This window comes from Gossypium hirsutum, chromosome D04, assembly GCF_007990345.1.
Source record: "Gossypium hirsutum isolate 1008001.06 chromosome D04, Gossypium_hirsutum_v2.1, whole genome shotgun sequence".
Lineage (NCBI taxonomy): Eukaryota > Viridiplantae > Streptophyta > Magnoliopsida > Malvales > Malvaceae > Gossypium > Gossypium hirsutum.
The window spans coordinates 18012816-18084904 of NC_053440.1; the positions used below are offsets into that span (position 1 = coordinate 18012816).

The 72089-nt window shown below is 35.8% G+C and overlaps 1 long non-coding RNA gene and 1 other non-coding gene across 2 annotated transcripts; one reads left to right on the plus strand and one right to left on the minus strand.

The window, feature by feature from the left end:
- Window positions 1-46676: 46676 nt before the first annotated feature.
- On the minus strand, window positions 46677-48627 carry LOC121216415 (uncharacterized). Its single transcript, XR_005912602.1, has 3 exons — window positions 48496-48627; window positions 47877-47967; window positions 46677-46949 (listed from the first exon to the last, which is right to left on the minus strand). It is a non-coding gene; the product is annotated as an uncharacterized lncRNA (long non-coding RNA).
- A 6924-nt stretch (window positions 48628-55551) lies between these two features.
- LOC121216531 (small nucleolar RNA R71) lies at window positions 55552-55658 on the plus strand. The gene has a single exon (XR_005912711.1). It is a non-coding gene; the product is annotated as a small nucleolar RNA R71 (small nucleolar RNA).
- Window positions 55659-72089: the final 16431 nt, after the last annotated feature.

Here is a 72089-nt window from a genome sequence, read left to right on the forward strand (position 1 = left end):
AATATAATATATATAGATTCGACTTTCACACACATAGATTACAGTAAGCTTTATAAAAATCAATAAATAATTCATTAGCAAATTTTCATTAATGTTTACAATATAATTACAATTTCCCTATAAGCTGACTTCCTGAGCAACAGTCACTAAAGTTTTTATAACTGGAGCTACGAAACTCCAAATCAATTCCCGTAAATTTTTCTTGACAGAAGACTCATTTATCTATTATCCATAAAATTTTCAAAATTTTTAGTTTAGCCCAACAATACCAGAGTTTTCTTAAAGTTCACCTTGTTTCACTGTTTGACTAAACTGACTATCCTTCACTACGAATCAAATTTCTCATTGTACAGAATTCAAAATATGTTCTTGTTTATTTAATTTGAAACTAGACTCATTAAGGAGTCTAAGAACATAAATTTTATCTTAGGGCCATTTTTGTACAATTTATACTGATTTTATAAAAACAGAACAGGGAATCTAGTAGTTGTTTTGACTCAGCCCCACAATACTTCAAATATCTCAAGATCGGTAACTCTTTTGTTTTTATAGTTTCTTTTGTAAGAAACTAGACTCTTCAAGCTTTAATGACATAATTTACTCAGCTTCTAATGCAACTCCTACAAATTATGGCGATTTTCCAAATTCACCTTACTGCTGCTGTCCCCAAGCAGATTATTACCAAATCAAATGCTAACATTTGCATTTCACCTTAGTAGCTAGCTTAGCAAACCTTAATTTAACATATAATTGTTCATAACACAATTAAAGCATCCTCTCCATTCCATCAATTCAAAACACATACATTGCCCAATAGTATCCAAAATCATATTCGGCCTTAGTACACAACTTGTTAGTCGATTTTTCTCCATTTAGCAACTAATGCACATATGTGCTCATTTGTTAGACTCTACTTCACCTAACTACCATTTTCTTTTTCATCCAAATAACATGAACAACAACCATTTCTTGAACATTTTCTCTTCAACAATTCTTCATAAAACATAAAGACTATAACCCAATCTCATCCTTTAATAACTAAAACCGAATGCTCAAGACACCACACCATTTCAAATTTTGGTCATGGGTTAAGCAAAGAACTTAATGACTAACTAAAAAAAATGCTAAAAATCCAAGAATCATCCTTGAACTTACCTTGATTTAGCTAACCACCATAGCTGAATTTTTCAAAGCTTTTCTCTTCTAGGTACGGCAATGAGGAGCAAGGATGGAGAAACTTTGGTTTCTCCTCCCATTAACTAGTATTTTATTAGCCTTATTCCTTATTTCATTTTGTAACATAAAATTATTAGCATAAAATGTTGACACAAAATAATTATAATATGCTTTAGTCCATAACATCGCCGGCCACCATCTAGAATTTGGCCAATTTGACATGCAAGTACAAGCATTTTTAACATGCATCAATAGGCCACTTTAACATTTGCCTATCACATTTCTAAATTTTCTCACACAAGTCCTATTTAATAAAATTCACTTACAATTAACAAAATTCAAACATGAAATTTTCACACATGCATATATACATATAATAAGCTTCAAATATGGCGGTTAATTATTTTTATGACTCGGTTTTGTGGTCCCGAAACCACTTTCCGACTAGGGTCACATTTTGGGCTGTCACAACTCTCCTTCACTTAAGAAATTTTCGTCCTCGAAAATCTTACCGGTAAATAGGTTTGGGTATCGTTCTTTCATCGAGCTCTCGGTTTCCCAAGTAGCTTCCTCGATCCCGTGTTTGAGCCATAACACCTTTACTAACGGAACCCTTTTGTTTCGCAACTCCTTCACTTCACGAGCTAGGATACGAATCGGTTCTTCTTCATAACTCAAGTCAGATTGAATTTCAACTTCTGAGGGATAAATCACATGTGACGGATCGGATCTATAACGTCAAAGCATTGAAACATGAAAGACTTCGTGAATCTTTTCAAGTTCAGGGGGCAAAATCAATCTATACGCAACCGGACCAACTCGTTCGGAGATTTCGTACGGCCCAATGAATCTCGGACTCAACCTGCCCTTACGGCCAAATCTGAGTACCTTTTTCCAAGGCAAAACTTTAAGAAACACTTTATCTCCCACCTGATATTCAATGTCTTTTCGTTTCAAATCCGCATACGATTTCTGACGATCTGTGGCTGTCTTCAGACTTTCACGAATTATTTTTACTTTCTGTTCGGCATCTTTAATCAAATCAACTCCGAAAATTTTACTTTCACCGAGCTCGGTCCATAACAATGGTGTACGGCATTTACGACTGTACAAAGCCTCGTAAGGTGCCATCTTAATACTTGATTGAAAACTATTGTTGTAAGCGAATTCAATCAAAGGTAAATACCGTTCCCATGAACCACTAAACTCGAGGATGCAACATCTCAACTTATCCTCAAGTATCTGAATTATCCGCTCGGATTGACCATCGGTTTGGGGGTGAAAAGCAGTGCTAAAATGCAGCTTGGTACCCAAAGCTTCTTGTAATTTCTTCCAAAATCGTGAGGTGAATCTCGGATCTCTATCCGACACGATAGAAATAGGTACCCCGTGTAATCTCACAATTTGAGAAACATACAATTCGGCTAGTTTATCCAATGAAAAATCCGTACGCACGGGGATAAAGTGAGCCGACTTAGTCAGTCTATCAACAACAACCCAAATCGCATCCTTCTTACTTGCCGACAATGGCAGTCCGGACACAAAGTCCATTGTGACTCGATCCCATTTCCACTCGGGTATCATGATCGGCTGAAGTAATCCTGAAGGCACTTGATGTTCCGCTTTCACTTGTTGACATATTAAACATCTTGAAACAAAGTCGGAGATGTCTCGTTTCATACCATGCCACCAAAACTGACGTTTCAAATCGTGGTACATTTTCGTACTCCCCGGGTGAATTGACATTCGGCTACAATGGGCTTCGTTCAGAATCATCGAAATGAGTTCTGAATTTCTTGGAACACACAACCGACTTCTGAACCTCAAACAATCGTCATCATCAATTTGAAATTTGGATTCCATATTCGGAACACATTCAGCCCGTTTTGCAACCAATTCATCATCGACTTTCTGAGCTTCACGAATTTGACGAATCAATAATGGTTTGGCCTTTAATTCAGCTACTAACACATTGTCGGGTAGAACAGACAAGTGCACATTCATCGCTCGTAAAGCAAACAGTGATTTCCGGCTTAAGGCGTCCGCAACCACATTAGCCTTTCCCGGGTGGTAATCAATGACAAGCTCGTAATCTTTCAACAACTCAAGCCAACGTCTTTGTCGCAGATTTAAGTCTCTTTGAGTCATCAAATATTTGAGACTGTTGTGATCCGAAAATACATGGCACTTTTCACCAAATAAGTAATGTCGCCATATTTTTAAAGCGAATACGATGGCATCTAGTTCGAGATCATAGGTCGGATAATTTTTCTCATGTGGCTTTAATTGTCTCGACGCATAGGCCACCACTCGACCTTCTTGCATCAATACGCAACCCAACCCAAGTAGGGATGCGTCACTATAAATGACAAACTCTTTGCCTGATTCGGGTTGCACTAAAATTGGAGCTTCAGTCAAATAAGTTTTTAGTTGATCAAAACTTTTCTGACATTTCTCCGTCCATTCGAACTTAACATCCTTTTGAAGTAGCTTCGTCATTGGTGTGGCTATCATCGAGAAACCTTTGACAAATCGTCGGTAATAACCGGCGAGCCCCAGGAAGCTCTGAACTTCGGTAATATTTCTTGGAGGCTTCCAGTTAAGTATGGCTGAAATTTTGCTCGGGTCAACTCGAATACCCGATGCGGATACCACATGACCCAAGAAGCTAACCTCTCTTAACCAAAACTCACACTTACTGAACTTAGCATATAACTGCTTATCCCGCAAAATTTGCAACACTAGTCTCAGGTGCTCAGCATGTTCGGTCTCATCTCTTGAATAGACCAAGATGTCATCAATGAACACAACTACGAACCGATCCAAATATGGTCTGAAGATCCGATTCATCAAATCCATAAATACCGCAGGGGCATTAGTGAGCCCAAACGGCATCACTAAGAACTCGTAGTGACCATATCTCATTCTGAAGGCAGTTTTGGGTATGTCCGAATCTCGAATTCGCAACTGATAATAGCCCGATCTCAAATCTATTTTTGAGAACACTGAGGCTCCCTTCAATTGGTCGAAAAAATCATCGATACGCGGTAACGGATATTTGTTCTTTATTGTCACTTTATTCAGCTGACGATAGTCAATGCACAACCTCATGGTTCCGTCCTTCTTTTTCACGAACAATACTGGTGCACCCCAAGGTGAGAAGCTTGGTCGAGCGAAACCTCTATCCGTCAATTCTTGCAACTGAGCTTTCAACTCTTTTAACTCGGTTGGTGCCATACGATACGGAGCTATCGAAATCGGCGTAGTCCCAGGTACAAGCTCAATACCAAACTCTATCTCCCGAACAGGTGGTAAACCCGGTAATTCTTCAGGAAAAACATCCGGGTATTCACAAACCACCGGCACAGATTCGGGTTTCTTTTCTAATTCTTTGTCATCAAGTACATACGCAAGGTATGCTTCGCACCCTTTTCTTACATATTTCTGGGCCAACATTGAGGATATTACAGCTGGCAACCCATCCAATTCCGTAGACTCAACTCGGATTACTTCTTTATTTGCGCACCTCAAATCAATAGTCTTGCTTTTGCAATTCACAACCGCATCATGCACGGTCAACCAATCCAACCCGAGAATAACATCAAATTCATCAAACGGCAAAAGCATCAAGTCCGCCGGAAAACAGGAACCTCGAATTACTAGGGGACATTTCTTACACACTTTGTCGACAAGCACGTAACGACCCAAGGGATTTGACACCCGAATTACGAACTCAGTAGACTCAATAGGTAAAGTCTTACTGGATGCTAAGGTTTCACATATGTAAGAATGAGTAGAACCGGGGTCAATCAAAGCAATTACATTAGTATCAAAGAGAGTAAAAGTACCGGTAATAACATTAGGCGAAGAAGCATCCTCGTGGGCACGTATAGCATAAGCTCTAGCAGGCGCACGAGCCTCGGATCTGGTCGTAGCATCTCTAGATCCTCTCTGACCACCACTAACATTGCCCGTATTTCTAGATGGTCTACCTCGAGCAGTGGTAGCACCCGGTTTCCCACTCTGATTTACATTCTGTTCAGACAGCCTCGGGCAATCGTTAATGAAGTGGTCAACTGATCCGCACTTGTAACAGGAGCGGTCATGGAATCTACAACTCCCCGAATGCCATTTACCGCAATGTCGACATTCCGTTCTGTCTCGACGTTCATTCCCAACACTGGCGACCGAAGTGCCTCGTGTACCCACAGGGGGTCGATCACGATCTCGTCTAAAAAGGCCCGAAGTGCCTCTAGACCGGCCCACATCATCTCGAAATTTCTTTGATGCCTGTTGAAGAGACTTTCCCGAGGATCTTTTACGAAACTCTCCAGTTCCCACATCAACTTTTTGTTTTTCTTTTCTAAGCTCTTCAGCTTTACAAGCTCGCTCGACAAGTACTACGAACTCTCGTATTTCAAGAATGCCAACGAACATTTTTATATCTTCATTCAGCCCATCCTCGAAGCGTTTACACATGATAGCCTCGGACGAAACACATTCCCGAGCGTATCTACTAAGTCTAACAAATTTTTGCTCGTAATCAGTAACTGACATAGAACCTTGCTTAAGCTCAAGAAATTCCTTCCGTTTTTTATCAACAAATCTTTGACTGATATACTTTTTCCGAAACTCAGTTTGGAAAAACTCCCAAGTTACTTGCTCTCGGGGCACAACAGAAGTCAGAGTACTCCACCAATAGTAGGCAGAATCGCGTAGCAAGGAGATAGTACACTTTAGGCATTCATCGGGTGTACAAGATAGCTCATCGAGTACCCGGATAGTGTTGTCCAACCAAAATTCAGCTTGCTCGGCATCGTCGCTATCCGTAGCTTTAAATTCAGTAGCCCCATGTTTTCGAATTCTGTCAACTGGGGGCTTATTTGACCTTATTTGGTCAGTTACCGAAGGTATTGTAGGTGCGGGGGTGGTATTTTTCGGGAATGGAGGTTGTGGAACAGCCGTATTAGTTTGAATGTATTGGTTGAACCAATCATTCATCACGCTATAGAAAGCTTGTCTAGCTTCATCATTCGGGTTACTAGCATTAGGTTGAGAGTCCACCGGCGCTGTCCCTTGTGCGGGAGCAGGCGCTACACTCTCAAGATCATCAGCTACCGCTCGGTCGGGATCGGGATCCATTACTATAAATAAACACATTTGCAAATGTCAGAAATCACCACACTATCAAATAATCACATAAAATGGCATGTATAGCTAGACCCAACGCATTACGGTAGTCCTAGAATCGACTAAACCGTAGCTCTGATACCAATAAAATTGTAACACCCCGTACCCGAGTCCGTCGCCGGAGTCGGACACGAGGGGTTTGCAGACTTATATCACTTCTTTGTACAATCTATTTTAAAAATTTCCAGGTAGTTGGCTAACTGCATCACTGTCACCTTAAAAATCATATCTTGAGTTTCACAACTCAAAAATCAGTTTCGTAAATTTTCCCTGAAACTAGACTCATATTCCCATCTACATATTTTTTTATAGAATTTTTGGTCAAGCCAATTAGTATATTTTATTAGTCAAAGTCTCCCATGTTACAGGGATTGACTACACTGACCTTTGCGCATTACGACTTGGATATCTCCCTGCACAGAGCTTCAATACTGATGCCGTTTGTTTCTATAGAAACTAGACTCAGAGCGGAATCTATACATATATGGCATGACTCCTAATTATCTCTGGTTAATTTATAATGAATTTCCAAAGTCGGAACAGGGAATCCAGAAACCGTTCTGGCCCTGTCTCACGAGAACCTGAATATCTCTTAACATACTATCCATATGATCGTTTCGTTACTTTCCTATGAAAATAGATTCATCAAGGTTCGTTTAAATAATTTATTCACTATTTAATTCCATTCCTACTATTTTTAGTGATTTTCTAAATCTACATCACTGCCGCTGTCAGCATCTGCCTTTAAGGTAGACTTTACCTATTTCATAGTTTCCATGATTCAACTAGCCCTTTTAGCATAAATAGCACAAATTATGATAGTGATTAACCATTCCCATGGCCAATCCTTGTTAAGCATATCCACACCTCTCAATAACCATATCCATACCAAATGATTATAACATTATGCTCAAACATATATAAGCCATTTTCGCATGGCTATCCAAAATTATACAAATCCAAAAGGTCCATGACCCACAACAAAAAGGGTAGTCCTATACATGCCATATCCAGAGTTCAACTAAAAGAGTACCAAAAGGGCTTTGATAGTGTGGATGACTTCGACTTCGATGATCCCGAATCCGATATCTAACGAACAAATCTATAAAACAGAGAGCCAAAGCAACGGGGTAAGCATTTTAAAGCTTAGTAAGTTTCAAGTAATGAAATCGGCTTTGACTAAAGTATTACATTCACATAGCTAAATGAATCACTTTATTAATACACATTCTCATAAACATACTTACTTCACATTTCATCAACATATACACACAAGGTATTAACCTATCTAAAAGCCGAAAGTTCGTTAGTCGATTGAACGAATACTATTTAAAACGAATAGACTTTTCCGGTGCACACGCAAACTTACCTTATCGTTTGGGTTTTTCGAGCGTATTAATTGAATTTATTACAGCACAACACGCTCACCTTCGAACCCAAGTTTCTTCGAAATTTAGCCGGATATAACCACAAGCACAATTGCCTTCGGGTCTTAACCCGGGTATAGCAACTCGCACAAATGCCTTCGGGTCTTAGCCCGGATATATCAACTCGCACAAATGCCTTCGGGTCTTAGCCCGGATAAAATCACTAGCACAAATGCCTTCGGGTCTTAACCCGGATAAAATCACTAGCATAAATGCCTTCGGGTCTTAACCCGGATAAAATCACTAGCACAAATGCCTTCGGGACTTAGCCCGGATATCATTCAAATGCTCATGCACACATATATCAACAATCATGACACATCCATATTTCATTTTTGTTACTAAGGCTCAAACACAGAACATTTATTAAACCTTTCCAATTTCGGCTCAATAGCCACACACAAAGAGCATGATTTCAATTGGCTTTATAACATAGTCTCTATGCACATTCGGCTATCCGTCATAGTATGACTAATCATTTCAGTATAATTCAAGTAGGGTCATTACTCGAAGACTTACCTCGGATGTTGTCGAACGACTTCAATGGCTATTCAATTACTTTTTCCTTCCCTTTATCGGATTTAGTTCCCCTTTGCTCTTGAGCTTAAGTTCAACAAATTTTAAAATAGTCATTAATCGACTATTCAAGTATTACTTTCAGAATATAATATATATAGATTCGACTTTCACACACACAGATTACAGTAAGCTTTATAAAAATCAATAAATAATTCATTAGCAAATTTTCATTAATGTTTACAATATAATTACAATTTCCCTATAAGCTGACTTCCTGAGCAATAGTCACTAAAGTTTTTATAACTGGAGCTACAAAACTCCAAATCAATTGCCGTAAATTTTTCTTGATAGAAGACTCATTTATCTATTATCCATAAAATTTTCAAAATTTTTAGTTTAGCCCAACAATACCAGATTTTTCTTAAAGTTCACCTTGTTTCACTGTTTGACTAAACTGACTATCCTTCACTACGAATCAAATTTCTCATTGTACAGAATTCAAAATATGTTCTTGTTTATTTCATTTGAAACTAGACTCATTAAGGAGTCTAAGCACATAAATTTTATCTTAGGGCCATTTTTGTACAATTTATACTGATTTTATAAAACAGAACAGGGAATCTAGTAGTCGTTTTGACTCAGCCCCACAACACTTCAAATATCTCAAGATCGGTAACTCTTTTGTTTTTATAGTTTCTTTTGTAAGAAACTAGACTTCTCAAGCTTTAATGACATAATTTACTCAGCTTCTAATTCAACTCCTACAAATTATGGCGATTTTCCAAAATCACCTTACTTCTGCTGTCCCCAAGCAGATTATTACCAAATCAAATGCTAACATTTGCATTTCACCTTAGTAGCTAGCTTAGCAAACCTTAATTTAACATATAATTGTTCATAACACAATTAAAGCATCCTCTCCATTCCATCAATTCAAAACACATACATTGCCCAATAGTATCCAAAATCATATTCGGCCTTAGTACACAACTTGTTAGCCGATTTTTCTCCATTTAGCAACTAATGCACATATGTGCTCATTTGTTAGACTCTACTTCACCTAACTACCATTTTCTTTTTCATCCAAATAACATGAACAACAACCATTTCTTGAACATTTTCTCTTCAACAATTCTTCATAAAACATAAAGACTATAACCCAATCTCATCCTTTAATAACTAAAACCGAATGCTCAAGACACCACACCATTTCAAATTTTGGTCATGGGTTAAGCAAAGAACTTAATGACTAACTAAAAAAAAATGCTAAAAATCCAAGAATCATCCTTGAACTTACCTTGATTTAGCTAACCACCATAGCTGAATTTTTCAAAGCTTTTCTCTTCTAGGTACGGCAATGAGGAGCAAGGATGGAGAAACTTTGGTTTCTCCTCCCATTAACTAGTATTTTATTAGCCTTATTCCTTATTTCATTTTGTAACATAAAATTATTAGCATAAAATGTTGACACAAAATAATTATAATATGCTTTAGTCCATAACATGGCCAGCCACCATCTAGAATTTGGCCAATTTGACATGCAAGTACAAGCATTTTTAACATGCATCAATAGGCCACTTTAACATTTGCCTATCACATTTCTAAATTTTCTCACACAAGTCCTATTTAATAAAATTCACTTACAATTAACAAAATTCAAACATGAAATTTTCACACATGCATATATACATATAATAAGCTTCAAATATGGCGGTTAATTATTTTTATGACTCGGTTTTGTGGTCCCGAAACCACTTTCTGACTAGGGTCACATTTTGGGCTGTCACAAATTTTCTACACTAATAGGGCTAAATAATAGTAATCTAAAATTATATTATGAAAAAACAAAGTAAAATTAATTACTCGAAATAACTTAAATTAACTAAAATTAAAGACAACCAAATAAAAATTGAAATTAATCCAATAAACTACGCAAAAGATTAACTCACTTCAGTGATCCTAATTAACTTCAAAACTTGGGTTTTATCAAGTTAACTATTAATAAACTAGTTATTACCATTCGACCTCTAACTAGTTAACTAATCGACCAATACACGCTTATATTTTGATCTCACTTTCTCAACCGAAATAAATTATGATTTACTCGGTAAATTTATCTTTCGATCTCGTTTAGCCTAAATTACTTCCTAGAGTTTAATCACACATAATTTAAGCCAACTAACTCAGACTCAAACCTTAGTTCTTCAGTTAGCTATTCTCACATCCACTTGTTAAACTCCCTAAGGAACCTAGCCACTCATGGATCTAGATGCAGTTAACCCTAATTTCATATTTAACATGCAAAATAAGAAATTAAATAAAAAAAAGAATGTGAGAGTGAGATCGTTTTGATATTAATTTGCGCGCAAAAGCCAGATTTCCTTTGACAGTTGCAAAGACAATCCCAGTTGCAATTGGAAACCAAAAAATAAAAATAAAAATTAATTAATTAAAGGCTTGGGTTGAAATTCAATCCAAGTTAAACAAATAAAAAAATTTATGTTTATAACATAAAAAAGATTAAATTGAAACAAAGGAGAAACTGAAATAAAAACCTAAGTCCAAACTAAGTGGTTCACTTGGACAAGCCTCTGAAAGTGAGGCTAAACACACCTATTTATAGCAAAAAATGTTTGACTCAATTAGGTTAATTAACATCTTTAAATTGATAAATGTTTATTGTGCGGACTAAAGCACTCCTAGCTTAATTATTTGTCTTCATCATCTGGTGTCACGATACCACAAGATCGATGTCGCAAGACTACCTTTTGAGTCTAAATTCCTTAGCTTCGAAGTCCAGTGTTGTGACACCACATCCTGGTGTTATGATGTTGCCATTTCCCTTCGCATTCTTAGCTCGAAATCAGTGTCCTGCACACTCAAGTAGCTTGTTAGTTCATCCCTAGGCCCGTATTGGCCCATTAGGTCATCATATGGCTAAAAATTACGTAAAAATCTTATTTTGTGAAAATTAAACATAAGCTAATAAAAACTAAAAGCGTGATAAAAACATATAAAAGAGATAGAAAACAAGCTCGTTAAGTATCGAAAAGACTAGTTTGTCACAGCGAATTGTGGTATATCAAACTCCCCCACACTTAATTTGTTGCTTGTCCTCAAGCACCAAAACAAAAACACACAAAATTCAAAAATAAAATAACTAAATGGTGCTTGACCATGTTGAATACACAAGATTAGTTCGGAACATTATAAACAAGACAATGTTACTAAACACATAATTCTACCACAACATATAATTGACTTTCGATTTTCAATATCAAACACATTAGTTCACTAGGTTACAAGGTAAAAAAATTCAAGAATATTAAGCATGTTGTTCCATCGAAACAGATACACAAAATTTACATTTATGTTCAAAGAATACAAGTGTCAAAAATGTCAATATTTAGTTTAATTTTCATCCATAATTCGTATCACTTAGGTCATATAGGACTTTTTTCCTTGTAACGTTCTGTGGCTTAGGTTGGTTCAGAATTGAAGAAATGGCTCTACAAAATGGTTTAAACACGAAAATAGTTTGGCACATTATATTGACTCTGATACTACCCCAATTATATCCCTTAGCTCACCACCTTATATCCACTTATCTTGCTTTCCTTTTCTCTCCATTTCCTAAGATACAGTATAATATTCATAAGTACAATCATCTTAGCGAGTCTTTTGTGCAAAATAGAGCATTTTTTTTCCTTTTTATCTTTCCTTTCTACCCACTTTGCTTTTATTTACTCAAGATTTTCTCTCTTCGTTTTAGCCTTTGCAAAGCTTTTCTTCACTTGATTTTTTTACTAAAGCACAACTTTGCAAAAATCTTATACTCACTATCCTATAGTATCCCTTAGTTTTCCCTCTCGATTGTTTTTATTTTGAAACCTATGTGTTGTATCTATCTAACCCTCAATATTAATGGCCCAACGTCTAAGTTTGTGCTAGGACCAAAAAGAAAAGTATCAATAGATATGCATTAGGCTTATGGTTTCATTCGAGGTTTCTCAAGAAAATGAAATTAGGCTCAAAATTAGGTACTTGGGAATTTACATATGTGGTCAACTTTTTGGCTCCAGTGGTGACTAAACAATACCTTAGGTCATTTCTAAGTGTCTTAATTCATGGAATCAATTAACTAAATTTTAACATTCTAATGACTTATAATTCAAACAAACATATATGCTTTTTATGCACTTATTTGTCATTTGGTATACTAACACACTTTCACCTATTTACAGTGTAACAAAGTGAACTACTTAATTTAATACTAAACAACCTAAAATAAATTAATATCCGACTAAATTTACAATTTAAACACAAAATCCTATTTGCATGCTCCTAACAGATCACTTGTATTTCTACAAGCTAAACAAGCACACAAAAATTAAAAATTAATTACAAAAGCAATTAAAAACAAGAAAAATTTTTAAAAATTCTATGTTACCCCCACACACTTTATTTATCACATTGTCCCTAATGTGCATGATCTACTGTAATTCGGTGTAGCAGATTAAATTAATTATCACACTTTTGGAGCTTGAAAATAAGAATTTTCAATAGGTTTGAATTATGTTTTCTTAAGTTTTTAATAAGTTAATAAAATGTGCAAATTGAGTCTTTTATTGACCTACGGGTAAGCTAACGCACTTTGTGAGTGTGTAGGAGACCTTGAGAAGGTACACTAAAATGATACTGGTCATTACGTCGCAACACGGGATGTCCTATGTCACAATTTGGGGAATAGAACGAAGAAATCTCAAGACTACCTTCAATGTCGCAATATAATCTGAGGGTGTCACGACATACCCCTAAAGATAGCTTAAAATGAGCATACTAATTGCTATGTCCGACACAGGTCCTGGTGTGTCGAGACATCGACTCTGGATGGGAGTTAAACACGAAACAGGGGCGTTTTGGTCTGTACAATCAAACTTAAAGCTTGAGAATGTTAGCTAACCTAGGGTTAAGGACGACGGCCACTTAGAATCTATAAATAGGCTCCTTTGGCACATGTTATTGACATCATTCTATTAGCCTAGATTCTCTCTTCTAAATTTTGTTTAGTTTTCTTTCTTTCTTAGGTTTTTAGAATTTATTTCCAATTGTTCTTTTTTTTCAAGAGATCTAATTTGTGGAAATCATCAAACTCTATGGATTTATTTCTATCTTTAATACAAATCAGAAATTTTCTTAAACTCTACACTTTAATCCATTTATCTTGTTCTTTCTTTTCATCTATTCCATATTGTTTATGAAATCCATGAGGAACTAATCCTCCTATGGGGGATTAGTGAGTGGAGGCATGATCTATTAACTGTTTTGTAGGGTTACTTAATGGATCAGCTATTTTGGAAAGAAAGAATGTGAAACAAACCCTAGGTCTAACAACCCTAAGAAGTCATCAAGGTGCGAATTAACCCAAAATTGATATTACCCATCTGTGAACACCTTCACCCTAAGCCAGTCTGGACTGTGAGGTTAAAAGATAAGTAATCTATGTTGACTCATTTATTAGTGGAAGATCGAAAGATCCTACTAGGGTAATAACTAGTTGATTGGCAAGGAACCCGAAACAACAGTTGATGGGCATTCTGAAGCGAGCTAATCACTCATAATCAAGATTTGATTCATTCTACTTTTCTGTCACTTGAATTTTATTTTATCATTATAGAAACCTTAAAACCCTTTTATTATGTTTACATACTATAACTGATTTAGAGTACTAATTAGATCTTTTAGTGTTTAGGTTAGAATTGTTCTAGCACTCACCTCCCTTGGGTACGATCCTTGGAGTACTTACCTACTTCATTGTAAAACTATATTACAACTCGACCCATATACTTCTAGATACTGCCTCATATTTCAATATTTTATCGTAGTATTCACACTTTGGACGTTAGTACATTCGGAGGCAGTTAGTGCACCTAAGAGATAGGAGAAAAGACTACCTAGTTTAAGAGATAAAGTTTTTTGGAAGTAGTCGAGTGGTCATCCTTGTGCTGATTTTTCTCCAATTTGTTGTGTAGCATAATTTATGGGGTTCTTACATAGAATAAACACATTTTTTAAATAATATAAACTAAATAAAGCAAATAAAAATAAAATCATCCAAATTCAAATTATATAGTCTCAAAATAAATAAATAAATAAAATTTCAAATTATAAACTGAGCTTCAATGTCGTGACACAACCCTATTTTTGGCAACCCTGGAGGTTTTAAAGTTTTGTGTCGTAACACTGGAGTTTAGTGTCGTGACATGGCCCTCAATTTTCCAAAATGCGTTTTTTTGGGCGTGTCTGACTCTTTTGTTTGCTCATAATTTGAAAATAACCTCTCGAATAGCCACTATTTAGCTTCCTAAAGTCTAATCCTAACCTATTGACTATACAAAAATAATAGAAAACTAGTTCATAATACATTTGTACAAATTTTACAACACAAACTAGGATATTCTCCACTGGGCTTCAACTATGACTCACTAATTCATCCATGTCCCAACTCCAGTTGCTTTCCAAGTCCTCTGATTCATCCTTCACTTCCATTAACGCTCTAAATTCTAGTTTTTACTTCTCACATGTCTTCTCGATGGTGCCCCCAAAATAATGTTTTAACCTCTGCCCATTGACAATGAATGCTTCGCCTTCTTTTTTTGTTAGTTCTACTGCTCCATGAGGTGACACTTGCTTTACTGTGTATGGCCTTGTCCATCTCAAACGTAGCAGTTTTCTTGGAAATAGTTTGAGCCTAGAGTTAAACAATAATACATGCTACCCTGGTAGAAATGTTTGTTTCTTGATGATGGCATCATGTCGTAGTTTGCTCTTTTCTTTGTATAGTTTCGCGTTTTCATAGGCCATAAACCTAATCTCTTCCAACTCATGCAGCTAAAATAGACATGTTTCTCTAGATAACTCGGGGTCTAAGTTCAGTTCCTTGATGGCCAAATATGCTTTTTTCTTTAACTCAATTGGAAAATGACAATTTTTTCGTAAAATAGCCTATAATAAAACATATCTAATGGATTTTTGTATGTTGTTTAATATGCCCATAACATGTCATTCAACCGTATGCTCTAGTCTTTCTGATTGGGGTTCACTATTTTTTCAAATATTTGTTTCACTTCTCGATTTGATACTTCTGCCTGCCTATTAGCTTAGGGGTGGTATGCTATGGTGATCCAATGTTTAACACTATATTTTGCTAAGGCCCTTCTAACTGCTTGCTGCAGAAGTGGGATCCTTTGTCGCAAACAACTGCTCTGGGCTCTAAAATCAAGAAAAAAAATTTTGCGTAAAAACTGAACTATAGCTTTGGTATCATTAGTTGGTAATCCTACTGTTTCCACCCATTTCGAGACATAGTCTATTTCTAGGAGAATATATTAATTGCCAAAAGAACTGGGAAATGGGCCCGTAAAATCAATGCCCAAACATAAAAGATTTCTACCTCCAGAATCTCAGTTTATGGCATTTCATCCCTTTCTGAAATGTTACCTTGTCGCTAACTTTTGTCATATCGTTGTGCAAATTCGTAGTCATCTTTGATCATCATCTCCAGTAAACTCCTGATTGTAATATTTTTTGTGTTGTTCTTATCCCTCTAAAGTATCCCCTACATGGGGATGTGTGGCACCCTAACAATATGTTTTCCATTTCTTCCTCTAACACACACCGCCAAATTTGTTGGTATGCATATTGTTGAAACATGTAAGGTTCTTCCCATATGTACTTCCGGGCACCATACATAATTTTCTTCTTTTTCTACCATGACACATATTGTTGTGCAGAAGCGTGTAAAAGAGTAAAATTATTGTACTAAAAAATCACACTAAGTTCAATTTCCAGGAAAGAGAGGTGGATCACAAGGGTCGCTTAAGTACCAGGTCTTTCCTAGCCAGAATATCCCTCAATCGTAATTTAATAGCACAATAAATCACTACAATCACACTCACAGTTCATGCAGAATAATACAATAAAGAACACAAGAATTTAACGAGGTTCAGCAAATTTTGCCTACGTCCTCGGGCACTACCAAATATATTTCACTCCAAAATACAAGTGAAAATTTACAAAGAGAGAGAGAGAAAACAATGCCTTAAGTAGAGAATGGAAATTTTTGGGATGATGAAGAAGAAAAATAGTTAGGCCTATTTATAGTTGAGATTCAGGGATCAAAATTGCAATTATCTTATGCCAAATCTCAATCCCACTTTTGGTGCCTTAAATCCCAGATTTTGATACCCATATCTTTCTGATACCTATATCTTTCTGATACCCATATCTTTGACTTTCTATAAATATAGATGATTTCCAATTATCTTCACCTTGAAGATTTGATTCGAATAATCTTATCTTCACACAATTCTCTCTGTATTTGTCAACAACACTTGATAATGTCTTCTTCAACTGTTAAACATGCCCTTTCATAAACTGATCAAATCGCTTGTACCACTGCCTCAGAGATTGTTTCAATCCATAAAGAGACTTTGTCAGTTTGCAAACCCAATTTTCTTTATCAGCAACCTTGAATCCATCTGGCTGAGTCATATAGATTTTCTCTTCCAAACCACCGTGTAAAAATGCAATCTTCACATCGAGCTGAACTAGTTCAAGGTCATATTGCGCAACCAAGGCTAGCAAAATCCGAATAGACGAATGCTTCACAACTGGAGAAAACACTTCATTGTAGTCTATTCCTTCTTTCTGAGCATAACCCTTTGCTACCAATCTAGCCTTCTATCGAACTTCATTTTTACCAGGAAATCCTTCCTTTTTTGCATATACCCATTTGCATCCAACTGCCTTCTTTCCTTTGGGTAGTGTCACCAACTCCCAAGTCCTATTTTTATGAAGAGACTGCATTTCTTCATCCATAGCTTGCTTCCACTTTACACCATCAGGGTTACTTCTTGCTTCTGTGTAAGTAGAAGGAATATCATCATCTGCAATTGGAAGTGCATAGGCCACCATATCATCAAAGCGAGCAGGCATACAAATCTCTCTTCTTGGCCTCCTATATGCAATTGAATCATGTTGCTGTAGAAGTTCTTGGGTCAAAACCTCTTCATCATTTGTTCTTTCAATATTAGCTGGATCATCATTAACCTTTTCAAGCTCCACCAGCTGCAAAGTGCCACTGGTTTTGTTATCCTTTTGTGAATCCTTGTTCTTCATGTAACACCCCGAACCCGAGACCGTCACCGGAGTCGAACACGAGGGGTTAACAGACTTTAAACCACTTATAAAAAAATTTCCCAGACACTGCCAATCTGTGTACTAGTCACTTAAAAAAATCATATCTTGAGTTCAGAAACTCGGAATCCAGTTCCGTAAATTTTCCCCGAAAGTAGACTCATATGCCCATCTACATATTTTTTTATAGAATTTTTGGTTGGGCCAATTAGTACAGTTTATTAGTCAAATTCTCCCATGTTACAGGGATTGACTACACTGACCTTTGCGCATTACGACTTGGATATCACCCTGTACAGGGCTTCAATACTGATGTCGTTTGCTTCTATAGAAACTAGACTCAAAGAGGAATCTATACATATATGGCATGACTCCTAATTATCTCTGGTTAATTTATAATGAATTTCCAAAGTCGAAACAGGGAATCCAGAAACTGTTCTGGCCCTGTCTTACGAGAACCTGAATGTCTCTTAACATACTGTCCATATGATCGTTTCGTTACTTTCCTACGAAAATAGATTCATCAAGGTTCGTTTACATAATTTATTCACTATTTAATTCCATTCCTACTATTTTTAATGATTTTCCAAATCTACATCACTGCTGCTGTCAGCATCTGCCTTTAAGGTAGACTTTACCTATTTCATAGTTTCCATGATTCAACTAGCCCTTTTAGCATAAATAGCACAAATTATGATAGTGATTAACCATTCCCATGGCCAATCCTTGTTAAGCATATCCACACCTCTCAATAACCATATCCATACCAAATGATTATAACATTATACTCAAACATATATAAGCCATTTTCGCATGGCTATCCAAAATTATACAAGTCCAAAGGGTCCATGACCCACAACAAAAGGGTAGTCCTATACATGCCATTTCGAAGTTCAACCAAAATTGTACCAAAAGGGGGGGGGCTTTGATAGTGTGGGCGACTTCGACTTCAAAATCCCGAGTCCGATAGCTGGAGAACCAAAATCTATAAAACAGAGAATCAAGGAGACGGAGTAAGCAATTTATGCTTAGTAAGTTTTGAGCAAGGGATTCCAGCACAACAAAAGTATAGCATTCATGTAGCTAAACGGATAATTTCATATGCACAATTTTTCAATGTCATACTTACTTCACATTACCAACCCTTTTATTCATACACAAAGATCAACTTAGCCAAAGGCCGGTAGCTCATTTATCAACTGAGCGAATACTTATTTGTAAGGGCTCAACTAATTCAAAGCACATACAAAACATACCTTAATGTTGGGATGTTTCAAGCGTATTAGCTAAAATTTTTACAGCAAGATCATTCATTCCCAAATCACGTACCTTCGGAATTTAACCGGATATAGCTACTCGTTCAAATGCCTTTGGGACATAGCCCGGTTATAGTAACTCGCACAAATGCCTTCGGGACTTAACCCGGATTTAGTAACTAGCACAAATGCCTTCGGATCTTAGTCCGGATTTAGTAACTCGCACAAATGCCTTCGGATCTTAGTCCGGATATGGTCACTTAGCACAAAGCCTTCGGGACTGAGCTCGGACATCATTCAAATAACCATGCACATTTAACAATAAATCATGGCACGTTCGTATTTCATTTTCGTTAGCAAAACTCAAACACAAGGCACTTATCATTCTTGCAATTTCGGCTCAATAGCCACACACAAAGATCATGATTTTGATTTTCTTAAAACATGATCTAATCAAATCATAATTTAAGCTCTATTACTCAAGAACTTACCTCGGATGTTGTCGAACGATTCCGATAGCTATTCGACCACTTTTTCCTTCCCTTTATCGGATTTAGTTCCCCTTTGCTCTTGAGCTTAATTAAACAAATAAATTGATTTAATCATTTGAGCATCGAAAAGAGGAACACAAGGCACTTAGCCCATATTTATACATTAGACATTAAAGTCACATATGTACAGAATCATGAATCAAACTCAACATTTTGGCTAATTTTCCCCCTTGGCCGAATTTTCTAAGCCAAGACAAAAGCATCAATATGCTTGCCTCTAACCGAATACATGCAACACCAATCTCCTTCCTATGGCCGAATATGCATGTCTATGTTGGGGCCGATTGCAACACTTAATACATTCTACAAGTATGGTCACTTGTATTGACTAAACACCATTTTGTTTCAAGTTCAAAACTTGGCTAATACACACATATATACACTAGTAAAGCATCCTCTCCCTTTCCATCAATTTAACACATGCATTACTCATTAATATACAAAAATTATATTCGGCCTTAGCACACAACTTGCTAGCCGATTCTTCTCCATCTAGCAACCAATGCACATATGTGCTCACTCAAAAATGCTAAAAAGAAGATTCAAGAATCATCAATCCACCATCACATGCATCATTAACAAGCTTCATATTTAGCATGCAATGGCATTAATACAAAATCCACCTAGGCCGAATATCATCCCCATGACATAGCAAAGATTTGAACCATGGGCTAATTAGAACTCAAGCTAGCAACTAAAAAAAAACATGCATGAATCTCATGGCACAACCTCAAACATACCTTGATCTAGATACAAGTATGGCCAAACCTCCTCCTAATCCTCTTCCAAACCAAACATGAAGCAAGAACTCCTTCCTCCTTCCTTAGAATTTTCGGCCAAAAAAAGATGAAAAAGGATGAACAAAATTTTTCATTTCTTTTCTTTAACTCACGGCAATGGGGGGGGGAAACAACCACACACTTTTTTTTTTTGTTTTCATCATATTCCCTTTCATTATTTTATGCCCATGCTCCTTATTTTATCATACTTCCCATGAAACACTAACTCAACATGTTTATGACATGTTCTTGCCCATCACACTTGGTCTACCATGCTTGTCATGGCCGGCCACTACTAATAGAGGGGGGAAATTGACATGCAAGTCCCCCCTTTTTCAACATGCACTAATAGGTCCTTATGCTTTGACCTATCACATTTCAAAATTTTCTCACATAAGTCCTATTTACTAAAACTCACATGCAATCGACTAAATCGAAGCTTGAAATTTTCACACATTCATAATTACATATTCTAGACCATAAATATCACATTCGAACATTTCGGTAACTCGGTTTAGCGGTCCCGAAACCACTTCCCGACTAGGGTCAATTTTGGGCTGTCACAACTCTCCCCCACTTAAGAAATTTTCGTCCCCGAAAATCTTACCGGTAAATAAGTTTGGGTATCGTTCTTTCATCGAGCTCTCGGTTTCCCAAGTAGCTTCCTCGATCCCGTGTTTGAGCCATAACACCTTTACTAGCGAAACCCTTTTGTTTCGTAACTCCTTCACTTCACGAGCTAGGATACGCATCGGTTCTTCTTCATAACTCATATCGGCTTGAATTTCAACCTCTGATGGGCTAATTATGTGCGATGGATCAGATCTATAGCGTCGAAGCATCGAAACATGAAAGACATCGTGAATCTTTTCAAGTTCAGGGGGCAAAATCAATCTATACGCAACCGGACCAACTCGTTCGGAGATTTCGTACGGCCTAATGAATCTCGGGCTCAACTTGCCCTTACGGCCAAATCTGAGTACCTTTTTCCAAGGCGAAACTTTAAGAAACACTTTATCTCCCACCTGATATTCAATGTCTTTTCGTTTCAAATCCGCATACGATTTTTGACGATCTGTGGCTGCCTTCAGACTTTCACGGATTACCTTTACTTTCTGTTCGGCATCTTTAATCAAATCAACTCCGAAAATTTTACTTTCACCGAGCTCGGTCCAAAACAATGGTGTACGGCATTTACGACCGTACAAAGCCTCGTAAGGTGCCATCTTAATACTTGATTGAAAACTATTGTTGTAATCGAATTCAATCAAAGGTGAATACCGTTCCCATGAACTACTGAACTCGAGGATGCAACATCTCAACATATCCTCAAGTATCTGAATTATCCGCTCGGATTGACCATCGGTTTGGGGGTGAAAAGCAGTGCTAAAATGCAGCTTGGTACCCAAAGCTTCTTGCAATTTCTTCCAAAATCGTGAGGTGAATCTCGGATATCTATCCGACACGATAGAAATAGGTACCCCGTGTAATCTCACAATCTGAGAAACGTACAATTCAGCTAGTTTATCCAATGAAAAATCCGTACGCACGGGGATAAAGTGAGCTGACTTAGTCAGTCTATCGACAACAACCCAAATCGCATCTTTCTTACTTGCTGACAATGGCAGTCCGGACACAAAGTCCATTGTGACTCGATCCCATTTCCACTCGGGTATCATGATCGGCTGAAGTAATCCTGAAGGCACTTGATGTTCTGCTTTCACTTGTTGACATATTAAACATCTCGAAACAAAGTCGGAGATGTCTCGTTTCATACCATGCCACCAAAACCGACGTTTCAAATCGTTGTATATTTTCGTACTCCCCGGGTGAATTGACATTCGGCTACAATGGGCTTCGTTCAGAATCATCGAAATGAGTTCCGAATTCCTTGGAACACACAAACGACTTCTGAACCTCAAACAATCATCATCATCAATTTGAAACTCCGATTCCTTGTTTGGAACACACTCAGCCCGTTTTGCAACCAATTCATCATCAACTTTCTGGGCTTCACAAATTTGATGAATCAATAATGGTTTGGCTTTTAATTCAGCTACTAACACATTGTCGGGTAGAACAGACAAGTGCACATTCATCGCTCGTAAAGCAAACAATGATTTCCAGCTTAAGGCGTCCGCAACCACATTAGCCTTTCCCGGGTGGTAATCAATGACAAGCTCGTAATCTTTCAACAACTTAAGCCAACGTCTTTGTCGCAAATTTAAGTCTCTTTGAGTCATCAAATATTTGAGACTTTTGTGATCCGAAAATACATGGCACTTTTCACCAAATAAGTAATGTCGCCATATTTTTAAAGCAAATACGATGGCAGCTAGTTCAAGATCATGGGTCAGATAATTTTTCTCATGTGGCTTTAATTGTCTCGACGCATAGGCCACCACTCGACCTTCTTGCATCAATATGCAACCCAACCCAAGTAGGGATGCGTCACTATAAATGACAAACTCTTTGCCTGATTCGGGTTGCACTAAAATTGGAGCTTCAGTCAAATAAGTTTTCAGTTGATCAAAACCTTTCTGACATTTCTCCGTCCATTCGAACTTAACATCCTTTTGAAGTAGCTTCGTCATTGGTGTGGCTATCATCGAGAAACCTTTTACAAATCGTCGGTAATAACCGGCGAGCCCGAGGAAGCTCCGAACTTCGGTAATATTTCTTGGAGGCTTTCAGTTAAGTATGGCTGAAATTTTGCTCGGGTCAACTCGAATACCCGATGCGGATACCACGTGACCCAAGAAGCTAACCTCTCTTAACCAGAACTCACACTTACTGAACTTAGCATATAACTGCTTATCCCGCAAAATTTGCAACACTAATCTCAGGTGCTCAGCATGTTCGGTCTCATCTCTTGAATAGACCAAGATGTCATCAATGAACACAACTACGAACCGATCCAAATATGGTCTGAAGATCTGATTCATCAAATCCATAAATACCGCAGGGGCATTAGTGAGCCCAAACAGCATCACTAAGAATTCGTAGTGACCATATCTCGTTCTGAAGGCAGTTTTGGGTATGTCCGAATCTCGAATTCGCAACTGATAATAGCCCGATCTCAAATCTATTTTTGAGAACACTGAGGCTCCTTTCAGTTGGTCGAACAAATCATCGATACGCGGTAACGGATATTTGTTCTTTATTGTCACTTTATTCAGCTGACGATAGTCAATGCACAACCTCATGGTTCCATCCTTCTTTTTCACGAACAATACTGGTGCACCCCAAGGTGAGAAACTTGGTCGAGCAAAACCTCTATCCGTCAATTCTTGCAACTGAGCTTTCAACTCTTTTAACTCGGTTGGTGCCATACGATACGGAGCTATCGAAATCGGCGTAGTCCCAGGTACAAGCTCAATACCAAACTCTATCTCCCGAACAGGTGGTAAACCCGGTAATTCTTCAGGAAAAACATCCGGGTATTCACAAACCACCGGCACAGATTCGGGTTTCTTTTCTAATTCTTTGTCATCAAGTACATACGCAAGGTATGCTTCGCACCCTTTTCTTACATATTTCCGGGCCAACATTGAGGATATTACAGTTGGCAACCCCTTTAAGTCCGTAGACTCAACTCGGATTATCTCGTTATTTGCGCACCTCAAATCAATAGTCTTGCTTGTGCAATTCACAACCGCATCATGCGCGGTCAACCAATCCAAACCAAGAATAACATCAAATTCATCAAAGGGCAAAAGCATCAAGTCCGCCGAAAAACAGGAACCTCGAATTACTAGGGGACATTTCTTACACACTTTGTCGACAAGCACGTAGCGACCCAACGGATTTGACACCCGAATTACGAACTCAGTAGACTCAATAGGTAAAGTCTTACTGGATGCTAAGGTTTCACATATGTAAGAATGAGTAGAACCGGGGTCAATCAAAGCAATTACATTAGTATCAAAGAGAGTAAAAGTACCGGTAATAACATCAGGCGAAGAAGCATCCTCGCGGGCACGTATAGCATAAGCTCTAGCAGGCGCACGAGCCTCGGATCTGGTCGTAGCATCTCTAGATCCTCTCTGACCACCGCTAGCATTGCCCGTATTTCTAGATGGTCTACCTCGAGCAGTGGTAGCACCCGGTTTCCCACTCTGATATACATTCTGTTCAGACAACCTCGGGCAATCTTTAATGAAGTGGTCAACTGATCCGCACTTGTAACAGGAGCGGTTAGGGAATCTACAACTCCCCAAATTCCATTTACCGCAATATCGACATTCCGTTCTATCTCGACGTTCATTCCCAACACTGGCGACCGAAGTGCCTCGTGTACCCACAGGGGGTCGATCACGATCTCGTCTAAAAAGGCCCGAAGTGCCTCTAGACCGGCCCACATCATCTCGAAATTTCTTCGATGCCTGTTGAAGAGACTTTCCCGAGGATCTTTTACGAAACTCTCCAGTTCCCACATCAACTTTTTGTTTTTCTTTTCTAAGCTCTTCGGCTTTACAAGCTCGCTCGACAAGTACTACGAACTCTCGTATTTCAAGAATGCCAACGAACATTTTTATATCTTCATTCAGCCCATCCTCGAAGCGTTTACACATGATAGCCTCGGACGAAACACATTCCCGAGCGTATCTACTAAGTCTAACAAATTTTCGCTCGTAATCAGTAACTGACATAGAACCTTGCTTAAGCTCAAGAAATTCCTTCCGTTTTTTATCAACAAATCTCTGACTGATATACTTTTTCCGAAACTCAGTTTGGAAAAACTCCCAAGTTACTTGCTCTCGGGGCACAACAGAAGTCAGAGTACTCCACCAATAGTAGGCAGAATCACGTAGAAGGAGATAGTACACTTTAGGCATTCATCGGGTGTACAAGATAGCTCATCGAGTACCCGGATAGTGTTGTCCAACCAAAATTCAGCTTGCTCGGCATCGTCGCTATCCGTAGCTTTAAATTCAGTAGCCCCATGTTTTCGGATTCTGTCAACTGGGGGCTTATTTGACCTTATTTGGTCAGTTTCTGGAGGTATTGTAGGTGCGGGGGTGGTATTAGTCGGGAATGGAGGTTGTGGAACAGCCGTATTAGTTCGAATGTATTGGTTGAACCAATCATTCATCACGCTATAGAAAGCTTGTCTAGCTTCATCATTCGGGTTACTAGCATCAGGTTGAGAGTCCACCGGCGTTGTCCCTTGTGCGGGAGCAGGCGCTACACTCTCAAGATCATCTGCTACCGCTCGGTCGGGATCGGGATCCATTACTATAAATAAACACATTTACAATTGTCAGAAATCACCACACTATCAAATAATCACATAAAATGGCATGTATAGCTAGACCCAACGCATTACGGTAGTCCTAGAATCGACTAAACCGTAGCTCTGATACCAATCAAATGTAACACCCCGAACCCGAGACCGTCACCGGAGTCAAACACGAGGGGTTAACAGACTTTAAACCACTTATAAAAAAATTTCCCAGACACTGCCAATCTGCGTACTAGTCGCTTAAAAAAATCATATCTTGAGTTCAGAAACTCGGAATCTAGTTCCGTAAATTTTCCCAGAAACTAGACTCATATGCCCATCTACATATTGTTTTATAGAATTTTTGGTTGGGCCAATTAGTACAGTTTATTAGTCAAAGTCTTCCATGTTACAGGGATTGACTACACTGACCTTTGCGCATTACGACTTGGATATCTCCCTGTACAGGGCTTCAATACTGATGTCGTTTCTTTCTATAGAAACTAGACTCAAAGAGGAATCTATACATATATGGCATGACTCCTAATTATCTCTGGTTAATTTATAATGAATTTCCAAAGTCGAAACAGGGAATCCAGAAACCGTTCTGGCCCTGTCTTACGAGAACCTGAATGTCTCTTAACATACTGTCCATATGATCGTTTCGTTACTTTCCTATGAAAATAGATTCATCAAGGTTCGTTTACATAATTTATTCACTATTTAATTCCATTCCTACTATTTTTAGTGATTTTCCAAATCTACATCACTGCTGCTGTCAGCATCTGCCTTTAAGGTAGACTTTACCTATTTCATAGTTTCCATGATTCAACTAGCCCTTTTAGCATAAATAGCACAATTTATGATAGTGATTAACCATTCCCATGGCCAATCCTTGTTAAGCATATCCACACCTCTCAATAACCATATCCATACCAAATGATTATAACATTATACTCAAACATATATAAGCCATTTTCGCATGGCTATCCAAAATTATACAAGTCCAAAGGGTCCATGACCCACAACAAAAGGGTAGTCCTATACATGCCATTTCGAAGTTCAACCAAAATTGTACCAAAAGGGGGGGGCTTTGATAGTGTGGGCGACTTCGACTTCAAAATCCCGAGTCCGATAGTTGGAGAACCAAAATCTATAAAACAGAGAATCAAGGAGACGGAGTATGCAATTTATGCTTAGTAAGTTTTGAGCAAGGGATTCCAGCACAACAAAAGTATAGCATTCATGTAGCTAAACGGATAATTTCATATGCACAATTTTTCAATGTCATACTTACTTCACATTACCAACCCTTTTATTCATACACAAAGATCAACTTAGCCAAAGGCCGGTAGCTCATTTATCAACTGAGCGAATACTTATTTGTAAGGGCTCAACTAATTCAAAGCACATACAAAACATACCTTAATGTTGGGATGTTTCAAGCGTATTAGCTAAAATTTTTACAGCAAGATCATTCATTCCCAAATCACGTACCTTCAGAATTTAACCGGATATAGCTACTCGTTCAAATGCCTTCAGGACATAGCCCGGTTATAGTAACTCGCACAAATGCCTTCGGGACTTAACCCGGATTTAGTAACTCGCACAAATGCCTTCGGATCTTAGTCCGGATTTAGTAACTCGCACAAATGCCTTCGGATCTTAGTCCGGATATGGTCACTTAGCACAAAGCCTTCGGGACTGAGCCCGGACATCATTCAAATAACCATGCACATTTAACAATAAATCATGGCACGTTCGTATTTCATTTTCGTTAGCAAAACTCAAACACAAGACACTTATCATTCTTGCAATTTCGGCTCAATAGCCACACACAAAGATCATGATTTTGATTTGCTTAAAACATGATCTAATCAAATCATAATTTAAGCTCTATTACTCAAGAACTTACCTCGGATGTTGTCGAACGATTCCGATAGCTATTCGACCACTTTTTCCTTCCCTTTATCGGATTTAGTTCCCCTTTGCTCTTGAGCTTAATTAAACAAATAAATTGATTTAATCATTTGAGCATCGAAAAGAAGAACACAAGGCACTTAGCCCATATTTATACATTAGACATTAAAGTCACATATGTACGGAATCATGAATCAAACTCAACATTTTGGCTAATTTTCCCCCTTGGCCGAATTTTCTAAGCCAAGACAAAAGCATCAATATGCTTGCCTCTAACCGAATACATGCAACACCAATCTCCTTCCTATGGCCGAATATGCATGTCTATGTTGGGGCCGATTGCAACACTTAATACATTCTACAAGTATGGTCACTTGTATTGACTAAACACCATTTTGTTTCAAGTTCAAAACTTGGCTAATACACACATATATACACTAGTAAAGCATCCTCTCCCTTTCCATCAATTTAACACATGCATTACTCATTAATATACAAAAATTATATTCGGCCTTAGCACACAACTTGCTAGCCGATTCTTCTCCATCTAGCAACCAATGCACATATGTGCTCACTCAAAAATGCTAAAAAGAAGATTCAAGAATCATCAATCCACCATCACATGCATCATTAACAAGCTTCATATTTAGCATGCAATGGCATTAATACAAAATCCACCTAGGCCGAATATCATCCCCATGACATAGCAAAGATTTGAACCATGGGCTAATTAGAACTCAAGCTAGCAACTAAAAAAAACATGCATGAATCTCATGGCACAACCTCAAACATACCTTGATCTAGATACAAGTATGGCCAAACCTCCTCCTAATCCTCTTCCAAACCAAACATGAAGCAAGAACTCCTTCCTCCTTCCTTAGAATTTTTGGCCAAAAGAAGATGAAAAAGGATGAACAAAATTTTTCTTTTCTTTTCTTTAACTCACGGCAATGGGGGGGGGAACAACCACAAACTTTTTTTTTTGTTTTCATCATATTCCCTTTCATTATTTTATGCCCATGCTCCTTATTTTATCATACTTCCCATGAAACACTAACTCAACATGTTTATGACATGTTCTTGCCCATCACACTTGGTCTACCATGCTTGTCATGGCCGGCCACTACTAATAGAGGGGGGAAATTGACATGCAAGTCCCCCCTTTTTCAACATGCACTAATAGGTCCTTATGCTTTGACCTATCACATTTCAAAATTTTCTCACATAAGTCCTATTTACTAAAACTCACATGCAATCGACTAAATCGAAGCTTGAAATTTTCACACATTTGTAATTACATATTCTAGACCATAAATATCACATTCGAACATTTCGGTGACTCGGTTTAGCGGTCCCAAAACCACTTCCCGACTAGGGTCAATTTTGGGCTGTCACACTTCATCATGGTTGATTCATCAAAAGTCACATCTCTACTGAAAACAATCTTCCTTGTATTAGGACATCAGAGACGGTATCCTTTTACTCCACCAATTATACCCATGAATAATGCTTTCTTTGCTCTTGGGTCTAACTTAGATTCTTTTACATGATAATATGCAGTGGAACCAAAAACATGTAAAGAATCATAATCAGTAGCAGGTTTACCAGCCCACCTCTCCAGAGGAGATTTTCTATTTATTGCAGCTGATGGCAACCGGTTAATTAGATGGCACGCATATGTAACTGCCTCAGCCCAAAATTCCTTGCCCAATCCATCATTGAACAACATACATCAAACTTTTTCTAGTATAGTCCGATTCATACATTCTGCCACCCCATTCTGTTGTGGTGTATCTCGAATAGTGAAGTGTCACACAATGCTCTCATCTTGACATACTTGTAGAAATGGATCATTCTTGTACTCAGTACCATTGTCTGATCGAAGTCGTTTGACCTTTCGACCAGTTTGGGTCTCCACAATCTTCTTCCATTTCAGAAATGCATCCAAAACTTCATTTTCCTTTTCATTAGATACACCCATACTTTTCTTGAATAATCATCAACAAAAGTAACAAAATAGTGCATACCTCCCAAAGAAGCCACTTTAGTAGGTCCTCACACATCACTGTGAACGTAGTCCAGAATTCCTTTTGTATTGTGAATTGTTGAACCAAATTTTATCCTCCTTTCGCTTGCCTAGAACACAATGTTCACAGAATTCCAATGTACAAGAATTTGCACCTTTCAACAAGCCTTGCTTCGCCAAACTCTGCAAAGCTTTTTCACCGCATGTCCCAATCACATATGCCATAACCTGGTAGCCTCTGAATCTGCATCTTTCGCAGATGCTGTTGATGTTGATCCAATAACTGTACTTCCATTTAAATAGTACAGGTTATTCCTTCTTGTACCTTTCATCACTGTCAATACCCCAGCTACTACCTTTAGTAATCCATCTCTCAAAGTGATTATGAGCCCTTTAGATTCTAGGACCCCTAATGAGATGAGATTTTTCTTCAAGCTAGGTATGTAGCGAACATCTGTCAAGACTTGAATTGGGCCGTCGTGATTCTTCAATTGGATTGTACCTACTCCCATTATCTTACAAGCACTGTCATTGCCCATAAAAACAACTCCACCTTCTAGTTCTTTAAGACTAGAAAACCAATCCTTATTAGGACACATATGCTAAGCACATCCCAAATCCAAAATCCACTCATCTGTATGACATGCCATTGTCATGCCAACCAAGCTAAAGTCTGACTCATCATCATGCTCCGCTACACATGCATCAGAAATAGCCTTGCTCTTTTGTAACTTAGGAAAATTCTTTTTCCAATGCCCTTTCTCACGACAAAAAGCACATTCATCTTTGGCAGGTCTCCCTTTGGACTTACTCCTACCAGATTTGTTGATGTACGAACGACCTCTTACTGTTAAGACTTCTGTAGTTGTATCTCTGTGATCTTTTTTATCTTTCTTTCGAGTCTCAGATCTATACAATGCACTACAGACTGCATCAAATGTGATTGTATCCTTCCCATGAAGCAATGTGATGGTAAGATGATCATATTCATCAGGAAGAGAATTCAACAACAGTAATGCCTTGTCTTCATCTTCAAACTTCTCATCCAAATTTAGCAAGTCTGCTAAAATTTTATTGAATGAGTTCACATCGTCATTCATCGACATACCTGGTGCATATGTGAATCGATAAAGTTTCTTTATCATATAAAGCCTATTTTCGAGACTTTTTGTTAGAAACTTTTCTTCCAGTGTATCCCACAACTTCTCCGCTGATGTCTCCCTCATGACAGAGTACTTCTGCTCTTTGGCCAAACATAGGCGAATTGTTCTACATGCCTGTCTATTGATCTTGGCCCACTCCTTATCATCCATCTTGTCAGGTTTTTCTTCAAGGGCTATATCCAGCTCTTGCTGACATAAGACATCCAGGATCTCACATTGCCACATACCAAAATCATTGGTACCATCAAATTTCCCTACTTCAAATTTTGCATTGGTCACAGTAGTCTTTTCTGATGACGATGCCTTTTCCATTTTCTCCTCAATCCCAACTATTGTACGTGAACAGTGCCGTGAACAATCGTATTCCCCAAGTACGAATCTAGCTCTGATACCAATTGTTGTGCGGAAGCGTGTAAAAGAGTAAAATTATTGTACTAAAAAATCACATTAAGTTCAATTCCCAGGAAAGAGAGGTGGATCACAAGGGTCACTTAAGTATCAGGTCTTTCCTAGCCAGAATATCCTTCAATCGAAATTTAATAGCACAATAAATCACTACAATCACACTCACAATTCATGCAGAATAATACAATAAAGAACACAAGAATTTAACGAGGTTCAGCAAATTTTACCTACGTCCTCGGGCACTACCAAATATACTTCACTCCAAAATACAAGTGAGAATTTACAAAGAGGGAGAGAGAGAAATCAATGGCTTAAGTAGAGAATGGAAAATTTTGGGATGATGAAGAAGAGAAGTGGTTAGGCCTATTTATAGTTGAGATTCAGGGATCAAAATTGCAATTATCTTATGCCAAATCTCAATCCCACTTTTGGTGCCTTAAATCCCAGATTCTGATACCCATATCTTTCTGATACCCATATCTTTGACTTTCTATAAATATGGATGATTTCCAATACATATGCAGGAAAAAAAATTATCAGGCCAAATAATTGACAATATCAACATAACAAGGTGTTTTATGAGTCAACCGCATTACCTAGTGATGGATTACTTGGAACAACTACTCATCAAAAAAATCTCTCATTTATTTCTATGTCAACCTTTCTCTCTGCTTCCATTTTCAACCTTGAGAGATAATTGGTGACTTGATTTTCTATGCCTTCCCTGTCGAGGATCTGGAGATCATATTCTTGAAGTAGTAATACCCACTACATTAATCTGGCCTTTGTCTCCTTCTTCTTCATGACATATTTCAGAGTTGAGTAATCTGTGTAAACATAAACTTGATTTACCATTAAGTATGAGTGAAACTTTTCGCATGTGAATACTACAACCAAAATCTCCTTTTCTATAGTGGTGTAATTACATTAAGCAGGGTTCAAATTCTTACTCACATAATGAATCGCATGAAAGTCTTGTCTTTATCTTGTCCCAATATTGCTCCAACAACATAACCACTTACATCGCACATAATGACAAAGAGTTTTGTCCAATCTCGGCTGACTATAATAGGAACTAAAATAGGTCTTTGTTTAAGCATGTATCAACCCGATTTTCAGTGGTGTTGGAAACAGTGGTTTCAGGACCCAAATTTCGACAAGTGAGTCATAAATATTATCATTTAATATTAACGAGTTAAATATGATGTTATTTTGAATTTCGATTTTATAAATTTTATTACTTAGTAAGTTAATCAAGGTACAAGTGGTTTGTACCGAAAGTTAGTGGTTTTGAAAAATGAGGTATCAAGACCTCGTTTTCATAAACCAAGCCTGTAAATATTTTTATTAACTATTTACGGAGTTTTTGTATAAGTGGATTGAAGTTTGGTTTGCTAATTTTGGTGATTTGATAGTTAATTAAGAAAAAAAGACTAAATTGTAAAAATTGTAAAAGTTAATCGTTACTGGTTTTTATTGATTAAAAGGCTTTAATAACATTCTTTTAAGGACTTGCATGGAAATTAAATCTTAATTCATTTAACTAGATGATTGGTGCATATGTTTTAATTTGTTTTCTTAATTATTAAATAAATTAAATATAATAAAGTACGTTAAAGTAAAAGAAAAATAAAGCAGCATCATCATTTTTCGCATCAACCACCATTTTTTTTCAAAACAAAATAACCAAGAAGCCATTTTTGAATAGCGAGGGTTTGACCGAGCTTGGCAACCTTGCATGGTAAGCTTTTCCAACTACGTTTTTAATAAATTTTATGTTTTTCAGATCGTTGCAACTAGGTCCAACTAACTTGTATCTCCATTTTCAAAACTATTAAAGATTTCTAAAGTTAAAATTTATGAAAATTGAAATTTTTGGTGTTTAATAGTTTGCTTATAAGCTTAGATATGTTTAAAGACTAAATTGTTAAGTAAATTTTGTTAGTTTTGCATATAGGGACTAAAATGAAAATTTGATGAAAATTGTCATGAGATTTCTATAAATTTAGGTTTTAGATGGTTGTAGAAGGACATAATTGAAAACGGAATGAAAAACGAAGTTCAATTGTGAAAGTTACACTAGTTTCGATTTTCGAGAATAAATTGAATAAAATGAAAAAGTTTAGAGGGCATTCTAATAATAAAATTAGACTGATATATACTTATAATAGGATGGTATAAGATGTTTGAAATTGATAAATTGAATTAAGTAATTGAATAGATTGAAAATTAGACCAAATTGAAGATAATCAGGGAAATGACAAAATTTATTAATTAGTCCTTAGAGAGTTGTTTGTTTGTTGTCTTGACCTGATAAGTTCATACAGTATGTTTATGTTAAATTGTTATGCATTCAAATTATAATTGTAATTTGGTTTAATTGATATTTTAATTTTTTACGTTCGATACAAAAAGGTGATATAAAGGATTAAATTGAGTACAATGAATTGCAAATTGAAATAATTATGGAATTAACCTTAAATTAGAATGAAATAGGATATTTTATGTGATGAAGTTATGTTTTGATGAGATGCGTTGATTTGATTCAATTTAGATCAGTTGATAGTGATAAGGACTAAATTGAATATATGTGAAAGTATAATATAATGTTATAATGTGAAATTGAATCAGTATTGTTATGTGATATGCTATCACATTTGAGAATTGATGATTGGTTGATGAAATTATGTAATGAAATTGAGAAACTGTTACCCTATTAACTGTTCGGGCAGAGTCGGATATAGTTGGCATTTCATAGGATAGGAAGACTTTAGGGTTATACGACTACATGTCAAGGAGTGTTGGGCACACACATTTGTCGGTTATACCGACCAGTGCTAGGCACATCTATTTTTTTATTTTACCAACAAGCGCTAGGCGCAACTTATTATTTTGGATTTATCCAATAGGCACTAGGTGCCAAAGTGGTGTGAATTGTTTAATCCTTGTATCCATTTAAGTCTGAGTCAGATTAATAGGGACATGTATAATGTAAATGAAATAAATAATATTTAGATTGATTTGATATGATGATTAGGTGATACATATGCATATTGAGAATCGATTATACAAGCCCATGGGACCAATATGGAAACATGAATGACCACCTTCGGACGTACCATCGTCCAAATTAGAAATCTTGCACAATATAAATATTAAAAAAGGCAGTTTCCATAAGTATACGGGTCAAGTTGTAATATAGTTACAACAGAGTAGGTAAATACTCTTAGGATCGCACCCAAGGGACGCGAGCACTAATTTAATTCTAACTTAAGCACAAATAGATCTAATAAGTACTTAAAATATATTATATTATGATGAAATGTAAATGAAGGTGTTTTAGAATTTATAATAATAGTAAAAAGAAAAGAAATAAATAAATAATGAGAAATCAAATAGTAGAATCTATCAAATCTGAGTATGGGTGATTAGCTCGCTTCGGTAACCAAAACCAACTATCGCTTCAGGTTTTCTTTTTCAATCAACTAGTTAATACCCTATTAGAATCTTCCGATCTTCCACTAGAATAATGAGTCGGCAAGAACTACTTACCTCTTGACCTCACAGTCCAAATCGGTTCAAGGTTAAACTAGTCATGAATAGGCCATACCAATTTAGGGTTAATTCCTACCTTAATGACTTGTTATGTAACACCCCGAACCCGAGGCCGTCGCCGGAGTCGAACACGAGGTGTTAACAGACTTCAAACCACTTAAAAAAAAATTTCCCAGACAAGCTGCCAGTCTGCGTACTAGTCGCTTAAAAAAAATCATATCTTGAGTTCTGAAACTCGAAATCCAGTTCCGTAAATTTTCCCTGAAACTAGACTCATATACCCATCTACATACTTTTTTCTAGAATTTTTGGTTGGGCCAATTAGTACAGTTTATTAGTCAAAGTCTCCCATGTTACAGGGATCGACTACACTGACCTTTGTGCATTACGACTTGGATATCTCCCTGCACAGAGCTTCAATACTGATGCCGTTTGTTTCTATAGAAACTAGACTCAGAGAGGAATCTATACATATATGGCATGACTCCTAATTATCTCTGGTTAATTTATAATGAATTTCCAAAGTCGAAACAGGGAATCCAGAAACCGTTCTGGCCCTGTCTCACGAGAACCTGAATATCTCTTAACATACTATCCATATGATAGTTTCGTTACTTTCCTATGAAAATAGATTCATCAAGGTTAGTTTACATAATTTATTCATTATTTAATTCAAATCCTACTATTTTTAGTGATTTTCGAAATCTACATCACTGCTGCTGCCAGCATCTGCCTTTAAGGTAGACTTTACCTATTTCATAGTTTCCATGATTCAACTAGCTCTTTTAGCATAAATAGCACAAATTATGATAGTGATTAACCATTCCATACCAAATGATTATAACATTATGCTCAAATATATATAAGCCATTTTCGCATGGCTATATACATTAACCAAAATATTCTTCCGCCACTAGTCTATTTTATACATGCCATAAGACAATCCGAAACGTAGCAGTACCAAACAGTGGATAGTGATAGTGTGACTAGTTGCTGACGATCCCCGAGCCTGTAGCTTCGCAATGAGATCTATAAAACAGAGGAAACAGAGTAAACGGAGTAAGCATTACAATGCTTAGTAAGTTTTAAGCAGTGTCAACAGATAACAATCAAATTATAACATAGTTGTTCGTATTTTTATTTCACTCTTCCTTCGGGCATACCATCCCTTTACCGAATATGCACATCTCATCATATACAATAAGCAGATAAACTTTCACATAAAAGTGAGCTCATGTGACATAGATATATCGTATGATTTCACATCACCTCTCACACTGATCCGATGTCACATAATCATAGGAATAGTCTCATAGATTGCTCTCGTATGCATCACATAACTACCTTATGATTTAGTGCAAATCAAGCTCACATATAAACTTGGAGTACATACCTGTTTAACCTTTCGCATTGAATATATTTATAAGCAATTCTTATTACGAAGTCTTACCCGGACATAATCCCCACACGTAGTCATCGGGTCTTTAGAGCTCGGATATAGTACAAGCACGAAGCTTAAGGACATTAATCAGTGATAATATTCTCGCATAAAGCCTGCGGGGTTTTAACCCGGATATAGTGCTGACACAAATGCCCTTCGGGACTTATCACATTTATGCACTTTCACATCCATCACGTTGGCCACTCGGCCCTGTCACATATATACACTTTCACATTCACACATCGGCCATTAGGCCTTATCACATATATACACTTTCACATTCATCACATCGGCCATTAGGCCTTATTACATATATACACTTTCACATTCATCACATCGGCTATTAGGCCTTATCACCTATATACACTTTCACATTCATCACATCGGCTATTAGGCCTTATCACATATATACACTTTCACATTCATCACATCGGCTATTAGGCCTTATCACACATATACACTTTCACATTCATCACATCGGCCATTTGGCCTTATCACACATATACACTTTCACATTCATCACACCGACCATTTGGCCTTATCACACATATACACTTTCACATTCATCACGTCGGCTATTAGGCCTTATCACATATATACACTTTCACATTCATCACATCGGCCATTAGGCCTTAGTATCATTTCATATTCGAATACTCATAACTTACAATATCACGATTTAGAATTCAAGTATGGGTTTAATCAATAGCTTATGAGCAACTAAAACAAGTTTATCAAGGTTCACAACATAATCTCAAATTCAGCACAAGCTGTTTTTCCTGAGCAATAGTCACTAAATTATTTATAACTGGAGCTACAAAACTCCAAATCACTTTCCGTTAATTTTTCCTGAATATAGACTCGTATATCTTCCATCCATATAATTTCCAGAATTTTAGGTTTGGCCAATCAATACCAGATTTTTCTTAAAGTTTCCCCTGTTTCACTGTTTGACTAATCTGACCACTCTTCACTAAGAATCAAATTTCTCATTTTACAGAATTCAAAATGTGTTGTGTTTGATTTCATTTGAAACTAGACTCATTAAGGAGTCTAAGCATATAAATTTTATCTTATAACCATTTTTTTACAATTTATAATGATTTTCTAAAAACCGAACAGGGGATTTCGGAGTCATTCTGACACCGTCTCACACAACTTTAAATATCTCATTATCGGAAATTCCTTTGCTTACACGGTTTTTTTATAAGAAACTAGACTCATTAAGCTTTAATTTCATGTCTCATTCAGCCTCTAATTCAAATCCATAAATTTATGGTGATTTTCTAAAGTCACGTTACTGCTGCTGTCCTAAGCAGACTATTTCAAATTACCCTTGAATTCCCAAGCTCAAACACTTAAGAACTTACCATTTGAGCTTAGAACATATCATGGCCACATCATATCTTATTAAATCAACTCATCATGTCCTATTATAATTGAATTTACTCAACGTTTAATCGCTTAAAACTTACCTCGGATGTGGTCGAACAATTTCGGCGGCTATTCGATGACCTTCGATTTTCCCTTGTTGGACGCCTCTCCTTTAGAGTCTTGAGCTTAAACAAATAAATTAACTCACTTAACCGCTTTGCTACATATATTGGTATCCACATTTTAATGATTTTATGACATACGAAACGACATGGTAAAATTTTCATCTTGCTACTTTATGTTCTTAGCTATTCGGCTAATAACCTCATGCAATTACCATACTATCAATAATCTAATCACACATGCATATGCATACTTGGACATTCGGTAATCACCTTTGCTAATTTTAAACTCAACATCACATAAGCTCCCAAGTGATGGCCGAATGCTTCATTTGTTACCCAACTAACCATTCAACAACCTCAACCTCATTACCACCCTTTTATGCCTAATTATCTAAGTCAAGATAAGATCATCAACATGCCTAACTATAGCCGAATGTGCAACATTAATCTATCATCTCCATTTCATTTAACACTTAACATTTACCACATATCAATTCACCAAACTCTCCATCTATTCATGCTCTCATATTCGGTCACCCATACCCATACTAACCATATAACTAATTAATCCTAGGGTTAAACACAAGTGCAATATTGAAGCACCATGGCCGAACCTTCATGAAGTTGCTAAGACCCCTCATTTCTACTCCTCACACACTCTCACATCCAAACCTTTTTATTAAACACTCAAGCTCAATCATCTTCATGCCTCATCACCACAACATCAAAACACCAACCAAGAAAGACAACACCCATGGCCGAATATCATCTCCATCACATAGCAAGATTTAGACCATGGGCTAGGTAGAACTCAAACTAACAACTAAAACATGCATGCATCTCATGGAACATCATCAAACATACCTTAGCCTAGTTACATGCATGGCCGAATCTCTTCAACCTTTCTTCTTCCTTCCTCCTTCAAATTTTCAACCAAGGTGTTAAAGGATGAACACCCTTTCTCTTTTTTTTTTTCTTTTCTTTGTCTAGTTACGGCAAAATGGAGGGGGGGATGGATGAGACAACTTTGTTTTCATCACCCCTCCCTTTTCATTACTTAATTACTAACCCTTTTATTTATTCTTTCTAACATAACACACTAAGCCAACATGTTCCCAACATGTTTCCACCCATAGCATGGCCAGCCACTAGCTCAAATTTTGGGTAATTTGACATGGAAACCCATTATTTTCATAACATGCATTAATAGGCCACTTCACATTTGCCTAGCACATTTCTAAATTTTCTCACATAAGTCCTATTTAATAAAATTCACTTACAATTAACAAAATTCAAGCATGAAATTTTCACACATGCATATATACATATAATAAGCATCAAATATGATGGCTAATTATTAGTATGACTCGGTTTTGTGGTCCCGAAACCACTTCCCGACTAGGGTCAATTTTGGGCTGTCACATGTTAGGTTCGTCAAGCCTAGGGTTTAAGTTCTTCCTTTCTTGAACAACTGATCTGCTAATAAAACCCTACAAAACATTTAATTAATCATACCTCTACTCGTTAATCCCCCATCGGAGGATTAGTTCCTTATGGATCTCATAAACAATATAGACTTGATATATAGAATAGACATGAACAACAATTCAAATATATAAAGTTTAGAAGAAGCTTGATTTGTATTGAGTAGAATGTCGAATCATCACAGAGTTTAATCAAGTTCAAAAATTTGATCTCTTCCACAAAAGTAAAGAACAAAACTTAAATAAACCTAAAGCTTAAGAATAGAGAAAAACTAAAGACTAAAAATAGGAAGAAAATTATACAATATGAAAACTTATCCGTAACATGTGTTAAATGAGCCTATTTATAGACTTAGAATGGACGTCGTTCTTAACCCTTGGTTAGTTGCCGTCCTCATGCTTAATGTTTGATTGTGTGGACCAAAACGCCCTTGGCTCAAAAATATTTCCCGTACAGAGGTAATGTCGTGACACACTAGGTCCTGTCTCGTGACATAGAAGGCAGTATGCTTAATCTTTAGGGTATCTTTAGGGGTGTGTCGCGACATCCTTAGGTTGTGTCACGACACTGAAGACAGTCTTGAAATTCTTCTATTATGCTCCCTATGTTGCCACATCCAACTCTCTATGTTGCAACAGAACGACCAATATCGAGTTGGTACACCTTCTAATGGTCTTTTGCATGCTTAAAAAGCATATTAGCTCAGCCTTAGGCCTCATTCGGCCCCGAAGGTCAATAAAAGACTCAAACTACACAATATATTGAATTTAGATAGACTTACGAGAAATTAACTAAAACTTAACCAAAGTGCTTGTATTCAAGCTCCTAAAGTGCAAAAACTAGTTTAATCTGCTACACCAAATTATGTTAGATCAGTGATAAATCGATGGATGTGATTTGAAATTCGTATTATGAAACAAAGTAGTAATTGACATTAAATTTGAATTTGATGTATATTTGATATAAAGATGAATGGATATGATATGGGATTGAAGTTCATATGATTTAATACGGATTTGATTGAGAATTCAAATTATGAAATGAAATAATGTTTGCATTAATTGGAAATAGATTGTATGATATGATTAAGATAGTGAATTGATTAAATGATTATTTGTTTTGTGAATGATAATGAAATGTTGAAGTAAGTGAATTGAAATGTTATATGATTAAGTTACTATATGGTATGATAAATGTTGAACTCACCTTTTTTATATTTGATTTTCCATGATAGGCAAACTTTACCAAGCTAAGTGGCATGTAGTGTATAGTTATAACATGAGGTAAGTTACTTGGTTTTATACCTATTAACTTGTTAAGCCTCATACATGCTTACCTCATTTGTTTTCCCTTTCCCTATAGATTTCCAACTTGCGGAACACATTATGCAGATCATCTGAAGCTCACACTATCCCTGTATTGATTCAATAGTCTTTCTATCTTTTAAATTCAGTTTTATGGCATGTTGGTACTCTAGTTCTTGATGTTGAATGTTGGTACTCTAGTTCTTGATTTTGGTTTGTGTTTTAAATGGTTATATGTTATGTATATATACTATTTTGGGTTGATGGTTTACAGTTATAAGTTGAAGTTGTAATTTGTTATAATTGTTGTCATGTATAAGGTTGAATTTAATGATTACTATGGTATATATATGGTACATGATGATAGTATGTGTGGTGATGGTATGCTTGATTTTAGATTATGAAATGGTTGGGAATGGTAATCTTGGGTGAAATGTATGGTATATGTGTTAGTTGATAGTTGTGGTATATGCATTCATTAAATTAAGTTGTTTCAATGATATGGTAAGTTTTGATTATGTACAAAGGTAAATGTGTGATTGAGATATATATATTTATATGGTCAACTTTGTAGGAGTTTAAACACGTTTTAGGCTTGTTAAAAGGTAAATTTTGGGAAGTATTCTTGGTAAATTTTACTATGATGATACATGCTTGTATGTATAATTCAGTTTTATGGTTTGAATTTGGTTGTGATGGTGACAGACGGCATATTGGTTAGGCATTACTAGGATGTGTTATATCATGCTTTGGATTGAGTTTATGAAGTGTTTTAGGCAAGATATAATGTACTTGAACTTGAGTTTTGGTAATGTACATAGGTTTGGATTGCATCATTTGAAAAATGACCATTTTGATGTCACATGGTTTGCCACACGACCATGTGCCTTGTCGTGTGTGAATATGATATGCGATTTGTGCAAGTATACATGTCGAATCCAGTAATAATGTGATGAGTGAGTATCATTCCCATGAGGATCAGATTGAGGCACTGAAGTGGTCAAGTTATTATAATAAAATGCGATTAGTGCTATGGTAAAGTTATGGTCAGTGGCAATTAATAGGGATAGTGATGTATCCAATATGTGGAATGAATTGATACTTGGAAATTCTATGGCAAAACAAGAGTAGAAATCTAATGAAACTTATGATAATAACTACATGAATAATACTTAACAAATAAATAAATGAATAAGAATGCTATGGAAAAGTTACTGCGACAAAGGTAAGGGTTATGCGATGTTGAGTGGGAAGGTCGAGATTACTAAAAATCTACTTTTCCTGTCAGCAATGGCTCGGCAAAATCATACTTAACCTGCTACTCAGAAGACTTCCTAAGTGGCTTGCCTCTTTCGAGAGCAAAAACCACAAGTTACCTTGCCTGTGTCTATAGGCCTTATAATATGGTACCCTGCACTGTTACCTTCTATATGATCACAGCTCTATGTCTAAAGTCTACTACAAGTATTTGTTGAGTACTTGTTCATATCATTCAACCATGGTCCAACTAATCCAACCTTTTTAGAATTTAGATTAATTTAAGGGTGTGCTGCACAATCGACTCTGTCTAGGGATTGCTCACATACATTGTAAAGAATAAAATAATTGAATGAAATAGTAAAATAACTCAGATTTATACTGCAGCCATTAAAGATAGTTAAAGTTTCATCAAAGTAATCCCAATCCTATGAGATTTAACTCATAGGTTGGAAAATAAAATTCAACTCCAACATCATTTTCATCAATGTAATTCATGAAGGACTAGATTTAAAATAATGGAAGAACGTCGGGAAGACAACGTTCCCTTGTCCAATCCACGCTTCAGTTGTGTAGTGCCCTGAGGTGGCTGAGAGGGGTTGCCTACGTCTTCTCTCTTTCTGTCTTTGTTCAGCTGCTACCCTATAATTTGTCTAGGATCTCTACTCGCAATTACATGCCCTAGGGTTTCCTCCTTTGCTTCTTTTTAAATTGCTTTGTTTTTCTTTTTTCTTTCAGGATAATTCCAACAACCCAAAGATTTATCTTCTCCTTTTTTCTAGGTAGATTTATCTAGTACAAGTAGAGTTGCGCTGAAACTGATATGCGTTGAATGCTGACTCGACACCTTCCCGGTATTGCCACGGCATACTGGCTGGCAATCTGACCACCGTTTTGCCCCGAAAAAACTTCACTCGTTTATTTCTTGTTCCTCATCCTGCACCTGCCAATAGTACAAAACACAGCCTTTCCATGAGTAATTAAAAGCACCTAATATTTAAACGCAACCCAAGTTCTAATGCAATGCTAAAAATACTAATGAAATGTCCTAAAATGCAACTCGATGTACTTAAATATAGGCAATTAGCTAGGTCCAAAGGCAAAAAATATCACTCTTTTCAACAGTTATCACACCCCCAAACCTGATTTATTGCTTATCTTCAAGCAAAATATGCATAAATGCCAACATTTTTCCAACGCACCAGACCAACTCATACTGCCAGGCTATTCGAAGAACAACAAGTACATCAGTTCTCAGCAATCTCCATTTTTCCTGAAACTTGTTCGAGTGTCAAAGGCTTGCTTAACAAAGGCAGTGCAAAATTTTTCCCTAAACACAAAATCTCCAAAGTACTCATGTATTTTCTCCTTTTGGCCTATAACAACCATTTTCCAATTTACTTATTTCATTTATTACCTAAGCATCTTACTTCAAGCCTACTCAGAATATATTAATCATATTTATGGTTTTTTTCTTTCTTTTATTTTTCTTCTTTTTTTTGAATGGTATTATTATTGTTATTATTAGGGGATTTAGCATATCATGAAATTCTCGTCACAATTGCTGAGTACATTATCTCATCACAATTTAAACCGAAAGTCACCCATGAAGCTCAAACTTTTGACTAAAAAGATGGATGAAGCATACAACTACCTCCTTAGCTACTCAGTTCTTTTTGCTAAAGCAGAGTGCCCCTAATTTTATTTTCATGAAACACACTCTTGCTTAGACTTACCTTTCTAATCAACAGCACGATGAAGCAAACAAAGTGATGATGACCTACTTGGTAATTCTAAACAGTGGAGTGCCTACTGTCCTTTATTAAATAATGTCGTGGCAATATAACTAATGCTCATCTTTAAAAAATCCCTAAGTTCATTAAAAGATACCTATTATATAAAAAAGACAAACTGTGATGCCCCAAACTCGACCGAGATGGACCGGCCCGAATCCGAAGTGACTCTCCAGCTTAAGTCCACCCAAAACACACCCCAACCTTATAACACCTCAATTCTAACTAATTAACTATCTAATTTTAATGCATGAGTGATTTTGTGAACCATTTTACAATTATTTCTAATTATTTAACCCCTAAAGGTATTTTGGTCATTTTACCATCTAAAGTTAAAAAAACCTATTTTTAGTTCTAAATTATTACCAACCTTCTTTTAGTCAATTTATGCAAGCCCTAAAAATTTCAATTTCAATCGAGTTCATTTACTAAGTCTAATTATTATTTTATTAATAGGAACTAAAACGTACATTTTATAAACTTTTGATACATTACCCAAAATATTATCTAAGAATATTTCTACCAAATTTTAACACTCACAAGTCTAATTCTAAAATACTATCGAGTTTCCCTATTGTTAAAGGCTTCAATTAATCTAATCAAGTTTTAGGACTACATTATAATCATATTTAGCAACCATCAATTATATTAGCCACAAGCATTCCACTTCTTGGCAAGCTACAATTAAACTATGTTTGTAACACCCCTAACCCGTATTCGTAGCCGAATTAGGGTTACAGAGCATTACCATACAAATAGAATATTAAAAACATACATTTCATACATTATTGAAAACATATTATAAAACAATCATTCACATACATATCATCCCTAAATCGAGCCCTCGATGACCTAAACTTACCTTAACAACGTTTCAGGACTAATTTGGAAACATTTGGAAAGTATAAGAAACAGTTAGAAAAATTTAACTACAGGGGTAACACGGTCGCGTGCCTCACACAGTTGAGACACACGCTCGTGTCTCAGGCCGTGCAACCTTCGAAATAGGGACACACAGCCGTGTCCCAACCTATGTCCTCACCTATGTAACTCACTGAGTAGGGTCACACGCCTGTGTGTCAGGCCATGTATTTCTCAAAATAGCTCACACGCCTGTGTGCCAGGCCATGTGCTAGCCCATGTAACTAACTGACTAGCATGCAAAAGAACCTAAAGGGGACACACGGTCATGATGCCAGGCCGTGTGTCACACACGGCTGAGTCACACGCTCGTGTCTCAGGCCATGTGGACATAAATTTGCCCAAAATCAGACCATTTATAACACCAAAACATGCATACACCTTTAGGCCTTTTATGCACATAATCAAGGCATCAAAACACTATGAAAACATGCATATAATGACCAATTCAATAGTTCTAAATCAATCAACCAATATGCCATTCAAGGCACCTCAAATGCAAACATTAAAACTTACCTAAACATGCATACTTTACCACTTTTCATTCATCAACTACTAGCTTCAAAAACTTACCAAACATGTCACAATTTGACAATATTCAAACTATTTCAAAACATACCAAATAAGCCATTCCAAAGCATGCATCATAAGATAACTATAACATAACATAATTTGGCAAGCATCAAATGGTATCAACCAAGACAACTTATAATCATCAACTAACATTCAACTAAATACCATAACAAGTCCACCTATACATGTCATTATAACCTTGGCCAAAACATCAAAAACTATCGATATTTATGTTGGATAGTGTGATAGATCTCTGATGAGCTTCCAAACCGATCGAGCTTCCGATAATCTATAAAACATAGGAAAGAAACTACGTAAGCACATAATGCTTAGTAAGTTTTTAGAACATGAAACATAACTTTCCATTTCATTTCTATAACGTTAAGTACAAGCATAATATAATCCAACAACAAGCTTGGCACAAGCCTAAGCATCATCATCAATACACAAGTTAGTGCATTTATACATAATTCACTTGAATCAACCACATGTTAAGTCATTTCCATAACAAAACACATCATTTGATTCATACATCCTTTTTATGAGCATATTCATAATTCCATTTGTAAACTTACCTTTTCAATTCCTTTTCATGCCTGTTGAACCAACTAGAATATATCGGATACTCGGGAAAGCTCACACGAAGTGTGCTTAAACGTATAACCGTAACCTTTCCTTTACATTATTGCTCACACAAGCTGTGAAATGGGCCTACTCACACGAGCTATGGAGTATCCGCAATAAATGCAAGACCTCAGCCATCGGTAGGACATTCAAGACCAGAACCCAAAACATGAAATCCCTAATGACATGTCATTTGTATCCTACGAATTCCTAAGGTTCAACCGGGACTCGATAATCGTCATAGCATTACTTTGGATATACATTTTTTAATAGCATTATAAATACATAAATACATACAATTAAATTACATAAATATAATAATCCGTACATACGAACTTATCTCGACGAGTAGGGCGTAGACACGAAATCGACTAATCCGAGGCTTTAGCTTTTTCCTGATCTAAATCCGTACATGGTCTACCTTGATCTAAACAGAAAAATTCTATCCATTTAATACCTCTAGCAATAAATTTAGTCTACACTTCATATTTATGCCAAATTATTATTTTTCCCCTAACATTTTAAATTTTTACAACTTAGTCCTTACGATCATAAATTGAAATTTAAACATTTTAATCCTCTTATCAAGCTAGCTGATTTCTATAGGGAGTTAAATCAATCCATACAAACCATCATTTCATAAATTTACCATGAAATTTTACCATTTTTACAAATAAGTCCCTAAATACAACTTTCATCAAAAATCACTTTACAAAACTTCTTTATTTATCAACAAGGACACATAATCTATCATTAAACATCAAGAATCACACAAAAGCATTCATGGCATAACCCTCAATATTTAATAGTTTCACAAATTGGTCCCCGGGCTAGCTAGATTAAACTAAAACGACTTCAAAAACATAGAAATCATTAAAACCGGGGTTGAAAACACTTACATGCAATAAGAAAGCTTGGTCAAATGTACTAACCCTTCTCTAATGGTGATTTTTAGTGGTGAATAAGAAATGAGGAAGAAGATGTTCATCTTTTCTTTCTTTTTTTATTTTCAATTTAATTACCAATTTACTATTTTACCGTTTAAAAACGATCATAATTTCAATAAAACCTTTCCATGAATATCCACTAACACTTTAACTGGTCTAATTACCATTCAAGTCCCTTAGATTAAAATTTCATAGCTATTTGGCTCCTTTAGCTAATAGAACTCTACTTTTACACATTTTACGATTTAGTCCTTTTCACTTAATTAATCATGCAAACATTAAAATTTCTTAACGAAATTTTAATACAACCTTAATAACATCCCATAGACATTAAAATAATAATAAAGTAAAAATTTACTCATCAGATTTGTGGTCCCAAAACCACTCTTCTAATTTCACTAAAAACGGGCTGTTACAATGTTAGTATAAAATACATGTTTCAAACATCATGTTCTCGATCACCATATGAACTCTCATCAACATATTATAAACCACACAATAATTAAGCATAAAAATCAAGCATTAAAGTAATTATAACATCACCAAAATAAAATTCCAAATAAATATCCAATTTCCATTACAATTAAATTAAATCTAGTCCCAATAAGTGCCACAATACCCCCTATTGTTTCTAAATAAGAATCCTTAAGCTACTACCGAGCCTTAATCATGGATCGGCCTTGTGCTCACTCCACCACTGCTCAAGCTGGAAAAGTCTTTGCACAAAGGTGTGAGGGTGTGAGGTTAAAAAGATCAATGAATGATCGTAAAGATAATAAGTAAATCGCACCCAATTCATGCATAGATCCAAGCAAATTAAGCATTAACATTTCAGTCACAATATCACATATTATAATCATAATAACATATGTTATTCCATGAATAAAGTTCCAATTTACTATGGCATATGAAATCATAATTTAACTTATAAACATACATTTATATTGGCATAATATATACATGGCAATATTTAAATGTGTTATCATAAATTGGATAAACGGATCGCAAAACTCCTACATATCAAAAATAATCCTGGGTTAAGTAGGCCGAAGCCACATGCACCCTTATATCGCCTTACAGTCCCGTTGAGTGGAGACACAAGCTCAACACTCCCTTATTTACACCAAAAATCAGAACTTCTTGAGTCATATACTCACAAATAACACATAGAATGGTAAGTACTCGCAAATTCTATGGCATGCCAACTATATCCAATCGATCCACCATGCAATGTTGTCAATATAATCATACATACAAGGCATAAAATCTGATGTTTAAGCACTTAATTTAAGATGTAAAAATGCCATGAAACCAATGTAGCTTAACAATTTCAACATCAATATAATTAAGCACAACAAATGCCTTTATCCATGAGTCTTAAACCAATCATAACACCAACATCAAGTGCTCAAAAATTCAGTAACTCATGATCCAATTAATAATCCATTCAATCCAAATTAACCATGCCAAAAGCTTAACACACAATTTTTCAAAAGCCAATTGCAATAGTACTCTTGTAAAATAAAATTAATTTTTGAAAATCCAACAAAATAGGATGTGATTAAGTCATTAAAAACACTATTTAAAACTTCAATTTAACATATAACCAGGAAAATTTACCAATAGACTTTAAAATCACTCACCTCTATACTTTGTTTTTCAAACAAAAGTGTGTTAAAGTAGGTAAGTTTGAGCCTCAAATCCAGTTAGCATCATCCTCATCTTGGTGTGAAGCTTTAATAGGGACAAAATATGCATTACAAACTAACATTAACAACAAGAAATTTGAAATTTCATAAACTATAGGGATCTAAATCATTTCTCTAATCTATCGTACTGAAATTGCACAATTAAGCCGAAACATAAAATTAATCAACTAAACGTCCTTCTCAGCACCACAAACCACTTCTAAAATCCATTCCTAGTCCATTAACATAAAACCTAAGTGTTAATTTCATCTATTAAATCATTTTAATTTTTTTTTGAAAAATCAACTCATCTTCCTATTTAAAAAAATTTATCAAAATTGATCAACCAAATGAGTTTGATATGTTATTTTATGATTAAAAACCTCTTAATAAATATATTTTGAGCTTAGACATCCATTAAAATTTGGATTTCAACTCAAAATCATGGACTCACCATTATTGAGTTCCATGTTCAAGAAAGAAGAAATCAAAACTTGAAAATCCATTTTAATCAATTTAAATAGCAAATAATGATTGAAAACAACTTAAAAATGAATTTAGAGTTGAGAATTACCTTCAATTGATCTCAAATCATCAATTTAGAAGATTGTATCAAGATCCTTGAAGAAATTTCGGATGACTTTTGCTCAACTTTGGAAAACTTTTATGGAGATTTTGGAGAGAATTTTGAGAGAGTAAGAGTTTGGATCTATTATCTGATGTGGTCCATGAAAATGAGCAAAAAAGAGAGAGAAAAAACTCTTAATTCGGGTGAAAATGGTGTGCAAAGTGAGGTAGTTGCGGTGTTTTTAAAACTAAAAACCCTACCTAATTTTCAAAAATTAGGGAAATCGCCATCAAACCACTCTTACATTTCCCTTGTTTTGCAAAATGGTCCTATTTAGTTAATATTTTAAATTCTCTCAATTAAACCCCCATTTTAATTTGTTTTTCAATTCTAATTAGACCCAAAATATTTGTTTTACCCAAAAATTATTTAAAACCATAAAATTAATTTTTCTAAAAATATTTGTATTTTCTGGAATATAATTTACCGATTTTTAATAAAATTAAGCTAACTAAATTAAAAAAATCACTAATAACCCCGATTAACTCCTAATTTTCAGTCGGAACCTAGTAAACTTACCCGAAAATACTAGACCTATTTTCAGGGTCTTACATAAACACACTAAGTATAAGACATCTTATTTTTAGGAATTAATTTTCAAGCATCTTAACCTAAGCTAAATTCACTCAATCCATTTTCGTATGTTCTAGGTATATCGAAAAAAATATAAATTCGTCATTGAACATCATAAGTATAATTGTACTTATAAACCAATAGTACTTCGGTGGTTACAATGCAATGGCAAAACATCCATATTATATAAAGTGAAACCTAAATGCACAATACACCCCCAAACCTAAGGGATGCATTTTCCTCAATACATGTGCATGCAACAAAAAATAATGCTATGGATAGAAAAATGTCATGGAAAAATGAAATGAAATGCATGATCATCAAAAGAAAAGAAAAAAAAACTTATCTAGCTTGGGTTGTATTGTAGGTAATTTATTTAGTTCTACATGTGAACTTGCGGGCACTGACCTTGTACCTCATCTTCCTTTTCAAGGTGTTTACATCTTCACCTTCTTTATCAGTTTCCATGAGATCATCAATCAACTGATTAATCGCGCGATCCTGACCAATCACATATGCTGGTGGAGATGGTGGTACAAGAGTTTTGCCTTTTGTGGTGGCAGGAGTTGTAGCAGTAGTAGCGTCATTTTGTCCCTCCTTTCATTCTTCTTTATCCTTCCCAAGCTCAACGGATATTGACTTCTTCGTTTCCTCAACAACTTATCCAAAATCAGTAATGGTCTCTTCATTTTCTGAGTCAGCTCCGGCAGTAGGTGGAGCTAGTTCTGTTGTAGTCTCAGTAGATTGCAGCAAAACCGTGGGGAAGATAGGGAATTCCGGCATTGGTTTTGAAAAATTATTTTGGAAAGATCGCTTAATTTCCAAATCCCTATCCCTCACATATGACCAATTCTGAGTATGTTGTTGTTTAGACTGGACCAACTCTTCAGCTAGTTAGTATTGTTGACTTTCAAACAAAGACACCCTTTGCTCTAGCTACTTCAAGGAATTCAATATTTGTTGATCAAATGAGCCCTAAGAAACTGAAGGTAATGTTGTGGGAACGCGCGTGGCAGTATGAACATGACCTTTTTTAGTTGCCGAGACAATATCAATGCCTTGGAGCTTGGCAAAAATTGCCTATGTTAGTCCATCCTTATTAGGGGTAATATCCTCAGTATCAGTAAGAGGAACATTAGCAGTCTTGCATAATGCAATAATAAGAGAAGGAAAATTTAAACTTCCGACATTCTTCTTAGCACAACGATGGACTTCCTGAAAAATGATCTGTCACATGTTAATCGTTCTTCCTTTTATAATAGAATGCAACAACAACATCATTTCCTTGGAAACGGTGGTATTGTGCGTGGATGGCATAAGTCGACTTTTCAAGAAATGATACCACACTTTCCCAATCGATTTCAAGGGAGCCCTTTCAACAGTGTAGCAATCCTTACTAGAGACAATCCATTGTGTGCCCTCAACACATAAATCCTTCAAAACTTGTGTTAAAACCTCAGCTGTAATGTTATCCACCAACTCGGTATCTTGTACCTCTTTAAGGCTAAACTGGACATTTATATGGTCCTCATCAAATGGTGAAAAGGTGCCCCCCTCACATAGATGAAAGGAGAATCAGGGGAGTTCACATGGGTATAGAACTCCCTAACTACTCTGCCCAAAACATCCTTTCGGTGCAAGCAGAAAATGCCCCACCCATGTTGTTCTAGTATCAACGAAACAGGCTAGTCATACCCCATATAGGGTTCATCCTTAAATAAAAATCTTTGCTCAAAACAAAAGGGACACTTTAAAATGTTATTTGAGTACCTTGTAGTTGTAGCAGAGTTGAAGAATGTCTTTAGTTGAGAAGCGCCAGTGCACGATGACTCTACGGTTTTAGAAGCATTTTTGGCTCGAACCATTAAGAAAGAACAAAGAGAAATATTTGATAGGTGCAGTGTAAAGAAAATGAAGTAGAGTTGAAGTTAAAGAAACCGTAAAGGTAGAGCTTTAAAAGAAACATAAAACATGAACAATTGAAGAGAGAGAAATAGGGGGTTAATGATGACAGTTTTAGGGAAGAAAAAACGTGCTAGGGAAGTATGTGACGTGGCGGGAAGAAAAGAAAGAAATCCTTAGGGAAAAATAAAAGAAAATGACCTAGCCCTACAATATAAGCTGACTTCTAAGGCTCCCAAAAAAAATTATTAGGTTAATCTGCTCAAGGACTCTCCTTTGGACTTTTCGACCCAGTCAACCCTTGATAATTTAACACCTTATCACCCAATTTGTCATGGCAGAACACTCATCTGTAATGCCATGGCACTTATCCTCCCAGCACATACTGAGAAGTTTGGTCTTTTATCCTGCCATTGAAAAGTTGCACTAATGTAAAAGAATCAGAAATGAAATAAAAATTTAGCACATAACCAACGAACAAAAATAACTAAAAACAATAAAATTAAAGTAAAGTAAAGCAAATAAATAAAATAAAATCTAAAATTTCTAACTCAAGCAGTTTGAAGGTCGATGCTTTGCTTGTCACGCTCCATATGAGCACCCCAGTAGTGCTTCAAGTGTTGTCCAGTAACTTTGAATGTAACACCCGTTTTCATGTATTTGATATCAACAACTCCATGTGAAAATACTTGAACTACTTCAAAAGGACCTGACCAGCGAGATTTCATGTCTCCTAGATAGATTCCTTATTCTCTGACAATGATCACACGATTGACAGAATTCATGAACATCTTTAAACAAATTTGGCCAATAGAATCCCGAATGAAGTACTTTAGTAGTGGTTCTCATTCCTCCAAAATGTCCTCCATAATGAGCTAAATGAAAATGCTCTAAAATAGAGTGCATTTCATCATCAGGGACACTTATGAATGATTTGATTGGCACAATGTTTAAATAAGAAGGGTTCATCCCATTAACAGTGCTCAGCATCATGAAGAAATTTTTACCTTTTGTGGGTGTTTAAATCAGGCGGCATCACACCCCTCACCAAGAAATTCTCTATATATACGTACCAGGATAATGTCGTGGCAAATAGCAATTGTTCAGTTGCAAAATCTTCTTTAATAAAGTTATCAATGCCATCTATATTACCCAATTCTAACCTTGAAAAATGATCAGCCACTTGGTTTTCAGTCCCCTTTTGATCCCAAATTTCCAATTCAAACTCTTGTAATAACAATACCCACCTAATCAACCTCGGCTTGGCATCTTTCTTAGGCACCAAGTACTAAATAGCAGAATGATCTGTGTAAACTGTGACCTTGGTACCCACTAGATAAGGACGAATTTTTTTGAACGCGAACACCACAACTAACAGCTCTTTTTTCGTGGTGGTATAATTAAGCTATGCATCCGTCAGAGTCTTGCTAGCATAATATATTGCACATAGTATTTTGTCTCTCTTCTTCCCCAACACTGCTCCTACGGCATAATCAATGGCATCGCACATGAGTTCGAATGGCAAGGTCCATTTTGGAGCTACTACAATTAATGCTGCTACTAGTCTTTTCTTTAATTCCTCAAAAGCACCCAAGCAGTGTTCATCAAAATCAAAGGGCCTATTTTGCTCTACTAGTGTACACAAGGGTTTAGATAACTTCAAGAAATCCATAATGAATCTTCTATAACATCCTGCATGACCTAGAAAACTTCAAACACCCTTGACGCTGGTGGGAAGTGGCAATTTCTCTATTACTTCGATTTTGCTCTATCTACTTCAATTCCTCGCTGTGAGATCCTATGCACTAAGACAATTCCTTCACGAACTATGAAGTTGCATTTTTCCCAGTTTAAGAAAAGATTTGTCTCTTCACAGCGGCACAAAACCAATTCCAAAATTTTCAAACAACCTTTAAAATCATTGCTAAATACAGACAAATCATCCATGAAAACTTCAAGGAATTTCTCCACCATATCCTAGAATATGGTCATCATACAACGTTGAAAACTTTTCGGAGCATTACATAATCCAAACGAAATCCGTCTAAATGCAAAAGTACCATATGGACACTTGAAAGTTGTCTTTTCTTGGTCATTAAGAGCTATGGTAATCTGATTATACCCTGAATAATCATCCAAGAAATAGTAGAAAGCTTTCCCAGCTAACTTGTTCAACATTTTATCAATAAACATTAAGGGGAAATGGTCCTTCCTAATTGCCTTGTTAACCTTCTGATAATCCATGGACACTCTCTATCCTATGATCATGAGAGTTGGTATGAGCTCATTATTGTCATTGCTAACTACTGTAAGCTGTTTGAGATTGGGCAAATAAAGTCTGCGTTAAGCCACTTGATAATCTCTTTCTTGAAAACTTCTTTCATTATCGGATTATATCTTCTCTACTACTTAATAGATTTGTTGTGGCAATCCTCTAACAAGATTTTATGCAAACAAAACAAAGGACTGATCCCCTTTATATCAGTAAGGGTCCATCCTAACGCCTTCTTAAATCGTCACAGGACTTCCAGCAAATTGACTTCTTGTTCGAATGTCAATTTCGCAGAAATCACAATCGGTAAGGTACTGTTATCTTCCAAGTATTCATATTTTAAATGTTGCGGCAAAGGTTTCAACTCCAATGTAGGAGGTTCCTCTACAGAAGGTCTAGGAGGCCTGAATGAATGACTTGATAAATCCAAAGAGTCAAACTTTTTCCCTGGTCTCTCCAATTTCTGTTTGGCTTCCATGAATTCACCGAGTTCTTTGAAACGTACTTCATCAATCCTTTCTAATAACTCTTCGTTATTATCAGAATTATTGTGGCAAATTCTATTGAATTCTCCTCCACTTTCGTTTCTATCAAACCAATGGTGTGGCATTCTTCATTTTTTTCTCTACATTTCAAAGCATCAAAAACATTAAAAGTAACTTGTTGATTATTTACCCTCATGGTCAGTTCACCTTTCTGTACATCAATTAGGGTTCAACCTGTAGCAAGAAAAGGTCTTCCACAGATAATTGGCACATTTTGATCAGCTTCAAATTCTAGAACAAGAAAATCAACAGGAAAGATAAATTTATCCACTCTTACAAGTACGTCCTCAATTTTACCTTTCGGATGGGCGTAGGACCGATCAGCTAATTGTAAAGTCACCATAGTAAGTCTTGTTTTCCCAATTCCTAGATTCCTATAAATAGACATAAGCATTAGATCTATACTTGCTCCTAAGTCATATAATGCCTTACCAACATAATGATTTCGAATGGAACACAAGATAGTGAAACTTCTTGGATCCTTTCGCTTTGGAGGTAATTTATTCATCAACATTGTTGTGCACCCTTCAATGAGAGCAATAGCCTCAAATTCTCCTAATCTACGCTTCTTTGACAATATGTCTTTCATAAATTTCACATAATTGGGCATTTGCTCCAAAGGTTCTACCAACAGTATGTTGATATGGAATTGCTTCAAAACATCTAAAAAACTTTTAAACTGAATGTCTTGCTTGGAATTGTGAAATCGCTGAGGAAAAGGTAAAGGAGGTCGTCCTTCAGGTTGTTGATACTGTTTTGCTGTGGCATTTTTGTTAGCAACATGATTTAATTTTGTCACAACATTTCTCTGTGTACCATTTTTAGGTGTTGCCTATCAGTCAGTAGGCTCTAAGATCCTTTCTTGATTACGGCTGGATTTGTCTTCTTCTGCCATGACATCCTAAACAACTCCATCCAACTAAGTCCCACTTCTAAGAGTGATGGCCTTGCACTGCTCCTTCCCTTCGGTTCTCAAATTTTTAGTATCACTTGGCAATGCTCCTTGTGGCCTTGACTTTAGAGTGTTCACTATTTACCCCACTTTATTTTTAAGAGCTCGGAGAGACACAGCTTGACTCTGATTCACAGCATCATTTTTGGCCATATACACCTTCCACAAATATTCAATATAATTAGAAGATGATACCTGACCTTGTTGAGCATTTTGCCTCAGAATAAGATGATTATAATCGGGCAGTGCATTATGGATATTTTGTCTTGCAACATTGTGTGAACTCCCCACACCTTGATTATTCTAACTAAAATTTGGATACTGTTTCTACCCTGGATTGTACATGTTGGAATAGAGGTTATTTTCTGGTTAAAATTACTAGTGCAGTATAATGATGTTGGGTTTGATAGGCATTCATCAAACACATTATCTTTGCCACAATAAACGCATGGCAGCTTGACTGATTTCATCTCCTGGACTGCAATTGGATTTTTCATTGTTTTAATCATGTTAGCTAAAGAAGATACCTAAGCTGTCAACGAAGTAATTGCGTCAAGTTGCACGGTACCAGAGCTCTCTTGTACGTCCCAACTCTTGTGGTAGGATATTGATAGTCGTTGTTGGCAATCTTTTCCAAAATCTCATATCTTTCGTTGTAAGATTTATCTAGTAATGTACCATTGGCAGATGCATCAACTACCATTCTCATATGTGTATTCAACCCATTATAGAATATTTCTATTTGAGTCCAGTGCTAAAATCCATGCATTGGCCATTTTCAAATTAAATCTTTAAATCGTTCCCAAGCTTCATAGAATGTTTCATCCTCTAACTACCAAAAAGACATGATGTCATTTCTAAGCTTGGCATTCATATTCGGTGGATTATACCCTAGCAAAAACCTCTAGCAAAGATCATTCCAGGATGTCACTATCCCTGACGACAAATTATTTAGCCATGCTCTGGCATGATCTCTTAAAGAATATGGAAATAGTTTAAGTCACAGAGCGTCTTTAGGAACACCCTGTTGTCTAAATGAGTCACAAACCTCTAGAAAAGTATTAAATGTAGTCTTGGATCTTCAATAGGTAATCCACCAAATTGTCCTACCATTTGTAACATCTGAAACATTAGCAGTTTCAGTTCAAACTGCTGAGCTTTTATGGTTGGTCTGACTATCCCTGGATTTAAATCATCCAAAATTGACACAACATGCTCTCGGATTGGCCTATCTCAGTCATCTATCAACCCACTGACATTTGAATCAGTGCCCTAACCATTTTAATTATCATTCATACCTGGTATCACCCTTCGAACAGGAGGATTAGTATTTGACCATTCAGATTATCATGGAGGCCAGGACCATTTCTGTTCCTAGCCATTTTTTGCAGTTCTTTCTGCCTTCTTCGTAAATTCTTGGTTAGCAGAAATGTCTCTTCTCATGCACTGATGGCAAACCTATAGAGATTAAATATAACTAAGTTAAATAAAACTAATAAAAATATTTAAAATAACTAAACCAAATTACACCAAATTGTCGGTCCACGGCAACGACACAAAAACTTGTCGCGTGTGAATCTAATATGTGATTTGTGCGAGTATACACGTTGAATCAAGTAATAAAGTGATGAGTGAGTATCATTCCCACGAGGACCGGATTGAAGCACTGAAGTGGTCAACTTATTATAATAAAATGTGATTAGTGCTATGGTAAAGCTATGGTAAGTATATAGTGGCAATTAATAGGGATAGTGATGTATGCAATATGTGGAACGAATGGATACTTGGAAATGCTATGGCAAAACAAGAGCAGAAATGTAATGGCACAAATGAGAATAACTACGTGAATAATACGTAACGAATAAATAAACGAATAATAATGCTATGGCAAAGCTACTACGGTAAAGGTAAAGGTTATGCGATGTTGAGTGGGAAGGTCGAGATTACTAAGAATCTACTTTTTCTATCAGCAATGCCTCAGCAAAATCATACTTAACATACTGCTCAGAAGAGTATAAGTGGCCTGCCTCTTTCAAGAGCAAAAACCTCAAGTTACCTTACCTGTGTCTACAGGACTTTAATATGGTACCCTGCATTGTTACCTTCTGTATGATCACTACTCTATATCTAGAGTCTACTACAAGTATCTGTCGAATACTTGCTCATATCATTCAAATATGGTCTAACTAATCCAACCTTTTTTAGAATTTAGTTAAATTTAAGGGTATGCTGCACAGTCGATTATGTCTAGGGATTGCTCACATACATTGTAACGAATAAAATAATTGAATGAAATAATAAAATAACTTAGATTTATATTGTAGCAATTAAAGACAATTAAAGTTTCATCAAATTAATCCCAACCTTATGAGATTTAACTTATAGGTTGGCAAAAAAATTCAACTCCAACATCGTTTTCATCACTATAATTCACGAAGGAACAGATTTTGAATAATAGAAGAATGTCGGAAAGACAGCGTTCGCTTGCCCAATCCACACTCCAGTTGTGCAATGTCCTAAGGTGGCTGAAAAGGGTTGCCTGCATCTTCCCTCTTTCTGTCTCTATTTAGCCGCTACCTTCTAATTTGCCTAAGGATCCCTACTCGTAGTTCCGTGCCCTAGGGTTTCCTCCTTTTCTTCTTTTTAAATTGCTTTGTTTTTTTTCTTTCAAAAATAATTCCAATAGCCCTAAGACTTATCTTCTCCTCTTTTTTAGGTAGATTTATCTGGTACAAGTAGAGTTGGGCTGAAACTTATATGCGTTGAATGCTGACTGGACACCTTTCCAGCATTGCCACGGCATACTAGCTGGCAATCTGACCACTGTTTTGCCTTGGCAAAAGTTCACTCCTTTATTTTTTGTTCCTCATCTTGCACCTGCCAATACTACAAAACATAGCCCTTCCACAAGCAATTAAAAGCACCTAATATTTAAATGCAGCCCAAGTTCTAATGCAATGCTAAAAGTGATAATGAAATGTCCTAAAATACAACTTGATGTACTTAAATATTGGCAATTAACTAGGTCCAAAGGCATAAAATATAACTATTTTCAAGAGTTATCATGCCACTAGTAATTTAGATATTGGATTATTGACACGGCCTAGCCACACAGTCGTGTAAATGTTGGCAAAGTTTTACAATTAGGTCCACACGACCACAGTTAGTTACACAACCCGGTGACATGGCCATGTGACCCTGCATTACACGGCATTAGCCTATCACATGATCTAGCCACTCAATTGTGTGACCCTTGTTTTGTATATTTGCCATAATTTTTTGAAAAGTTTCCAATTAGTCCCTTCTTAGTTCTGAATTGTTTTTAGAGCTTTTGTAAGCTTGATTTAACCTTAGTCTTGCATGTATAACATATTTAACTAAATGTTTGATGATTAATGAATGTTTTAATAAGTTTGAATTAAAATATCATGATCCTATTTTATTATTTATTATAGCATCCCATAACCCTAATCTAGTGACGGAGATGGGTGAAGGGTGTTACCAAGCACCTTAAAAGCCTGGACACATTCTTCATTAAATATCAAGGGTGTGCCCTTTGGCTATAATTAACTTGAAGGTTTTGAGACCTCTATCGAATAGCTGGAGAAAGTGAGGATCCCAAAAAACAGAAGAAGAAGATCCCACAGAGATCGAGCCAGTGTAATCGACTAAAGTCCCTGTTAAAGTGGAACTAATGGAACCAGAAGCTGAACCTAATATCGAGACTTCAATGTTCGGAGCTCAACCGCCTTACCCAAATCTTCAAGATGAGCTATCAAAGTTAATGGACATAATGCAACATATGCAGTTGCAGCAACAAGCTTACTGGAAATACTCAAAAATAAAGGATGACTCGATGAGAAGTGCTCTTATGAAAATTTACAATGACTCATTTATTTTTGTGCCTGAGTTTCCAAATTACATATTTGAACCATGGAGCGCATTATCGAAAAAGGAGCGAATGATTCATACAAAGAAAATAATGATGGAGCAAAAGATTAGTCGAATTCGGAAGGATCTGCAAATAAATAAATAGGGGATCTCGACTTTATTTTATTTATGTTCTTAGGTTATTTTAGGATAAAGTTAAATAGGAATTTTTTCATAATAAAACAAGAGATAGAAATCATTAATAAAGTTTAACAAGTCGCGAAGTATAAAGTGTGGCAATAGATATATACATGTCTAGGATTGGATTTAGAAATAACTTGGTACTTAAGCAGTCAAATTGACTCACCTCCTATTTTCTAAAATCCTACCTGGTGTATAGTATCTATTCACTTTAAACAATGAGCACATTTTTCATTTTAAGTAGGGGGCCAAAAAATTTAAATTATTTGCACTCAGAATAAATACTTCTTTTAATTATGATTAGGATATATTTTATTTAATAATTTGAAATTTTGTTAAGTATGCTAAACTTCAGTATAAATAAAGTTCTATTATTTCAATCAATTGTTATGTTAGCTGAATAATGATAAAAATTTATTTTTAATAAATCATGCAAATCGTACCATAAAATTTTTAGTTCCTTAAGAAATGTAGGCATGCATGAAAGTTTAAGTCTCTAGAATTGACTTAGTAGTTTCTTGAGGCGAAATCCTAGGAAGCATGGAATGTTGAAAATGATTTAGACAACTCTTTTTTGGACCGTTTGAGCCTTTCAAGCCAACCTTGATGAAATTTTATCCTTTGAAACCCAACTTTGAGACTATATGGCCTAATTTTATTTGAACCCTTGCAATATTTAGCCATCACTTCTCTCTTAATCATTTTTAAATTGTCCCAAATACTAGACTTAGTACTATTCAGAATATTCTTTGAAAATAAGTTTGGGGGAGTTGAAAGAAGTATAAAATACTCTAAAAATTGTAGTACATACAATAAAATGCTCAAAAAAAGGTACATGTACTTGAAAGAAAATAGACATACAAAGGAGCATGTAAAAGCAAAGTAAGTTGGTTTATTGAGGGAAGTTATTCCAAATGTCTGATTGAAGCTGAGTCTAGGGTTTAAAAGCCTAAATTTATCTATCTTTTACCTACCTCTAGCCTAGCTACGTTACAACCTTTTTAAAGACCTATTGATTCAAGTTTTCTATGCTACCTACATTAGTGAAGAGAAATTGCTATGTTCAACATATGAAGGCATAAGTTAAACTTAATGATTGAAGCTTAATCTTGAATAAGGAAATAAAATCAAATTGGTAAGGGTTAACATGTCTTGTTAAGGAAGCATTTAGTCTAATTGTGCTATCATAATAGTTGTTGAGATTAATTTGAAGGATATGTATACTTAAGTAGCATAACTATAAAATTTCTTGTTTTTGAGCATAAGTATATTAAATTCATAATTCTGGGAAGAATGTTATTCTGAAGGAATATTTCAAAGGTTTTTTCTAAGTAATTCTTTTTAATTTGTGCATTACTCAGGACGAGCAATGAATTAAGTTTGGGGTGTGGAAACACGAAAATTTACACATTTTTACATACCCTTTTTAACTTAAAATCATACAGTTTCGATAAAATTCTTGTCGAGAAAATAATTAATTTTTACAAAATAATTAAAATGTGTTTAAAATATAATCATGTTGAATATAAGTTAATTTTATAATTAATTTTGATGACTTTTGGTTATTTTCGAATAATCTGCACAAAGGGAGAAAAATGGCTCGGCAGACACTACTAGAAGCACAAAATCGAGAAGCAATTTGAAGTATCGAGGTGAACTAAATTTCAGCCTAAGACGGTCCAAAATTATATGTATTAATTCATAATATAATTAATTTTAATTTATATCTAATTTAATTTGGGTTAATAAATTATTATTAATTAATTATGAAAAAGTGGTCCAGTTGAACTAAAACCGAGTGAACCGAACCGACCAAGAAATGGACAGCCAAAAATCGTCCCAAGAGCTGACCCAAATCATCTTATTACTTGATTATTTAAGCTTGCAAACAGGCCCTTGAAGACTTGTTCAAGTTGCATTCAAACCCCTCCACAATTGATGGCTTTATAGATTTTCCCCAAGCCTAAATTAGCAAAGTTGAAACTATCAACCTTGCCACATGTGTGGCCGACCAAGGGAGGGCTCTTTGGCTGATAACTTTAGCTATTTTTAGTAACCCTCCTCAACTATAAAAACCCCCTTAGGCTGGTCATTTTAGAAACATGCCTAAAGCATTCACATCTTTCCTCTCTTCTCTCCACTTTCTCTCTTCTTTTCCATTCCAAAATTCCCTTGCTCTCTTACCAATTTCTTCTCTTGGGAAAGGGACAATCATCAGCTATTTGAAGCAGCAATTAAGTGTTCATAGCAGCCTTGGTCGACAAGAACAACGGAGAAGGAAGAACGGAGCAACTAGTCAAGCAATAGAAAAACATCAGATGTTGTTGGAATGGTTAATTTAATCAATTTAGCTTGAATTTAATTCGTTTTAGGTTGATTGAATTTCGTTTGTTAAAATTATTAAAATTGTGTTATGTTGTTATATGTCTCGGTAAGATGCTTGATTAAGTAAAATCATGACTAAGTTATTCTTGCATTACAATTGTTAGGTAACTAATGAATTAATTATTTAAATGGATTGAAATTGTAATTAATAGACATAGTACTTAATCAATGCATGTTTAATCATCTAAGGTAGCTGAGGGTTAGATTAGCATCGGTATCTGACGATACATTTGCCTTGCATAACTTTCAAGATTATTGTGATTAAACTGTTTCAATGTAAGGATACTTTGTTACCTCACATAGTCTTTTATGTGCTTATTAAATCGAGTTAATTGTTTGAGTTGACATAGGGATATGTACAAGAGATTATTTCGATTTAATAAGTATGTATCTGCAATAACATATTTGCCTATTAAGATTTGTTTAATCGGTTGAATTGAAATAGGGATATAGTCAAGAGATAAATGGATTTTGGTAGGTGAGTATGTTCATAAGTTATCAAATTACCGAGTTGCTGTGAACTTATTCGTAACAATATAAACATGAGTTTAATAATTCTAAGTTAAGAAATGTAATTAATCTAACACAGATATGTCATCTTGAGTAAAATCGTATTTTGAAATCGTGCATTTGATATTTATTTATTTAGTTCACTTAGTATAAAATCTTAGTTTTTAATCACCCTCTTCAAACAAAATATTTTTCTTCACCAACGTGTTTTAAATAGCATTCATAAATAATTCTTTTCACAGTCCCTGTGGGTATGATAAGTCAACATTCACTTGTCACATTATTACTTGTTACGATTGTGTACACTTGCACATTTTCATCATTCTAGATACCCATTATTCAAATGTGTCAAGAGTGGTTTCAGTTACATTGTTGGTGGCTTAATCATCAACGGGACCATCTTATCTAGAGAGTGCCCCTCTAGATCCAACGGTTCCTTACAATGCCCCACAAATCTATTTGATAAATTTGTTCCAGATATTCCCTTGTTGCTTCCTTACTAACCTCCTCTTCCATTATTTCTTCTGTATCTGATGTATCAGATCTACTATCCCTTGAATCTTCATCACCTTTCTCTAAATCGTCATCATCTAAAATATCATTATCTATTTCAAAGTCTATCGGTTCAATGATCCTCATTAATTCTTCTATTGGTTCTGGGCCTCTGATTTTCCTCCAGGTATGGTCGTTGCCAGTTACTTCTTTTAGTAGCAGAATTATCTCATAGGTTGTTTTATTCCAAACACTTTCTCTTGCAATAATGTCAAATTGACCTCTACTATCCTCATCTAAACCCCCATAAAAATGTCGTAGTTGGATGACTAAGTCAATACCACCTCTAAGCACTTTTTGAAGAATTATTTTGAATTGATCTCATGCTTGTCTCAATGTTTTTGTTAAATTTTTCTTGAATTTTAACAATTCATCATATGTTTTTAGAATGGTAGGCATTGGTATAATTCTACACAAAAAAAATTGCACGAATTCCTCCCACGAAGTGCTAGTGCTTCCAACCACTCTTTGACTTGACCTCCGAGTGTAAAAGGGATTAACAATAACTTAATCGCTTCATCAGAAACTCCTGAATATCCAACTATGTTGCAAATTTATTCAAATAATTTAAGAAATACTATAGGATCCATATCGATATTGTCACCATGATGAAGATTTTTCAACACCTAATTTGTCCTAATTCAGCGTGGCAGATTAAACTAGTTTTCATACTTCAAGAGCTTGAATACAAGCATTTTTATTATGTTTTATTTAAGTATTCATATTTTGTTTTAAATTCAATAAAAGTGTATTGTGAGTCTTTTATTGACCTTAGTGGCCAAATTAGGCCTAAAGGTGAGCTAACATATTTAATGAGTGTGCAGGAGACCATTCAAAGACATAAAAGCTCAAGGCTGGTCGTTGCGTTGCAACACGGGAAGTTCAATGTCACAACATAAGCATAGGAGATCAATAGTTGTGTTACTTTAAGTTCAATGTTGCAACACGGGAAGTTCAAGTCTACCTTTAGTGTCGCAACACACCCCTGAAGCCACCTCTAAACCAGAGCATACTGGCTCCGATGTCGCAACATAGACGCTAAGGTATCGCGACATTGGCCCTGTACGGGATTAATTACGATCTAAGGGCATTTTGGTCTGCATAATGGAAATTAAACATGAAAGCATCAGCTAACCCAGGGTTGAGGATGACGGCTACCCTAAATCTATAAATAGGCTCAGTTAGACCTTGTTTAAGGATAACTTTTCATAGTCTAAGTTTTTCTCTATAATTTAAGTTATAGTTTTTCTTTCTTTTAGGTCTTAGATTTAATTTACAATTCTTTTCATTAGTGTTCTTCGGAGAACTTGATTTGTAAATGCAATCAAACTATTGTGGATTAAGTGCTTCAATCAAATACATCTCAGGATTTTTCTTAAACTCTTTTATTGAATTGTTTTTAATGTTCATTCTATTTATCAAGTTCATTGTGTTTATGAGATCCATGAGGAACTAATCCTCTTATGGGGGATTAATGAATGGAGGTGTGATTAATTAATTGCTATGTAAGGTTTCCTTAACAGATCAACTATTTGGGAGAGAAAGAACTTAAACCCTAGGCTTGATGGCCTTAGGAAGACATTTAGGTGGGAATTAACCCAAAATTGGTATGGCATATCCGTGAACACCTTAACCCCAAACCAGTCTAGACTATGACGTTGAGAGGTAAGTAGTTTTTTTCGACTTGTTAGTTTAGTGGAAGATTGAGAGATCCTGCTAGGATAACGACTAGTTGATTGAATAGGCACCCGAAATAGGAATTAGTTATAACCACTGAAGTGAGCTAATCACCCATGTCTAGATTTGATTGAGTTTAGATTTCACTTATTCAAAGTTCACTTTATTTATACAATTTTTATTCTTTAATTATAAAAAACCCAAAAACTTTTCTTTATGTTTTCTCATAATATAATTTATTTATTTATTTTACTAATTAATTCTATTTGTGTTTAGGTTATCTTTAATTTAGTACTTCCTCCCTTACGTACAATCCTCGAAGCACTCACCTACTTCGTTGTAAAATTATATTACAACCTGACCCGTATACTTGTGGACACCACCTCAATTCCATATCTTTAGTTGTAATATTTACACTCTAGATGTTGGAATGTCCGAAGGCGGTCAAGTTGTTGGCACCGTTACCGGGGAGGTAATGCTACTAAATTGATTTTAATTTTTATGTTTTAATAGAATAATTATGAAATATCAAAATTATAGATACAATTTTATTTTTATTTGTACTAACATCTTTTATTTTCTTTTTTGGTTTCAGTGTATGACTCACAATAGGGGAACACCTTTAGAACCGACCACTGATCAAGAAATAATAATTCGTATAAATCGTCAATAGCAACAACAGCAAAAGAAGATGAGAAGTCCATTGCCTGCTGTAGGTAATATACCACGCGAGAATCCGCTGTTTGATGAGGTTGACAATGCTAACTTCCAAGATCTACCTCCACCACCACAATTACCAGCAAATCCACCTATGGCGCAAGCAGAAAGGACCTTAAGGGATTGTGACTTGCCAAATCTGAAAATGGTTCAAAAAAGCATTACAAGGCTAGCCATCATGGCAAAGAAATTCAAAATTAAACCGTCCATGATCCAAATGATCCAAAATAACCTGCAGTTTAAGGGCACAATGACTAAATACCCAAACCAGCATCTAAAACGGTTCCTTCAGCTCTATGATACATTTCAATACAACGGGGTCACTGATGATGTTATTCATTTTTGGTTTTTCCTCTTCTCCTTGATTGATAACACATTTAGTTGGTTAGACTTGCAGGCTTAGCATTGATCATGACATGGAATGAACTTGCGAAAAAATTCTTGCAGAAGTTCTTTCCTATTAGCAAAACAGTCTAACTAAGGAGCGAGATCACCAGATTAAAACAACTAGAAGGAGAAAGCTTTCACGAAGCCTTGGAGAATTTTAAAATGTTGATACAAAGATGTCATTCTATAATGGGTTGGACGCATATGCACACTCAGGATTAGATGGAGTCAGGAGCCCTGATGAATAGGACATACAAGGATGTGTATGACCTAATTGAAAACATGGCGATGAATTCTTGCCAATGGCAAATGAAATATTTACTTATGGCCAACGATAATCTACGGTAAAAGCTATCGAAGAATATGATAAATACCAATAGATTTTGGACAGACTTAACCACATAGAATCCTCATATAGTGCGTCATCAATATGTGGAGGAGATAAACCTCTTTTCCATTATCTCAATAACCCAATCAAGGAAATGAACTACATCAGGAATAGAGGTGGAAACCCTTATTCAAATACGTACAATCCTGGCTAGAGAGATCACCCAAACCTGGGATGGGGTGAAAACTAGGGATGAGGTAATAACTCTAATTTTGCCAAAAATAATACTTACCAACCTCCCAATTTATAGAAGCCTCGGGAAAGGGCTAACTCGAATGACCATACCGTATGTGGTCAATGCCTGGATTGGATCGAAAAGGAAATGCAATCAATGACGACCGAAGTAAAACATGTGCAATCTGAGTGAACCAATAAGACAAAAAAAGTTGATTAAGATGGAAAATCAAATGAGTCAATTGATGAGAATGATGGGAGATATCAAGAGGAAAATTGGCACTGAAATACCAAGCAACACAGAGAATAATCCTCGAAAGGAATATAAAGAGAAAGTAAATACAATGGCGCTTCTCTTGGGTAAACTACTAAGTAACCCAGAAAACCCGACTCAAGAGAAGAACAAAGAGGATTCCAAAGATCTTCAAAAGAACCCTCAACCAGCTGAAACCAAACTAGAACTAGAAGTGGTAGCTGCACCGGCAACTGAGCTAAAGAAAGAGCCAATCAAAGAATAGACACTAACAACAGTACCATTCCTTTCACGATTAGAAGATAAGCAAAAATAGGATGAAGCAGAGTTTGTAAGTTTCCTGAACTTATTTAAATCTCTAAATGATAACCTACCTTTAATAGAGTTAATTGAAAATGTTCCTAAATACGCTAGGTATTTAAAAGAAATTATGTTTAGGCATAGGAAAATTAAAATAGAAGAGCAGGTTAATATAGACGCCTCCTATAGAGCGATAATATCTAAACAGATTCCCCTAAAACTAAAAGACCCAGGGAGTTTTACAATACCTATAGAGATAGGTGATATTCACTTTAGCAAGGCTCTACATGATTTAGGATCAAGTATTAATTTAATGTCATTATCTATATATGAAAAACTCGAGTTAGGTTAGCTTAAAAATACCCAGATCACACTAAAATTAGCCGATAGATCTTCAGTACAACCGAAGGGGTACTTGAAGATGTATTGGTGAAAGTGCAAGTTTTATCATTCCGGTTGATTTTGTAATCCTAGATTTTGAAGAGGACCATAAGATACCCATTATGTTGGGTAGACCATTTTTAACAACCTCGGGGTCCACCATTTTGACTTTGAAAATAATGAGTTAACTATGAGGATCAATGGTGAGACAGAAATTTTTAATTGTGGCCATCAACAGAAGGAGGTAAATAGGGAAACATTAGAGAAACAATGTTACGAAATATCTATACAAAACCCTAATTACCTTACATCGGGAAAGCTTTTTTCTATGATTAGTGTAGGTCAGAAAAGTAAATTTAAAGAACGAGATAAGTAGAGGAAGGTGAAATGGCACGATGGATGCTGGACCAATACTGATAGAAACGAAACCAAAAGAGTGTCCACGTCTACATTAATAGGACTGACGGATGAATCCAACAGCAAGACTTGAAATTTTTTAACTAAATATTAACTTTATTTATATTATTGTACATTTAACTAACCAATAATTTAGAATTTAATCTTTATTTAAATTGATGTTTAATATAAATCGAAACATTTTGATAATTGAGAATTGGGGATGAAACAGAGTCAGTGTTGCAACAAAGCAACTCCATGCCGCAACATCGATGGCAGACCAAAGAAATTGAGCAAATTGGCACAATGTCGTGACACAACAAGCATAATACCACAGGGCTAAAACATTTCAAGGCGATGTCGTGACATCGGCATCCTGTCAAGGGTATTGTGACAGGGAACCCTTGTGTTGTGACACCATTGCAATTTTCTGTAGGGTCAACCAGACCCGTTTCTTAATGCGCTAGTTTCAAACATATTTTAACCTAGTTTTTAAGTGTAAAAACTTAAAATTTCTAAACCTAAACTCATTTTTACTTAGCTCTAATCCTTTTCTATCCCTCAAACTTCTCAAAGCCTCTCAAAACACCTCAAATACTTAAACACTAAAACCCATTTTCCTCTATTGTTACAATCTTTGCTTCAATTGGTGAAGGAATAATAAACTAAGGAAAAAATATTACGAGCTTCGTATAAGTAATCCTGGAAATCCCATATCAGTTTAAGATTTCTAAACTTGTATCTTAATTGTTCCATTGAATTACTTTTATTTGAGATTGCTTGAAGTTTGTTAGCTATCCTAGATTTAAAAACATTGAATATGCCTATAAGAAAATCTAGAAGAACTAATGAACCCAGATCATCAATGGTTACAAATGATGTACCAATGACGACTATTGACCAATCTATGAGTCGTCCAAAAGTATTATAGGAGATACTTTTAATTTTTCATACTTTTAATTTTTATTGTCAAATGTATGCTTAAGCTTGTAGAAATACAAGTGATTGGTTAGAAGCATGTATATAGGTTGATTGTATTTACTATAAATTTGGCATGATAGTGAATGATTTTAAATTTTCAATTATTAGACTACTAAGTTCTATATATTGCGCTGTAAATAGGTATTGAGTATTTGAATAGACTAGATGATATAGAAAATGTAGGGAAACAAGCATGTTAGTATGTATGATAAATAGTCGAATTTGTAAATGTTTAAGTAATTAAATTTGTGAATATTGAGATACCTAGGGATCACCTAAGGCATTTTTTGGTATATGCCCAGAGCCAAAAAACTAACCCTATTTAACAATCCTTAGTAGTTATTTTGAGCCATAAAACTTTTCTTGATAAAACTTCATGAAAAATCCGAGCCAAAATATTAATTTGTACTTACCTTTTTCCTTTGTCCTGAGTTGTATGAATATATATGTCTGGCCATACGTATTAAGGGTTAAATAGATACATCACGATAGATTTTTTTTAAAATAGAGTGAAATGGGAAGAAACAATGTGATATAGTAATTATAGGTTAACCAATATGTACAAGAAAAAAGAAAAATTCAAAAAGAAAGTCAAAACGAGTGGAAAAGTGTGTAAAAAACAAAAGCATTATGAGTGAGATGTGTAAAAAAAATGGTGACAAAGTCACAGAATTAGAAAACCTCAGACATTAGTGCAAAAATATTCGTGAGCTAGTCGTAGTTGCTATATTATGTTCGACTTCCTATGTGGAGAAATAAGAAAGATGAGAGAATGAGAAATAAGTCAGTGAGTGGATAAGGGTTATTAAGGGGGAGAATAGGGAACAACATGATGTGCCAAACTATTTCTGTGCTTGAAACTATTTTGATGCATCCTATTCTTCAATTCCATACTTGTCCTAAGTCTCAAAAGGCTACAAGCCGAAAAGCCCTATGTGACCTAGGTAAACTTATTCATGAATTGACATTATTTTGCGTAATTATAATAACTACTGTATGTTTTCTACTAAGATAATCAAATTACTTGTATGATTTATGGATGGATTCATATATTTGAAAACTTTAATGACTATATACTTTTTAACATACTGGACTTACGTGTTTGATATTGAAATTGGTATATCATTTATATACCATGCCAAGATTATGTGTAAATATAAAAATACCTAGTTATGTACTCTGAAACCAATCTGTGGAAGATACTTGCTAAAGGGTTGTCTTTTCTTTTTTTGTTTCTATCTCGCCTTGCTTGAGGACAAGCAATGACATAAGTGTAGGGGAGTTTGATCTGTCGTAATTCGGTGTAGTAGATTAAACTAGTTTTCATACTGTAGGATCATGAATATGAGCATGTCGTTGGCCAAGAGAGATTTTCTCTCAAGAACTTCTAGCTAAGGGAACTCTCAAAGAGAGGATAGAAAAAAAAAGAGTGGAGGGCTCAGGCGTGGAAGAGAGAAGAGAAAGGTGAGTGAATGTTTGATGAGATTCTTGGATTATGGGATGAGTGAAGTTGGTATTTATACATGAGGGAAGGCTTGGGAGTTTGCTAAAAATAGCATGAACATCCCTTAAAAATCTCCCCTGCATGGCCGACCACATTTTCTGGAAAAGGGGTTGATTTTTTCATGATTCAAGCTTAATTCTTGCTCAATTTGTGGCATGGTTTGGACAACAACTTTGAGATTTTACTAGGGCTTATTTGTGGTTTTTTTACATATGTAAAGACCCTCATTTAATTTTTCCAAAATTTGGTTGGGCTGCTCTACTAGGTCATTGCCAAATTTGGGCTCATTCTCCTTTAATGGACAGTTTTGGGCTCAATGTGAAGGCAGAATTGTTCTTTTCAGCAACTCACTTCTAAGCTGGGTTAAACTAAATCCTTTGAGTCCAATTCTTTGGCTTTGTGAGCTAGTCGATGTACTCTTATAAGCATTTGGTGCGTTTCGGATGGATTAGCTCTTATGAGCATCTGGTGTGTTTTGGTTGGATTGTCGATGTACTCTTATCCGTAAATCGTTCATCGGATTCTAAATCTTGGTAAGGTAACTTGTTTAGTGATTTTGATGGATTTGTCATATATTTAAGTTTTCAATTGAATTTTTACGATTCACCGGTTTAGATTGTGGATGACAAGAAACAAATTTGGTTGTACTATTATTATTTGATTTGTTGTACTTACTTTGGTAAGATTTATCATTTTAATATGTTGAACTTACTAAGCCTCATTGAGCTTACTTGTGTAATTTTCTGTTCTTGTAGATATTTTGAAGGTTTGACGATCGAATCGGCACTCAATTCACACTATCCATATATTTCGATAGTTTTTTGAACGTTTATTTTTTATTATATGGCATGTAATAGGCTTTTGTCTCATTATTATTGTTTTGGATATGTAAAACCTTAAGTATGACCTTAAGTGCAAATAAGTAACTTATATGACTCAGCCATGTGAGACACGCGGCATGGCAACACGGTCGTGTGTCATCTAATGAGTTCTTTGGGATGCAAGTCAGTAAGTTACACAGCCTAGCACATGGCTTGGCACACGGCTGTGTAGGGAAATTTCGAGTCTTACACAGCTTGGCACACCACTGTGTGGCATGGCTATGTGACCCTACTTAGTGAGTTACACGGGTGCGGATACGAGTTGGGATACGGCCGTGTGTCCCTAATTCGAAGGTTATACAGCCTGAGACACGGACATGTGTCTTAACCGTGTGAGGCACATGGCCTGGCCACACGGCCATGTGACCCTTGTATTCAAAATTTTGTAACATTTTCCTAGACTTTCCAAATGATTTCAATTTAGTCGCGAATTATTTTTAAGGTGTTTCTTGGGCTTCAAGGGCTTAATATAGGTACGGTGTGTGTATGTATAAATGGTTTATGTTATGTTTATGATATTGAATAAAATATTGAATAAAATTAAGTTTAAATATTTTGATTCTATGGTAATGCTTTGTAACCCTAATTTGGTGACAGATACGGGATAAAGGTGTTACATTTAGTTGTATCAGAGCTACGGTTTAGTCGATTCTTGGACTGAACGTAGCATGATTAATGTCTAGAATTACATGTCATATAACCTGTGATAGTGTAACATGTTCGATTCGATCTAACCTTTGTTTTTCTTATAAATTGTAAAGATGTCAGACAGATTTGATCGTGCTGACAATGACGAGGTTAATAGTAATTTACCGACCTCTGATCAAGGGACAAGTAGTAATATCCCGATTCCACAAGTACATGAGCATGAACTTAAAAACATGTTCTTCGGGTTTATGAACTAGTGGTTCAATGAATTTATACAAATGAATACTCTGGTTCAACGACCTCCACCCCCTATTATACCTCATGTTGCACCTCCACCTCCTCCTGTGATGGAATTTAGTCGATGAATTCCGATAGAAAAGCTTAGGAGTGTGGTACTGAAAAATTTTGAGGTAAACCGGAAAATGATCCAGTTAAAGTCGAGTATTGGCTTCAGAACATCTTAGGAGTTTTTAAAGAAATAGCTTGTCTTCCTAATGATTTTCTTAGATTTGTTGTTTCACTGCTAAAAGAAGAAGCGTACAGTTGGTGGACTACATTGGTAGTTGTGGTACCGAGAGAGAAAATTTCCTAGAATTTATTTCAGACCGAGTTTAAAAAGAAGTATGTCAAGAAACAGTATCTGGACAAGAAAAAGAGGGAATTTCTTGAGTTACGGTAAGGAAATAAGTCAGTGGCTGAGTATGAGAGAGAGTTTGTATATATTAGTAAATATGCTCGAGAAATTGTGCCTACTGAAGAAGAGATGTGTATCCGATTTGAAGATAGCTTGAATGATGAAATCGGAATAATGATCAGAGGTAATAAAATTCGAGAATTTATTGTCTTATCTGATCGTGCACAGAAACTGGAGGAAGTGTACAACCGCAAGATACAAAGGGATAGACTGATTCAAGAGATTAACAAGAGAAGTTCTTTTAAGTCGTCTTTTGTACCACCAATAAAGAAGACTAGAGAAGACTTTAGTCGAGCTACTTCAGTGTTCAGTTAGAGGTTAGAACATCTACTCACATATATGCCATTCGAGCCAAAGAGGAAGCTACTGTACCTAATATGATTGTGGGTACATTCAA